This window comes from Saimiri boliviensis, chromosome 1, assembly GCF_048565385.1.
Source record: "Saimiri boliviensis isolate mSaiBol1 chromosome 1, mSaiBol1.pri, whole genome shotgun sequence".
NCBI classification, from domain to species: domain Eukaryota; kingdom Metazoa; phylum Chordata; class Mammalia; order Primates; family Cebidae; genus Saimiri; species Saimiri boliviensis.
Genome location: NC_133449.1, coordinates 92,435,576 through 92,507,664, shown reverse-complemented (window position 1 = coordinate 92,507,664; position 72,089 = coordinate 92,435,576).

Genomic DNA, 72,089 nt, shown 5'->3' with positions numbered 1-72,089 from the left:
GGCAATTGATTGGCTATTGGGGAAACAAAGTAAAGGTAATTTTATTGGCTGTTAAAAAGCAGGAAATACCCGGAACTAGCTGCCATTGGTAGGTGGGTGGGACCTTGGGTAAATGGGCCTTGATTGGCTATTGGGGAAACAAGGTGAAGGCAATCTTATTGGCTGTTAAGAAGCAGGAAATACCCGAAACTAGCTGTCATTGGTAGGTGGGCAGGACCTTGGGTAAGTGGGCCTTGATTGGCTATTGGGAAAACAAAGTGAAGGCAATCTTATTGGCTGTTAAGAAGCAGGAAATACCCGAAACTAGCTGTCATTGGTAGGTGGGCGGGACCTTGGGTAAGTGGGCCTTGATTGGCTATTGGGAAAACAAAGTGAAGGCAATCTTATTGGCTGTTAAGAAGCAGGAAATACCTGGAGCTAGTTGTTATGGGTAGGTGGGCGGGACCTTGGGTAAGTGGGCCTGCTGAGGGCATACAAGGCAGACTGCTACCGGGCAGGGTCTGATGGTGCTTCTTTAAAAAATTTTTCTGCAGGGTTTATCAACAGCGGGCTGGGGGTTGAATGCATAATTTAGTGCTGAATGTGGGCTTGGGTCTGGTATGCAGAGGTGGGTGCGGGGAAGTCATGCAGCAAGGCTAGATAAGAGCTTGGGTTATGATGTAGTTATCAGATGTGGAGAGAGACGGATGTGTCCATTTAACCCTCTGTGAGGCAGCTGGCCTTACAGAGAGTAGCAATCAATTTTTTTAAAAAAGCAAAATTATTTACTTCTATTTATTTTTATACAGCTTATATTAGGGTAATCAATATATTTATACAGAAATCCAGCACTGACAGTATTATCATTCCCTGGCAAATAATCTTACATTACATTTGAATCAGATTGATAGAGGAATGAATGAATGTATGGATATGTGATAATGCAATTACCTGAAAATGTTAGTAGAATCTAGGTGGTCAGCATAGTTATTTTCACTGTGAAGTTCTTTCCATTTTTAGTGTGCATGTCTAAACATTTTCATAATAAAATGTTAGGAACAAATATCATTCTACATGGTGCTTATTGCCAAGAAGCCTATTTAGTGAGTATAAATTGCACAATCACAATAAGCCCCAAAACTCTATGTGGGAGAAGTTATAATTGTATGTCTTTAACTCAATTTAGGTTTTTGGCTCTAGGCCCCAGCCTAGGCAGACAACTTAATCAAGTCAACTCCAGGTTTGTCTTTAATTCAATCCAGTGATTCCTCAGTCAATTCAAATCTACAATTTAGGCACAGGACTGAAGAAGAAAAGGAAGGGAAATAGGGAGGAAGAAAAAAAAAGAAAAGAAAGAAAAAAAATCTCATTTATTCCCTTCTCCCTGGGTTGGTTCCTAGACTTCTGGTAATTGATGTGGCCCCTGTCTCATCAAGACTATGGTGAAGGAGAGTCTGCCTTTTTATTTGGGTTCTCTGCTGGTCTCCTTGCCTGAGCCTTGCTCCAGTCTTGATAGCAAGCTCAGACAGCAGACTTTCTCTTTCTAGCAGGGCTTGACAGGCTCCTGCTTGATCCCTACCAGCCCCACTTTGTTTTTGTGGTGTCACTTATATATCAAGTTGCAATGGGTTTTTCTCTTGTCCCCTGACAGGCAGTTCATACAATATCTTTTTGATGCATTGTGGAAAATATGTGGCTTATGCAGGGCTTCTTTTATAGTCTTAATGTTTTTGTACCTGCCAAAAATTTATGTTAAAACTGAATCCTCAGTGCAACAGTATGGGAAGTATTGTCTTTGGGAGGTGAGTTAGCAATGAGGGGATAATCCCACATGTATGGGTTTAGTTCTTCCTAAAAAAAGGACTAAATGAAGGGAATTTCCCACTTTGCTTCTGTTCTGGCCCTTCCACTATATGAGGACATAGCATTCCACCCCTCTGGAGGATTCAGCAACAAGGTGCCATTTTGGAAACAGAGAACAGCCTTTATCAGACCATCAGACCTGTTGGCACTTTGATCTTGAACTTCTCAGCCTCCAGAACAGGATCATTTATTAATTGCCCAGTTTCAGTCTCAGATCGATAGATATATCTTGCTATAGATGCACTAATAGACTAAGACAGTTCCAACTCTATTCTTCTCCTCAAAATGTGTTCTTTTCCTACCCAGTTTGGTGATCATAGTATTCTTTAGGGGAAGGGTCTAGGAGGTACTTGTTTTTCCTGTTTGCATTGTCTTTCAAATCTGTTTTGATCTACACTAGGCCCTCATTTGAACTTAGACACTAGTATAAATGTGGGTATTTTTCTTGGGTCTCTGCTAGTGCCTTTTCTTCTGTTTGTCAAATCTGAGATGGTTGGCCACTCAAGAGTGTTAGTAGATGAAATATCATCTTTTCATGTATTATCTTACCAGGTGTTACTGCTTCATACATGCTATCACATTTACAATATGGAAGGAGCAACAAAAAATAAGGCATATAAATCATTGTAAATTATGCATATTCTTGATTACATATTTATTTTATATAACATATTTTGTTTCAAGAAAGGATGCAAGAAGTAACTAGAATGTGTTGCATGGAAAGAATGAGTAAGAACTATGAGAAGATAAGAAGGGGAGGAATTCATATAAGATGAGGGAAAGCAAGACTGGAGATAGTGGAGGTGGCACAGGAGAAGTTTCCATGTAGTTCTTCCACTACATGAGTTGATAGACTGGAGAGAACTCCCTTCACAAATCCCAAAGTCCAGACTCTCCATACAGACTACATTGAGACCCCTGAGCATCAATAACAATTGTAGAATCTTGAATGTATAGTTGCTCCCCTCAACTTGGGCTTCAATACTCAATAAAATGTTGCCAAAATCTTTAAATTTAAAAGTGTTCTCTCTCCTAAACCTGTGCACATGGTCAATAATTATTTCTGTATTACAGAAGAAAAAGGAAGAAGAGAAAGGAGAAGGAGAAAGAAAAAAGGAAGAAGAAAGGGAAGAACAAAGAGGAAGAGGAGGAGAGAGGATAAACTACTTACAGACTGATATTACCGAATCTTTCCAACACCAAGCAAGCCCCCTACATTCACAACTGTCCTTCTCTCCAATCCCAATAAAATAGGAACTAACCTTTATGTCCAAATCTAGAAATTCTTCTGTAATCTGAATCATAACTCATCGTCATATTTAAACATCTCATTCTGTATACTCTCCATCTCCTTTACTTGGTATTTATCTTGCTTGGTGTTGGCTATGATCCCTGGATTTTGCTTTTTTTTATATTCTGAAAAATCCTTGGCCATTATTCTTTAAATATTATTCTTTTCTTTACTTTTTTCATTTTTTTCTGGTATTTGTTATATATTTGGAAAATGTCTCACAGTTCTTGAATGTTTTGCACACCATTTTTGTTTATTTTGGCTTCTCTTTGAATCTTAGTATGGGATAGTTCTATTGGCCTATCTTCAAGTTCACTGATTATTTCCTCAGCTGTGTCTAGTTTACCAATGAGGTTATCAAAAACAATCTTCATTTATGCCATAGTAGTTCTTGATTCTAGCATTTTCTTTCAATTATTTCTCAGTTTCCACCTCTCTGCTTTCAATATCCATCTGCTCTTGATGTAGTCTACATTTTCTAGTAGAGCCCATAGTATATTATTCAGTTATTTTAAGTTCCCTGCATGCATGGCAATTTCACAAATTTTTCAAATTTAAAATCTTATTCTCATGCATGCTTTGTCTCATCAGACTGTGCTTTTCTAGCCCTTTAATATGCCATTTAATTTTCTATTGAACATCATGGATTAGATTTCAGATAAACAGGCCTTTACTGTAAGGATTTATGTTAATTTGACCAGAAATTGGACTATATTTAATGTTTCTTTTGCAGGAGCCAGAGGCTTTATTTTACTTCAATGTCTTTGTTTTCATCTCTCATGTTGTTTTGGGATTCCCTCAGAACTCCTTCTTAGTTAGAGTTTGCATCCTGCAGCTCCTTCATCTGTTACACTGGAGACCTGTTAGGTGACGATAACAAATGGGAAAAGGTAAGAATTCAGTAATATTATAATTACCTTTCAGTTTTTGGTGGGATTTTGACCTTCACAAGTCTTTTTGTTTTGTTTCGTTTTGCTTTGTTTTGCTTTTTCTCCCTTAAGGAAGATAGAAAGGCAAGAGAGAGATGCAGTCCGAGAATTGTCCTTCCTAGTAGGATTATGCTATGGCAAGGTCATCTTTCCTGGAGTAGGCATTTGTTATGGAGAAGACTATGGGAACATTTCAGGGTGGTTACTCTTCCCTTTTCCTGCCAGAGATAGGAAGGGATCTTCCTTGACTTTTCAACATGAAAATCTGGTAGGGTTCCTGAAGTTAAAATTCACACTAGTGTGGAAACTCCCCTACTACTGTGGTCCCTATAACTTTCTCACTCTCAAAGTAGTCCACATTAAGTCTTCATACTTTTTCAAAATTATCACTGAATTGTTCTTACTAGTTTATGGCTTCAGCAGCTTCTGCTCCAGGTAAGACCTCTGCTGTGACTGTGTATTCACTCATCTCCCCAGATTTTATAATGGTGGTCTGCCTGCCTCCTAAATTATCCCTGCATCCAAGAACAGTCATTATTTTAAACTTTGTTCATTTTTTTCTTGTTGTAAGACTGAAAGTAACAACTTGGGAGAACTTTACATGTTGAAACTGACACAGAGAATAGATTTCCTCTTAAATTTCAATCAAAATTTCAGCAAGTTGTTTTCCAGAAATTGACAAGCTGATGCTAAATTTTCTATGCTGAGGCAAAAGACTCAAAAGGCCAACACAAAATTAAAGGAGAAGAACAAAGTCAGAAGACTGACACTACCCAATTTCAAGACTTACTATAAAGCTATAGTAATTCAGGCAGAATACTATTACAGAAGAAATAAACAAATAGTTTGATGGAAAAAAATAGGAAGCCTAGAAATAGACACACATGAATAGTGCCAATTGATCTTTGACAAAAGATCATAGGCAATACAATGAGAAAATATAGTCTTTTCAATAAATGGTGGAGGAACAACTGAAGATTCACATGCAAATAAATTTTTCCAGACACAGACCTTACACCTTTTACAACAATTCACTCAGAATAAATCATCGACTCAAATATAAAATGCAAATCTATAAAACTCTGTAAGATAATATAGGAGAAAATCTGGATGACCTTGGGTATGGTGATGTCTTTCTATATACATCACCAAAGGATTCATGTGTCAATGAAAAGAGTCGAACTGTGTAAAATACTTGAAAAGATTTATTCTGAGCCAAATATGAGTGACTGTTGCCCGTGACATGGCTCCCAGGAGGTCCTGAGAACATGTGCCAAGTTGATTGGGGTATAGCTGGGTTATTTATTTATTTATTTAACTTTAGGTGCATACTAGGTTTTATACTGTTAGGCAGGCATGAGACGTGAATCAAATACATTTAAGACATTAGTTTGGTCCAGAAAGGTGAGACAACTCAAAGGGGGTGGAAGGGGGGTGGTTCCAGGCTAGGCTATAAGTGTGTTTTGGCTGATAATAGGTTGAGTTTATCTAAAGACTTGAGATTGATAGAAAGGAAATGTTCAGGTTAAGATAAAAGACTATGGAGACCGGGGTTCTTTTGAAGTCTTATTGTAGTTGACCTTAGAGAGAATAGATTACAATATTTCCTATTCAGACCTTTAAATCATGCTAGATTTAGCCAGGCACGGTAGCTCACGCCTGTAATCCCAGCACTTTGGGAGTCTGAGGCAGGCAGATCACAAGTTTAGGAGATCGAGACCATTCTCGCTAACAAGATGAAATCTTGTCTATACTAAAAAGAAAAAAAAAAATAGCCAGGGTGGTGTCACACACCTGTAGCCCCAACTACTCAGGGGGCTAAGGCAGGAGAATCACTTGAACCCAGGAAGCGGGGGTAGCAGTGAGGCAAGATTGCACCACTGCAGTCCAGCCTGGTGACAGAGCGGGACTCTGTCTCTAAATAAATAAATACATGCATACATAAATATGTTAGACTCTTAATCTCTTCAGGATTGAAAGGGGGCCTGGGAGAAAAACATTTAGCTCTGTTAATAGAGATTCTTTACAGATGCAAATTATCCCCTACAAAGGGTAGCTTTGAAGGACTATTTCAAAATATGGTAAAGAAGCATGTTTTGCTGTATTCACTTTCTTCTTTGTCACATAATGTTAAGCCAGAGTCAGATTGGAAAGTAAGTCATGATATACAGGTTAATTAAAACCCATCTGATGAGAATTTGTGGTTTGTAGGGCATGACTCCCCAGACTCTTTAGTTAGGAATTTGGGGAATATTTAAAAATCAGAGCTTATTCCTCACTTGGAAGAATTAACTGATAAACCGAACTTCATTAACATTAAAAATGTATGCTCTTGAAAAGATACTGCCCAGAAAATGAGAAAACAAGACTGCCTCCTGAAAAAAAAAAATTGCAAAACACATATCTGGTAAAGAACTATTTTCCAAAATATACAAAGACCTCTTTAACCCAAAAGTAAGAAGGAAAACAATCAATCCAATTTAAACATTGGCAAATGACCTTAACAGACACCTCACCAAAGATCAGCACGAGGCAAATAAGGCATATGAAAAGATAGGTGACATCATAGGTCATTACGGAATTGCAAATAAAAACAGCAATGAACTACTGTTACGTACCTATTTGAATGGTCAAATTCCAAAGTACTGACAACACCATATGTTTGCAAAGGATGTGGAGCAAAAAGAACTCTCATTCATTGATGATAGGAATGCAAAATGGTATAGCTACTTTGAAATAAAAGTTCACAGTTTCTTTCTTTCTTTTTTATTTAATTAATTATTTTTTGAGACAGGGTCTCACTTTGTAACCCAGGTTAGACCTCAACCTCCCAGGCTTAAGCCACCCTCCAACCTCAACCTCCCAAGTAGCTGGGACTACAGACACATGCTAGCACACCCAGCTTTATTTATTTTATTTTATTTTGTTTTGTTTTGTTTTGTTGTTATTTTGTTTTTATTTTATATTTATTTTATTTTTGTAGAAACGGGATCTCATTTTGTGGCCCAGGCTGATCTTGAACTCCTGAGTTCAAGCAAACTTCCAAATCTCAGCTTCCCAAAGTGATGTTAGAGTAGGTACTTAGACAGACATGAGCAGAGCAGGAGAGGGCTCCTCCCAGGAATGTCAGGCGACCATCAGGTCATGGTGAGGCAGTTGTTAAACTGTCTCTCTGAAATGATAATTGGTTGCAGCTGGAGCCAGGGGAAGACAGTCTCCTAATAGAAAACACTTGGAGCTGGTGATCAGCATTTTCCTGATAAGATTTCAGGAGTTGGGCAAGTAGGCTCAAGCATGCAAACTAAGAGGCAATAATAGTGGATTACGACCTTGTTTTGGGGGCGTTCCACTGGTAAAGGAAAATCACCCCTAGCGAGCATGAGCACAAATCTTAGTAAATGCACTATGCATGCGGTCATTCTCCCAAGTGCTGACCCACGCTGTACATGCAGCAGTTGAGCAACAGCCCTCTCCACAGAAAAATCAAGGGAAGAGAAACACAAACCCTGAAACTAAGCCAATGTCTGAAACCCCAAGTTAAGGGTTGAATGGGGCCCTTGGACTTCTCAAGTTAAACACTTGGGCCTCTTCCAAATGTACTGTGCTTGCTTTTGCTCCTGCTCTAAAACTTAAATAAACTCTCGCTCCTAATCTAAAACTTGCCTTGGTCTTTCTCTCTGCCTTACACCTACTTCTCCCTAGGCCAGATTCTTTCCTCTGAGGAGGCAAGGATGGAATTTGCTGCAGACTGGTATGGAGTCACCATTGGTAACATGGGATTACAAGTGTGAAGTCTCCTCACCTCGCTGGCAGTTTCTTACAAAACTAAATACAACTGTTAACATGCAATCCAGCAATCCTGCTCCGTGACATTTGCTCGAAAGTGTTAAAAACTTGTGTCTACACAAAATCCTGAACATGGATGCTTATAGTAGCTCTATTCATAACTATCAAAACTCATCAATAATCAAGATATCCTTAAGTAGGTGAATGAGTAAATAACATCCAGACAATGTAATATTATTGAGTGATAAAAAGAAATGAGCTATTAAGCCACAAAAAGATATAAATAAATCTTAAAGATATATTACTAGTTAATTCATGTATTAAATTTATTTCTACATAAATAGCTAAGTGATATGTATTGTTTATCCAGAGGTCATTAAACATTCCCATTATGTTCATCCCACATCACCCAGAGTATTTGACTCATTATAGGTTCCCAAGATATATTTGTTGACTGAATTGATACATGTGCATCAAAAATGTCATTACTATCCTCTGAGCCATGTCTTGAGACATTTTAAATATTCCAAAAAGTAACTGCGAAAGCACCAATAATAAATGTGACAATCATATTTAAGGATAGCCAGAATAATTACTCTCCTCACCTAAATAAAACACATGGCAGCTGCCCTGCCTATGGAGTAGCCACTCTTTTATTCCTTTACTTTCTTAATAAACTTGCTTTCACTCTAAAACAAACAAACAAACAAAACAAAACAAACAAAAAAACACATGGCAGTAGAAGAATAATAGCCTGACTATACCGAAGATCATTAGGACACGTGTACTAATGTCCTGTACATATGTATGTACACATGACATGAGTCACAGCAGCATACTGCTTATTTTGCATATCTTAGTAGTTCTGCATGAGCTAATTTCTATGAAAAGTTAAAGTCCCACATTTTCTGTTGCCTATTCATCTGGAACATTGTAATAATTCAAATAAAATATTATTCATTTTATTAGATTTTGAAAAAAATCAATGGTATTATAAAATTTTTACTTAATAAATACCTATATATTTGACAGGTGGCAAACACAACTTTACCAGGACATATATTAAGTTCTCCTAGTGTCAGGCAAAGGAGAATGTAAGGAAATCTCAGACAATGTGTCTACGGAAGCAAAGTGTTTATAGAAATCACATGGACAAGTGATCTTTCATCCAAGTTTCACTCCAATTCAATCTTATATTTGCTTCTCAGGCCAAGCAACAGCTGCTCAATCACATGGCTGTTTGATCACAGGAATGGGCTTTTCATCTCTGTAGGATAACTGTATTTTGGTATAATGAATATTTGAGCAATAGACTAAGCTACTCAGGGAAACTGAGAAAACAATAATTAGAGCTGTTGAGATAAGGCAAGTGTTCTTTGATAGGAAGTTTGGGCAGAGGGAGAGAAAGTAAGCTCCTGTGTCAACGAGATAATTGAAGAACACTAAATCAGTGTTTTGGAACAATTACCTCTCAAAACAGAAACCATTGCAGTGGACTGGTTAGTAACTATTTTAAAGCCTGAACACAAACTCTTGCAGGACAGAAATTTTGTTAAATGATTTTTGTTCACCAGTTAAAAAATGTTATTCATCTCTCTGACAAACTCACTCTTCCTCCACTGCTCCACATCCTGAGATGGAATTTGGATGCCCCATGTCACTTTGATTAGTTAAAGTAAACTACATTGTTCTAACAAATGGACCCCAAAATACAAATGGCTCAATTACAACAGTGATTATTTCTCACTTCTCTAACGCTCAAAGGCTGGTGATCCTGGTGAACCATTGACTCTCCTCCAGGCATTCAGGCCACTCTCATCCAATGGCTAGACCACTTGTCCTGTGCATACAGCTAGCAGGATGAACATCTAGGAAAGTCTCCTGATTTCTTACTATTCCCATCCCTAATTGACTATTCCTTGATATCTTAGAGCAGAAAGTTGTACTAGTGTATGTTCTAAGAGCTGTGAGATTTTCTTAAGAACTTCATTTTAATTGAAAATTTTACAACTGTTCAACATCTTTAGAAAACAAAACTCGGCCAGGCGCGGTGGCTCAAGCCTGTAATCCCAGCACTTTGGGAGGCCGAGGCGGGTGGATCACAAGGTCAAGAGATTGAGACCATCCTGGTCAACTTGGTGAAACCCCGTCTCTACTAAAAATACAAAAAATTAGCTGGGCATGGTGGCGTGTGCCTGTAATCCCAGCTATTCAGGAGGCTGAGGCAGGAGAATTGCCTGAACCCAGGAGGCGGAGGTTGCGGTGAGCCGAGATCAGGCCATTGCACTCCAGCCTGGGTAACAAGAGCGAAACTCCATCTCAAAAAAAAAAAAAAAGAAAGAAAAAGAAAAAAAAAAAGAAAACAAAACTCGATAATCAGACTTTTTAAATTTTAAAAACTCAATAATCAGAAACTTTAAATTTAAAAATTTAAATTTATATTAATTTTACTGATTATCTCTTCTAAGAAAAAAGGAACCAGGTACAGAAGTGGAACATGAGAGTGGACATGGAATGTGACCACTGAAGCACAGCATCACATAGAGACAATTAAGCCCCTGGATGTCTGTGAGCCTACCTGACAGCTATCAGGCCTACTGCAAAAGCTTGGAGGAGCAGAGTTTTCTCCTAAGTTCTCCAGAGAAGGAAACATCTCTGACATCTTCCGCAGCTTGCTAAACAGTGGGCACTTTCCCAGTGCTGGTGCTGCCACATAGCCAAGGCACCCTCCAGCAGCCCTTACACAGGCGTGACAGAGGGCATAAAGCATCTTGCCTTAGGGTCATTCCTTTTGCAATGTCACCCCAGGTTTACACTTCACAAACTGAGAGGCATTAGTAAAAGAACTAAGATCACCTATGAGTAACTAAGATCACATATGAATAACTACTATGGTTATATCTCTAGTTATTTTCTTCTTCATTATTTATATGGGAATAGGCTGGGGCTTCTGACTCCTCCCTAAGCACTTACAGAGTCCCACCCGCAACAGGATCTAATTAAACTAAAGAGCTTCTTCAGAAACTATCATCAAGTGAACAGACAACCTACAGAATGGGAGAAAATTTTTGCAATCTATTCATCTGGCAAAGGTCTAACATCGAGAGTTTACAAGGAACTTAAACAAATTTACAGGAAGAAAAACAAATAATCCCATTAAAAAGTGGGCAAAGGACATGAACAGATACTTCTCAAGACAGGAAACAACAGACACTAACAAGATTGTGGAGAAAAAGGAATGCTTATATACTGTTGATGGTAGTGTAAATTTGTTCAACCATTGTGGTAGATGGCGTGGGGATTTCTCAAAGATCTATAAGCAGAAATACCATTTATCCAAGTAATCTCATTACTGGGAATATACCCAAAAGAATATAAACTTTTTTATTATAAAGAAACATGCACATATATGTTCATTGCAGCACTATTTACAATAGCAAAGACATGGAATCAACCAAAATGCCCTTCAATGATAGATTGGATAAAGAAAGTGGTATACATACACCATGGAATACTATGCAGCCATAAAAAGGAAGGAGATCATGTTCTTTTCAGGGCCATGGATGGAATTAGAAGCCATTATTCTCAGCAAACTTACACAGGAACAGAAAACAAAACACTGAATGTCCTCACTTGTAAGTGAGAGTTGAACAATGAGAACACATGGACACATGGGTGGAAAGAGCACACACTGTGGTCTGCCACTGGAGGGGGTACAGGTAGGGATAGCATCAGAAAGAATAGGCAATGAATGCTGGGCTTAATACCTAAATGATAGGTTGTTCTGTTTGGGCTTCACATATTTTGACAGATTGTTCTTCAGCATATACATATAAATGTTGTTAGGCATTTTGGAAAATTGATCCCTCATCATTATGTAATGCTCCTCTTTCATGTTTGGTCTTATTTTCTTAAGTCAGCTTATTTCAAAATTGATAGTTACTTTAGTGTTCTTTATGATTAGTGTTAGCACACTTATTTTTCTATATTACTCTATTTACAACTTATCAAATTCTTTCCATTTAAAGTGGATTTCTTGTTAGACAACATATAGTTGCATCTTTGTTTTGCTCCCATTCTGATAAGTCTTTGTCTAATTCCTATAATTAGGCTGTTGATGTTTAAAATGATTATTGCTATAGTTGGATGAATGTCTACAATCCAACTATATTTGTTACTGCTTTTAAAAATTTGCTGTCCTTTTTATTTGCTTCTTTTTGCATTTCATTCTTTTTCTGCCTTACTGGCTTTAATTGAGAATTTTGTGTGATTCCATTTTCTTTCCTCTCTTAGCATATTAATTATACTTATTTACTTTTTTAGTGGCTATCTTAGAGCTCGCAATATTGATTTACAGCAAATTTAAGTCTGCATTCAAACAACACTATACTTCTTTATAGGAGAACAAGTACTTAGAAGAGTATTCCCAATTTCTCTTGTTCTCTATAAAGTTGCTGTTATTCATCTCACTTATCAAAAAGCTAAAGTCACAGAATATATCACTACTATTATTTTGAACAAACTATTATCTGATAAATTAATTAAGAATAAAGAAACTGTTTTAGTTTACTTGCATTATCTTTCCAACACTCTTCCATTCATTATGTAATCTGAGTTTCTAACCTGTGTAAATTTTCTTCTCTTTGAAGAAACTCTTTTAACATTTTTTTCAAGGTAGCTCTATTGATGCCAAATTTCCTCAATGTTTTATGTATTCATATTTATTTATGTATGTATTTTGAGATGGAGTCTTGCTCTGTCCCAGGCTGGAGTGCAGTGGCACAACCTTGGCTCACTGCAACCTCCACCTCCTGGATTCAAGCAATTCTCATGCCTCAGCCTCCCAAGTAGCTGGTATTATAGGCGCTCACCAACATGCCTGGCTAATTTTTGTATTTTCAGTAGAGACAAAGTTTCACCGTGTTGGCCAGGCTAGTCTCAAACTCTTGATCTCAGGTGATCCAATTCACCTGTTTTGGTCTTCCAAAGTGCTGGGATTACAGGCATGAGCCACCATGCCAGGCCAATGTTACATTTTTCTACAGTTTTGAGAAGACTTTTTAGTTCTCTTGTATTACTTCCACCCCCATGCCAGCTTATTTCAAGGTTTCCTCTTTGTCTTTGATTTTTTACAATATGAATATGTACACTAGGTGCAATTTATTTGTTTTTTTGATTTGTGGATATTTCATATAATTATCCTGTTTCATATTCCTTGAGATTCCTGCATTTTGTGCCTGCCATTAATTTGGGAAAACATTGCAGTATGATAACTTCAATTTTTTTTCTCTCTCTTTTCTTTTTCATTCCCATTATGCATATGCTATACCTTTTGTGATTATCCCACAATTTTTGAATATCCTGTTTTTTTGTTCTGGGTTTTATTTTTCATTCTTTTTGTCTTTGCATTTCATTCTGGAAAGGTTTTATTGACATATCATCAAGCTCGCTGATTATTGCCTTTGCTATTTTCAATCTCCTGATGAGCCCATCATAGGCATTTATCATGGCTGTAATACAGTGTTTTTATTAGCAGGATTTCCTTTTGATTCTTTCTTAGAGTTTTTATCTCTCTGTTTATATTAATAATATGCTTTTGCATGTCATCCACTTTTCCCATTATGGCTCTTAGCATATTAGTCACATTTACATTGAAATTATTTTAAATTCTTGGTCTAGTAATTGTAGCAGCTCTGCTATATTTTAGTCTGTTTTTTATCCTTGCTGTGTCTCTTCAAATTGTGTTTTCCTATTGCATGCCTTGTGAATTTTTTGTTGAAAGACAGACATGTTGTAGTTGGTAAAGGAAACAGGTAAAAGGGCCTTTAACATGAGATTTTATGTTTCTTGGGCCAGGAGTTAGACAGTGTTTACTGTTTACTGTAGCTGTAGATGTCAGCGGCTAAAATTCTTCTGTTGCCCTTCTTTTTTCTTCCTTCTTGTCTTTGAGTTTCCCTAGATACTTCTGAAGTGATGTTATTCATCTGGAGTAGTATCTAAGGCTCCTTGTCTCACATCAAGAAAATCAGGGACATGGGTGCACAAGAAGTGAGGTTAAGCGTTAAGATTTAACAGGTGAAAGAAAGAGAAAAGCTCTCTTTCCTGCAGAGAGGGAGGGGCTCCTGAGTGAGTCTTCTGGTTCCTTCGTGAAATGGGCAAGGTTCCACGGATGAGTTTGAAGAGGCCCTGTCTGATTTGCATAGGGCGCAGAGAATTGCTTGGGCCAGGTGAGTCATTTACATAGCACAAAAAGAAACTGGTCATCTCACCCTAGTCTTTTATTATGCAGATAGGGTCCCTATTTGACCAGGACCATGTTGCCTGCTTCTTTACTGCACATGTGGCAACAAAGAAAAGGGAAGAGGGAGCCTCCAAGTTGAACATCCCTGGGCCCCAGGTAGCCTTTTCCTATTGGCACAGCTGCCGGCATTCACTGGTGCAAGCTTCCAGCTTGCTTATCTATGTCTGCAGCTCAAATTTACAGGCTGCTCTTTGGGGGCTGCTTTTTGTTAAAAGGGAAGCCTTACCAAGGACTCTCTTACCCTCACTAACTGCCCAAATAATTTTTTTTTTGGCTCCTGTATCACTTCATCTTAAATAAGGTCTGAGATGTGCAGTTTTATGCAATGTAATTGCTGTCACAGAGGCCTTGTTAAAGTAGCAGTAAATGTAAGAGGAAGGTAAAGCATTCCGGGGGCCTGTGATTTGCTCTCAGGCTTCTAGTAAGCCTTTGTCCTTGGGCTGTGACCTTCCCAAGTGCTTCTCGCCCTAGACGAAATAGAAATGCTAGAGGGGTCTGGAATTAGGTAATCCCCACTCCTAGGTTGGTTAGGCACTGGTAAAATCCAAGGCACTTAAGTTCTGGATAAAGAACTGCTCTTAAAAGCATGCTTTTGCTAAGGAGAGCAGAATACTTGGGGCATATTTTTAAATGGTTAGTTTTTCCTTCCCCTGGCAGAGGCATGCTTGTCTTCATTCTCCTGTCTTCATCCTGAGAACCTGGTAGACATTTCTCTTTCCCATACCAAAGTCTAGAGTGAGCTGAAGTTGGTTATTTCTTTTTTCCTAGGTTAGTTAAACTCTGTTAAAACCCCAGTCTATTAGGCGTTGGTGAAATAGTTTCTCTTGATAGCAGGTCATAGTAAGAATGGAATGCTTTTGGCATATTTAAAAAATGGCTATCCCCAATCCCTCTCCTCTCTGGAAGCACAAAGGTATTTTTCTCCAGTCTGTGCTGTGAGAATTTGGTAGAGCTCTTGGAAATAGAACTCAGGAAAGTGAGTTTAAGGAATCTCCGTAAGACTGGCACCTCTGGAGCTTTGAACCCTCAGGCTTGTCCACCTGAGTTGCCTTCAGCAATTCATTAATTATACTTTAAATTATCCTTCCTTGTTACTGTCTCCAGCATTAGTCTTCTGCTCCAGTGAGCTGAGGTTCTCTGTAATAACCTGTTGCTCCAATTTTGGGGGCAGTAGTCTCCCTTGTGATCTCAATTCTATGACGGACCTAAGAAAAGTTGTTAATTTTTAGTTTGCTCAGCTTTTTCTGTTGTGAGGACAGGAATGATGACTTCCAAGCTTCTTCTACATCAGACTCAAAATGAATTCTTTATTTATTACTTGATTTTCTACCTGCATACTATTCATATAATACCAACTATAAATAATATTATATGAATAATATGCATATTAAATATGAGAAAAGGTGGTTGGAAAGATACCATTCTTCATACAGATTACTAATTCCTCAATGTTGAGAAAGCCTGAGCTGCTTTTGTCAAGCAGAAGTATGTATCATTCATTTTTATGGCTAAAATTATTAATTCACCTTTGTGAACATTTCTCTGGCATTAAATACTTTAAAAAGTAATACCTATGCCTTGGATGTGTATTTTACTGGTCAATATACAGTTGTGTTGTTGTTGTTTTAAAATTTCATTTGTGTTTAATATTCTCTCCCTTTTGTTAGGTATCCCTGGACCTCTGGTGTCCTTTCATTCAGAATATTTGCCATGGTCTTATCAATGCTTTGTAAGTTCACTGATCCATGAAACAGAGCCTAGGCATGTGAAAACTGAAACTACATGAGATTTTCAGTACCCTAAAAGTCATAAGTTTACTCTCCAACTTGTGGGAGAGGTCAAGTTTTCTGTTTTTTAAGCAATATAAGTGCTTAAAGTGGAAGACTATTTCTTCCAGTGAGTGTCTATGTTCAATATTTCAGTTCTTAAGATGTTCTAATGTTTATAATTTATGTTAAACTTCATTTCAATTTTCCTGGAATATATATAATCTCACCAAACTCTACTTTGCCATTGAGGTCTCACATAAAAGGTTAATGCCTCCCTGCTTTGATATTATCTGAAAATTAATTATTAAGGCTTTTTATTCATTCTCCAAATGTGATTAAAAGGCAAAGCTAAAGATACTTTGCTGTACGATAACCATAGACTTTGTGATCCTCCAACATATAAAATATATTTTTGTGCCTATTAAAAACATAAATTGATTAGTAAGAAGGGGACCTTTTCTTAGGTCACTGAATCATGTTGATAGTCTTTCTCCATCTAGCAGGTCTGCGTTTCCACATCAGCTATAGATGATATGCAAAGGACCAGGAATGAGAATAAGACAGCTATGTGATATTGACCACATCAGCCCTGAACAAATCTTCTTCTGGGGAAATGTTAACTCCAGAGCATTTACCAAAGAACCACTCCTTTTGATGTTATCATCTGTGGCTTGTCAGTAGAGAACATAGGTAAGTATATAGAAAAATGGGTCACATGTATGGAGCCGTGTTTCATTAATTTATGCATTCAGTCACTTCTTCACTCTGCTGAGTCCACAATATGACTCAGACTATTCTATTTCCTAGGGCTGTAATGATGGATGACAACCACTCTCTTTAGTGAAAGAGTAGCTCAGAGACCATACATGAAAGTAAATATTTAAAATAAATGATAATCACTATGAGGGTGGTAATCCCAGGAGGCTAGGGAAGAACACAATAGAAGAATACAGTATCAGACTGGAGCAAAGGAGAAAAACTGTGTTCACATAGGAGACACATTTCAAGGTCACATTTTGCAGACTGATGAAATAATATTGAGATGAGGAAGAAGACTGCATTCCAAGCAAAAACAGAACCATAGGCAAAATATTGAAGCGTGCAAATAACCTGATATGGCTCGAGTATGATTGGGGAATATAGAAAAGTGTGTTTGCGTTTTTAAAGCTGAAGAATTTCAGCATACTTATGTATGAATGTGGTATTTTAAATAGCAAAGGACAAGTGTTGTTAGTAAGTGGGGAAGACTCCAATAGGATGGATGAAGGGTTTTAGCAAATTAGAAACATGTATTTAACATAGACTTAAAAACAGCAAGCAATTGTAAAATATCTTGTCGGCTTCTACTAAGAAACATTTTGCTAGATTTTCAGCTAATAATAAGAAAAACATTTTGCTAGATTTTCAGCTAGTTAAATAAGATTAGTAGAAAAAGTCACGTTTTATCATGTACGACATTAAATATCTGCAAAATAATAAACCATGTAATGCACTTGTAGCAAACCCAGTAGATAGTTTAATGTCTTTGACCATCAGGGCCTTGATTTCTAGCATCAAAGACAATAGAGAGTGGATACTACACAGGGTTGATGATTGGCAAGAAAGAAATAGTGGGAAGTTATGGAGAGGTGATAGAATATCGATGTTGAAGAGAGACAGGCACTGCAATGAGCATGAGGTTTACATGTAACACCGTGGAGGAAGAGAGTCAAATAAATGGAACAGGGGTTAATGGGCTGGTACACTAGGATAGAAGTGAGAAGAGGAAGATTGAGATGCAGATTTAATGAAAGGTAAAGTCAGAGAACAGATTGTGGAAATTCAACAATTTGAAGATGGGGTCATTTCAAAAGCCCCGAAAGATGGTGAAATTTAAGATGAGTTCCTAGAGGAGTTTCCCCAGTTACTGAGGAGGATGATTCAATGTCAGCACGTGTGTTATGGCTGTAAGATACAAAGCGTGCATGCACACACCCACACACACACACACACACACATTCATTCATCTTCACCTGCTTGTAACACCAAGCATGGACACTATCTCCACGTAAAAATCTTTCCTAAGCTCATACTCCTACCCCAGTTGAATTATTTGCCTCTTCTCCTTGCTGCTGTAGCAACCTATGCATACCTCTAGCCACCCATGCATCATGCAAAAATGCATTATTCTCTTATACAAAGATCTTCCCCACGGACTACAAATCTTTACTAATTCACCGTGTTTCCCCAGTACCTAGCAGTTACTTGATAAATTGTAGATCTGAACCATCTTGATATATCCCCATGCTCTGCTGTATTTTTGGATTGCAATCTTTTTATTCCTACCAAAATGATAATAACTAATATGTATTGATTGCTTACACACCAGGCACTCTGTATTCAGTGTATCATTTAATATAGTGAACCTGTATGTTATACATTATTATTCCCATTTCACTAATGAAGAAAACACTTGTTTTCATATGCCACTTATAGTGTTAAAACACTTGCATACGATCACAGGGATTCTCACACTAGAGCCACTTGTTTGTATTTGCTGTCCCTGGTATGTCACCTGAGTGGAACAGCTCACCACAACCAGTAATCATGGCTCACAAAAGGGTAGTGATTCTTTCTGGAAGTAGGAAGGCTGAGGTGTACCATCAAGGAAAGTTATAAACATTTCAGTAAAAGAAATATGTGCTTAAGTGAATACTGACCAGATGGCTTTGAAACCCATTGGACATGTAGTGAAGACTATTCCTTGTCTCCTCACTGAGAATCACCATTTCTGCTGAGATTCATCTTACCAGAGTTCCAAAGATGAAGGATAGAAAAAAAAAACCTAGCTCAGAGTGTGCATTTCAAAAGAGTAACTTTACTGGGTGATGCTGGTAGATGAAAAGCCCAGCAATAGTACTGGAAAATGTATCAACCTCTCTTCTTGTTTCCTGAGTTTGAAAAAAATAATAAAATGGCCCTGATAAGCAAATGTTTGGTGTATTTATCCCCTGAAGAAGAGGTTAGACTTAGGATATAAGTGACCAGAGGCTGGGCCCATAGGTTGAAAGGTACTCACATGTCTGTTACCCAAAACTCATAAGTGGCCATGTCCTATCTTTAAAGGCAGGATGAGTAGGGTGAGATTGTGTTAAGTACCACAATTGTCAACCTGAACAGCCACCAGGTCTTCACTCACAACAGAAAAAAGAAGCATATATTCCTGATTTAATGCTTCTTCCTTTACTGTGATGACTTTCCAAAACAATTCTAAAACTGCACCAACAAAAAGAAAAAAAATCATTGAAAAAACAGAATATCAATTCAGAAAAGTAATTCCAGATTTATGTCAAGCAGATTTAAGTTGCCGTACTGAACATTAAGGATATCTCTTCTTATCCTAAAACACTAATAAATGGTGACAAAGAACGTGCACATACACACACAGAGAGAGAGAGAAAGAGAGAGCACAAAGGAGAATGATCATGAGATATGACATGTTTAAAAACATAGGAGATGAAGAACTGATAGAGAAGTGGTAGAGAAGCTACCTGGGTAAAGGGAAGCATGATTGGGAAAACTGCACACGTGTGACTCTGGCCTCCTTCCAGAACCTCAGAGATGCTCTAAATTTAGAAATGCCAAAGAAAACAGAACATGTTATAAATTCTACCATTTCTCTTTACCTTAACTCAAGGAAGCTGAACACTTTTCTCCAGCCAAAAAGTGAAAATATCAAGGCATTCAAAAGGCTTTAAATGAATGGTGTGGCTCACTCTCCCTGAAGATCCCTTTACTCACTTTCCCCGAAGTAGACTCCCCCATGTACTGTATTCATGTGCATAGAACACCTATACCACATTCTACTATCACACACACACACACACACACACACAAAATAAGCTTCTTATTTCAGAAAGAGTTAGTATAGAATAAAATATTGTAAAACAAGTCCAGATTCCCCAATTATTAATATTTTGTATTAGTGTGGTACATTTGTGATAGCTAATACACTGATTTTGACACATTGTTATTAACTAAAGTTTCTCTGTTGCAGGATTCTATGCAGGATACCACGTTTCATTTAGCCATCCTGTTTCTCCAGGCTTCTTTTGGCTGTGACTGTTTCTTAGACTTTCCTTATTTTTGATGAGCTTGACATTCTCTAACGTCAGGTATTTTGTAGAATATCCTTCAATTGGGATTTGTCAGCTGCTATTTGTATGATTAGACTAGGACTATGATATTTTTGGAGGGAAAAAAGCAGAAATACAGTGCTATGTTTTAGCATATTACATCAAGAATACATGCTGTCAACATGACTTGCCACAGATAATGTTAACTTTGGTCACCTGGCTGAAATACTGTGTTTTAGGTTTCTTGGCTGCAAAGTTACTTCCCTTTTTCTTTTTTTTTTTTTTTTTTTTTTTTTGGTGCTGTACTTATTGGAAAAAGTTACTGTGCACCAACCACACTTTGGGAGTAGAAAGCTGAGGTCAGAGTAGGTATATAAATTATTGGAAATTCTTCTACATGGGAGAGTTGTTTCTCTCCCCACTTATTTATTTAACTATTTACCTTTACATTGGAAAGAACTTGTGGATATTTATTTTACACTTTGGTTGATAATCCAAAACAGTTATTTATTTTGTTGCTCAAAATGTTTTAGCATTGGCCCTTGGAAGCTTGTTCAGCTGCCTCCTACTTTCTTTGACACACTCCCATTGGTGTAATTTTTTGTTTTTGTTTTTAGCTTTCTTACTTTCTGGCACTATGTTCCCTGTTCCAACCTTAGGATACGCCATTTCTGTAATGAACCCTGGATCCTCGTATTGAAGAATGGTATTAGAAACAAAGATCTTGGCACTGGGCATTATTACTTCCTTTAACATGTAAATAGGGACCAAGCATCACCAGGCATTTAATAAATCTTACAACAAGGAAGAGAAAAACAGAATTAAATACTCAGCAAGTGACCCCAAGAACAGCAGTCTCCAACCTTTTTGGCACCAGGGACTGGTTTTGTGGAAAACAGTTTTTACATGGACCTGGGTGAGGGGATGGTTTCAGGATGATTCAAGCCCTTGACATTTATTGAGCACTTTATTTCTATTATTATTATTACATTTTAATATGTAATGAAATAATTATGCAACTCACTATAATGTGGAATCAGTAGGAGAGCCCTGAGCTTGTTTTCCTGCAACTAGCCAGTCCCATCTGGGTGCGATGAGAGACAGTGACAGATCATCAAGCATTAAATTCTCATAAAAAGCATGCAACCTAGATCCCTCACAGGTGCAGTTCACAATAGGGTTCTAGCTCCTCGGAGAATGTACTGCAAGCTGATCTGACAGGAGGTGGAGCTCAGGTGGTAATGTGAGCAATGGGGAACAGCTATAAATACAGATGAATGTGCACAATGGGAAACAGCTTCACTCACTCACCTGACACTCACTGCCTGCTGTGTGACAGGCCCCGGATCGATACTGGTCTGTGACTCAAGGTCTGGGAACCCTTGCCCAAGAAAATAGTGCTAACTCAGGGTATAGGAAAACAAACAAAGAGAAATATGCAACATCCTCAGTTATAAGATATGGTACCCAAAATTTAAGAACAGCTTGCTAGGAAATAAAGCTAAATTATTTGTATAAGAAAGAACTCAAGGAAAATAGAAAAATGACAAATGCAAAATTAACACATTATTTTGAAAGTCAATAGAAGCATCAGAAAATAAAATAAAAACTCAGAGAAAATAATGCCAAAAGCCATAAGATTATAGCTTGAATAAGAAAAGACAACACTCAGCCATCTTTCAAAGGAGCTCAACCAAGAGTTTTAGAGTAAGAGAACAGTCAAATTGGCGAAGGAGAAGCTATTAAAGAAATAATGCAAGAGAACTTCTCAGAGTCAAAAGTTATACATCTCTGGATGTATAACTTTTGATGGTTGAAAAAGACCATCTCTAGATACATTTTTGTGAAATTTAAGAACAACAGGAATAAATAGAATATACTAAAAGCTTTCAAAGCAGGAAATTGCTGGTTCCTTAACAATGGAAAATAGCATTAGACTGACGTTCGATGTCTCAACCCCAATACTGGATGTTAGAAGAAAATATGTGAACATTTTCAAAGCTCTAAGTGTAAACACTTTTTTATTTCAGAATGTTATATCCCAAGAAACTTTCAATTAATTATTAGATTAGAATATAAACATTTTCAAACATATGGAGAAGTGGAAAATGCACATTCCATTAGTTTTCCTGAGAGGGTTACCAGATGTCCTGATCCCAACACGATGAAGGGGGACATTATAAATGAAAGGCAGGGATATGGGACAGAAAGGAAGTCATGTGCTTTCCTTGAATAAACAAACATAAATGCCAGAATGACAGCTCTGCAGCAGGCCTCACAGAGCAGTCTATCCAGGATAACGCTGCAGGATAAGTGTTCTAGGAGGGCGATATCCAGGGAAAATGTGACATGAAATATTGCACTATCCCTGAAAATCTGAATAACTCATACAGGCTCTAAAGGCAGACACTAATACAATGAGTAATGCCAGGGAATAACCAAAATTGCTGTAAACAAAACAAAACAAAAGCTGAGGGAATGTTATTATATGATACCACTTGAGGTATATGGTATCTATACAATTAATTGCTGATAGCTGCATAACTCTATTAGGAGCAGGTGAGAGGAAAGGGAATGCCCTGTATAGTAAAGTCTTTCTTTATCAGTACAGGAAGTCCATCTACAATGACGAAAATTAAGAAATTCATGAATGGAAAAGCCTAAATTGAAAAAGTGGCAGTCTCTGGGAGAAAGGTTAGAGTAATTCAGGGGGAGGAAAGGAATCTCTGCATTTTTTCTTTAATTTATTTTTATAAACATCATTTTTTCAAGTATGTATATGTGTTATTTGTATATAAAATAAAAATGCATTACAATTAAATATATACATACAAACAAGTAACTAGTTAAATGTTCTGTGGAAGAGGAAACTGGTTTTCTAGTTTTCTACCTTTCCATTGAGGGAGAGAGAGCCTCTGTGCTATTGATTTGGGCATTATTAGCATATAGATGGAATTGAAGCCATAAAGTTTTGCATCTGTCCAAACAGAATGTGGAAGGACAAGGCAAGAAAGCCTCTGATAGATCCCAGTCATACCCGAGGTAGGTGTCATAAAAATAGAGGGAAGAAAATTGAGATTGATCAGTCGTCATAATATAGCCAACACTTTGAGTTCCTGATTTGTTTTAGGGAGTGTTCTCTTTACATATGTTAGCTCATCTAATCCCTCCATGAAGTTGACACTATCATCTATATTTTCCAAATGAAGTAAATAGAGATTTGATTGCTTACACACATTTCCCTAGTTCATAGACTTTATACGTGCAGGATCTGGGGTTTTAACAGGCATCCTGTCTCTGGAGCTCATATTCTTGGCAATCCAATTATCCTAACCTGTGGAACGCTGCCAAGAAATCAAGGAGAGGGAACTGAGGGTTCTTTGACTTTAATGCCTACAGCAGCCACTGGCTTGCCTTGAAGAAGTTCAGCTCCACTTGAACAAGGGATGGGGACTTATTCAACTAACAATAATCAAACGTCTAAAATGTGCAAATCTCTGTCTTGGAATACATGTAGAAATAGAACTAAATATGTGGCTCCTATATGCAAGAAGCTCATACTTGAGTTGAACTTCCCATTCATGACGTTCAAGGTCTAGAGAAACTATTACAGTTAACACTTCCTTTCTTCTGCCCCACATATCTCATTACAGAAAAGATGTTCACTTTTACCCTCCCAGAAATATATTCTCCATTTAAGAAATTGAGGCAGATTTTATTATCATTTTTAGGCTCTGTATGCATAAGGACAGCTTGATTATGCTAATCAACATTACTGAGTTCAAAGCACTTTAGCTTTGAAGCAAACCCCTCATTAAGAAACATGCAATGCAATATTGACTATGGTAAGGATGGAGGCAATGGCAAGTGAAGACAGCATTGGTAAAAATAGCACACATTTACTCCCAACACCAGCAAATTGGGTTAATCTGGCTTTTTGTTGTTGTTGTTGTTGTCAGTCTGTACATGTATGTGTTGTGTGTGTATTGTGTGCTCACACATGCAGGGAGGCAGGAGTTCTCATGTTATGATAATGCAGAAAGAAGGCAACAATTCTACTACTTTAAAATGACACTTCTTATCCTGACAAGTGTCCTTTTGTTTCTGGGTTTTATGTTGCTATATTTCCTGAGATATTTTTTTAAATTATTTCCATTGCTTTGTTTTTATTTTTCTCAGATTCCTTCTTTGCTGATTGTTCTTTCAGGAGACCCTGAAGTGTACAAAGGGTTGAAGTTACCGCACCATAAAAACGCCAGGAGTTTAGGAGCTACTGAACAAATAAATGACTGATGAGAAGCAAACACCTTCACAGAGCATTTCTATTCTGTTCTAGCCTCTAGGCAGATGCATCTGTCTTGCTCTTTTTATTTCATGCATATTGTTTCTAGGACTGTTTTGTATAGATATACGCTGTATCTCCTCATAGAAAAAAAGTGAGGGCATATAGATGTGCAATTACACTAGGTTAGCAACACAGCACGATGTATACAGTGAATAAAACACATTCTTCTCTGGAGGTTTGAGCTCTCACCAAACAGCGTACCCTAATTTGCCCTAATGTTCTGTCCTCTGAGCAATGGCAGTGATCAGCAGATGATGGTGCAGGGGGCACCAGCTGAGCTGAATGAAAGCATACTGAGTTCAAAGCACTTTAGCTTTGAAGCAAACCCCTCATTAAGAAACATGCAATGCAATATTGACTATGGTAAGGATGGAGGCAATGGCAAGTGAAGACAGCATTGATAAAAATAGCACACATTTACTCCCAACACCAGTATTTAATCCATTATGAAGTCATTTCTTTCCCCTTTTCTAATTCAACATTCTTTTTAAAAGCCTCCTCCAATGCCATTCAATGAAAGCAACCGTGATTATCTGAGTAGCGGGTCGCAAAGCCTCAGACGGAAGAAAAAGTGGTTATTCCAGTGGCAGCCCTGGGGAGCCTGGTGTCCACTGCCCTTCGAGCCAGGAGGGCACTTTCAGATGCTTTCTGATAGCCGGTTTCTCCTGCTATCACACTTAATCTTTATGTGAAGTGTTCTCCTTCATTTAAATGAGCTATAAAATAAGAGGCTTCAATAAATACAGCACCTGTGTCAAGTGGGATTTGAGTATATAAATGTCTCCAAATAGTCCGTATTAATGGTAGCCTGGAGCCACTCCTGTAGCAACAAAGTCCTCGAGTGTAATGAACCATTACAATGAAGAGAAACAGTGACTTGCTCTTAATTCCACCCTCCAGAAATATTCTCATTGAAATTGTTTTATTAAGGAATTATTCTAAATGTATATAAGGATATTTTCTCAATCCCAAATGTATACTCTCACCTAGAATTTTAGGTTTAACTGGCTTTCCCTTGATTTAGTAAAAGTGACAATTTTAGTGAACTGTATTTGGAAATTTCCAAAGCAGACATCCTGCTCCATGTGAAATACTGGCTGCAGGATCTCAGCATTTTTTAAGGTGATTGCTATTTTTTTCGTGACCTGGAATTTCAGCATTTTGCTTCAGCAGAGGTGAAAGTGCTACTTGTGCAGAGGCCAGAGAGGAGGAAGCATAGAACCCGTTGAGGCGGCATTCATTCATGTGATAAAACCAGTCCTCCCCGCCATTTTGCTCTGCTCTTGCTTACTCTCTGGATCTGGCTCTGCTGTAACACTCTACACCTTGGTCTTATATTCTCTTATTGGTCTTATATACTCTTGTTGCTCTTATATTCTCTTGTTGGTTCTTCCATCAAATTGTTTTTTTCCTGAGAATTTTCTTGCCTTATGTTTTTCTATACCTCTAGCATATGGACAGTACTGGTCACACAGTAGGCATTTAATTATTGCTTGTTACATGAATACTTAGTGAAAATCATACCGAAACTTACAGAACTACTGCTCCAGCTGTGAGGAATCTTAACTGGTGCACATTTGATAAATAAGGAAACTTATAAACTGCCTAATAAATCCATGTCTGGAGTAGCAGACCCAGGAGCAAAACTCAGGCCATCTGTCCCCTCGTTTTGGCTGCTTCACTTGCTTGCAAAGCTCCTTCAGATTCAGTGTGCCTCTGAGCCGAAGATGTGCCATGAAGTGGAAAGAGGGGTGAGCAGTGATTCTAAAGTGACTCTAAACTGCCAGGGATTCTAAAGCTGTGCCAAGGTTTGGAAAAAGAGAGTGCCAATGTTGGTAGGCAATGATTACTACCTAAGGCTGTGAAAGTGATGGTGGTTGTGGTGGGAGGGTTTGAGGATCCAGTGCCACACACATTTAAGTAAGCTCTACACCTCTAAGCACCTGCTTTGTGCAGCTCATTTGTAGCACAGGCATGGGCCAGGGATGGCATTTGAAAATAAATGAGGAACCTACCTAAGATCAAACATTAACCAAGCTAGAAAGCTGTTGTGACTTTATAAAATGGTCACTGGAATTGGGAAAGAAACTTGGCATCCAAAAATCTGGGTTTGAGTTCAAAAAATCTCATTTAGCAGCTTTGTAATGTTGGGAAGTTTACTTGAAGAATCTGAGCTGCAGTATGCTAGAAGGTATTAGAGAGAATGCCTTTAACAGCCAGTAATAGACTGAAGATAGCTTACATTGTAAAACAATTTACTCTCTCACTTACACCGAGGTAAGGAAGTAGGTACTCCTAGAGTTGGTAAGCCGCAGAGACTGTTGATGATGTAAAAACACAGGGCCCTCCCTGCTTTGGCTCTGTCACATTAAGTGCCAGCTTGTTGGAAGTGCTTCCACAGAAGTCACAGGGTGACTACACCAGCTCCAAAAGTTCAGTGCATACACAACGATAATCCAAATCAAAAAAGGGAGAGGGAACAGCAAGCCTCTCCTTGTTGGTTTCTCATTATTAGGAAATAAAATAATTCCCAGAAGTCTCTCTACAATTCACTGACTGGAATGCATACCTTCACCCACACCCCCAAGTCAATTCACAGTGAGAGGAAGTCATCCACAGGGCTGGTTAAGAGGAGCAGGATTCGTACCCTGGGGCCTGGCCCACTGCGGCTGCAGACCTGAATAGAGTGGGAACCCCAAGAGTAAGGAGGAAAAGGAATTGATGTTTGTTAGGAAACTCATCCATCAACCTTTCCTGAGGCTTGAGGTGATGGGAATGAAAGTGCACTTGGTCAACCATAAATCAGTGTACTAGGTAAAGTTATTTTCAACATAATTATTTTTGCTGACAGTGAGTGTTGGTACCTGGAGCATTTTGGCTCTTTTCTTCAGCAAGAGAAACTCCACAATAATGGGTTATCTGAGAAAGGGAAAAATGTCCATTTCTTCCTTGGTTTCTGACCTTAGGTAACAGATCTGGTAGATAGGACAATGAAAGCCTTTGTGCATGTTCTCTAAGGGCACTGTGGCCTGTGCCCAATGGAAAGTGAGAGGGTGATGAAGAGGAAGCATGAGGAGCAACAAGCAGAAGTGGGGTATGAATGGATGTTACCTGGGGGCGGCCCCACTCCTGCAAGCCACTCTTCCCTGGGAACGTTCCATACGCATGCATCTAGCCTGTGTGGCCCAGCTCGTTGGTCAGAATGAACTGGTCCCGGAGAGGGTACTGGACTGCAGCTGGTGCAGTCGTTTCCTCATCCCTTGAAAAATGGGAACAGAGAGACACAAAACTAGAAGTTGTGGCAGCAGAACACCCTACAGGACAGAGCTGTGGTGGGAAGGCCCCTGCCCTCCAGCTCTTGAAGTTGTTAGCATGGCTCTGGCCCTTTAGATTGCATGGGAGACTAGGCACTTGCTTATGAGGAGAGTAACTGTGAACTAAACAAGCTATTCCCTCATCCCCTACTCCCCTTTTTCCTGTGATATTATCTCCTCTTAACCATTGCATCGCCACTACTGACACTGAGTAAATGGGTCTCTTCCTACCTTCAGAGTTTCAAAATTTTAGTTCTGAGGAGAGAATAGAAATAATTTCAAATACACAAAATAAACTTAGGCATCTAATCTTCCCTCCAGCTGATAAAGCTTCTCTGTCTGGGGGAAGAGGAGAATCCTAGGGAAATCAGTGAGAGCTCAGATGCTAATGTTTTTTACCACCACCATGTACACACATTCTCACACATACACATACATGCACATGCTCACACGAATCCATGCACATGCTTACACAGATATGCATGCACATGTGTATGCACACACTCTCTCTCTCTTTCTCTTTCTCTCTCTCTTGCTCTCTCTCTCTCTCTCTTTGTGTCTCTCTTTACCACCACTTCCCCATCACACAAACTTGATTCTAGGTTGCAGTGCTGAAACAACCAATTTGGTTTGTAGGATCTGAAAACAGAGAAATGGTTTTCTTTTTCCTTGGAAATGCCACTGGACTCCAGAAGAATAACTGTGCAAGCGACTAGACAGAAAAACATTAGCGTCTCACTGAGATCCTGGTACCTTGGTGCACTATAGGAGGAGAAACAGAGCATTGGTGTGCAGCTGAGCGAGAAATGACTGCAGAAAAGACAGTTCCTGGGTCTGAAGAGTATCCAGACACAACAGAGCAGCCACTGGGCCTGGACCTCTCCGCAGATGTCAGCGTGGGCACAGGGCCCTGAGGACAGAGCCACACCACAGGCCACTGAAGTCCTCTTCCCTTAGATCCATATGTAAGCCTGAGTGAAAGGTGGCACAGCTAAGGGATAATGACGGCGAAATGCGGATTGAAATAGAAAAGACATGAGTTTTTGAAGGGGAAATAATATTTCTGGCATGTATACATGATACATATGTGTATGTAATATAAGTTTGTGAACTGAGATTTATAAACATGATACTTTCAACAAATTTCTTTTTATGCTTAAGTCACATAGAATGTAATTTTGCTGGAGGTATTTTTTAAAAAATTTTATGTGTTTTACTTCAACCAAAAGAACATAAACCAATACCACCAGACATCTCATCTAGGTCTTTGTGTTGCAGACACCAGACAAGGAGAATGTAGGAGGGTTGTTTTGTTTTGTTTTGTTTTCCTTCCTTGAGACAGAGTCTCGCTCTGTTGCCCAGGCAACCTCTGCCTCCTGGTTCAAGCAATTCTCCTATCTCAGCCTCCCAAGTAGCTGAGATTACAGGCATGCACCACCACATCTGGCTAGTATTTTGTATTTTTAGTAGATACGGGGTTTCACCATGTTGGCCAGGTTGGTCTTAACTCCTGACCTCAGGCGAGCCACCCACCTTGGCCTCCCAAAGTACTGGGACTACAAATGTGAACCACTGAGCCCAGACTCTCATTTCGTTTTAAATAAACTTTTTATTGAAAAAGTACACACATATATAAAATTGTGCAAATCATAATCATCCAGCTTGATGGGTTATCACAGATCAATCACCCATGTGACCAACAGTCACACCAATAAATCAAATATTATCACATTTCTCAAACCCCTCCCAATCATTGCCACATCCATTGTCTCCAAGAGCTAACACTAGTCAGACTTCTTATATCACTATTGCCTTTGCCTATTATGGACTTCTATAGCCACAAAATCAAGTATGTATCCTTTCATGTCTGATTTCTTTCATTCGCTATCTGTTTCTTTACTATGCCTCCTCCCCACGACATACCCTTGTACACTGAATATCCCAGTCATTTCTTATACACTTCAGAAACAGTATACATCTATTCACTTATTATTTATTTTTGATCTGTCCACAGTATAATAATTTTAAACAGTAGTCTTGTTTGCTTAACATCAGTGGTGCTTAACATTAGTAGGTGTTCAATAAATATTTGTGGAGTGCATAATGATTTGAGCATTTTCTCCAAAATATATTTTCTCTACAAATATATGTTCTCAACATGAAAGAAGTATTTGGCCATATCTGGCTTCTCTTGTTTACAAATACTGCCATGTCTTAGAACACTTAGAAATAATCTCTTCTGAGTTTGAAGTTTGCTGTTAACATTAACATATTTTCAAAAGTAGGAGAAGTGGCTTTGAGCTCAGAAGCAGACTTTTTTATTTGTACTCTTGTGCAGTATCAGAAAATACCATGACTGAAGGAGTCAGAGCATCATGCAGCAAAATGAGGTGCATTTTGGAATGAGCTATCTATTTGGCTTGGATAATTTGGAAATGGGAACTTCAGTGATAACTTCAGTCACTGACTAAAACAAGGCTTGTGGGACAGGTTCGGCATACTGAGATGAGTTTTTAAACTAGCAATAAATAAGCGATATCTTATTGTGTAGCCTGTATTGTGGATCTCTTGGGTTCTCATATTCCATGAACATTCTGTTTAAGGAGCAGGTGACTGCACACTTTATGAGGACTTTCTACTTCTCACTGTATTTTCTGTCCTGTGAAAAGAGCTGACCCTTTCAGTTACAGGCAAAACAGCAGGACAACAACTGGTCTCCCCCTTCTGCCACCTCCAAAACCCACACTTAGGGGCAAGGTCCAGCCCAGGGGCTCACTGGGTAGAAAAGAGGCAAACTTGGGTACCTACTAGAGAAAATCAAAGAGGGAGGCCACTCTGCTATGGGGGTGACCTCTGACATATCAACTTACCCAGTAGCAGAGCTCAAACCATTGGTATTCTCTGAATTTGATAAACCTCTCTTTCTTCCAAAGGGAGGAACAAGAGAAAGGTGGAGTTACAGAGCCTCAATTAGCACAACCTCAGATGCAAACTTTCACATTGGTTCTATAGATAAGATTCCTTGAAAAACAGGATTCTTTGCCAATACTATCCCAAGAGCACAGAGGTGTTTGTGGAAGTTCCCACTGCGTAAGCCATATTTCTTGACTTTCTTCGCTTATGCCTCTAATTTAAAGCAAACCAAAGCAAGAAAAAAAAAAAAAAAAACAGGAAACAAGAAACATATGAACGTCAACATTGTGCTTTAGACTCTCTTTCCACCACCCAATCCTAGGAAAGATTTAAGCTTTTAATTAGTTTTTCACAACCAGACTTCAACTTTGAGATGGAGACATACTGGCTATTCACCAGAACAATATTTTCAAAGTGTGTTTCATGATAGACTAACCATTCAGAGTCATTCAATAAAAACAGAATCAAATACCAACAGAGGTTATACAAAGAGAGGGTCAATATATTGAAGACGTGAAGATAAAGCAGATTTGTTGTATCATGGGATTTTATAGAACATTAGACATGCCCAGGTGTGGTGTGATTCTCTAAAAAGGCCTGTAGTTAGAAGCTGTTCCAAATCCAACTTGACTACCAAATACAGTAAAATTCTAAGAGCATCTTGTGGCTTCCGTAACACTCTTTGATCAGTGCTGTTGTAGACAATAATAATTGAGCAAACTCTACATCAGTTAGCACAGCATTCAATTTGGTAGCATCCTTGAACCTTCTATCTCCTTTGCTTATATAAATTAAAGACCTGTTGCAGTTAGGAAGCATAAATTTAAACAGATAAGGAAACAAAAACAAGGAGCCAGAAAAGGTTTGAAAAGTGATTCAAACTGTTTTTCTTTTAAAAGAATGATCTGTCTGCAAGATTCAGAATCTCAAGGGAAGATTAGTTAATGAGACTGTCCCATTTCATGATCCTTGTTTTTCCTTTGCCCATATTTAGAGAATTGAAGAGATATCAGCAAACACTAACTCAGAATCCTATGTACTGAACTGATTAAAAAGAGAGTAAAACTATTATGAGAATGATAACACAGAAGCAGGGAAGTGAACTGGAAAGAACTTTTACCTTCTCCACACTTGATATGACAGGGGTGTCTGCTGCCTCATGATAGCCCGGTATTTGTCTTAACAAGACATTATGAGTGCAATGGAGAATCCTGCTAAAAGCAGCAACTGGAACTTCAAAACAGAAAGAAAGAAACAATTATGGTTAAGGGGACTGAATATAAAGAAAACATTTGTCTTCATACTCTTCTCAAAATGTGTGGATGGGCATATGAAGCAATCCAACTAATAGAGCTATCTAAATCATGAAAGCCGTCCATCTGTTTAATTTTATTTTTTATTATGCTTACAAATGCATGCTTGTTAAATAGCCTCTAGGCCCATGTTAATATCAAGACTAGAAACATAAGTTATTTTAATAATATTACCCAACTAAGACAGGTGGCAAATCTACCACTCAGGGAAGAAATCAAGCCTGGAAACAAACACAATAGTCCACAGCACAACTAAGAGAAAAATATTCAAAAGCTTCCAACAATTAATGAATGTATTATTAAATAAGTTAGACAAAATAATTATTCAGGCTGTTTGCAGTAAATTCCTTAACCTAAGACCATATTGCAGTATTTTTTATGCTGTGAATCCACTGCAATTTGGCAAAAAAAAAAAAAAAAAAAAAAAAGGAACTTCTTCCTTTTTGTTCTATTAGTTGATTATACCTGAGATCTAGATAGCCTCAGAAAATAAGGACAGTATTTTCATCCGCATAGCATTCTTTATGTCCAGGATTACTCTTGATCTTTTAGCTGAATATTGTTTATTTCTGCAAGTCAACAGATTTTGCTGTAATAGTGCTTTAGTATGTCTTCAAATTTTGAATGTATGTCTATTTCTTTTCTCTACTATAGAAGGTTCTAAACATTATTTGTGTAACAAATCAAAGTTTTCCAATGCTCACAGATGCCAGAGATATCTTACCTTAGAATTACGATACCAAAACTTAGAACATAAGGATTCTTAGAGATAATCACATTCCCACATTTTACCATCAGAAAAAAAAATGAGGTGCAGAGGTCTGCAGAGTATTGGGATTTATCTGGCCACACTACCAAAGGCTAATCCAATCTACCACCTTTCCACATATTTGCTCCCACAGCTGACTTCATTCTTCTTCTTGTTTTTTTTTTTTTTTTTTTTTTTTTTTTTTTTTTTTTTTTGAGACAGAGTCTTTCTCTGTTGCTAGGCTGGAGTGCAGTGGTATGATCCTCTGCCTCCTGGGTTCAAGCAATTCTCCTGCTTCAGCCTCCTGAGTAGCTAGGACTATAGGTGCTTGCCACGCCCAGCTAATTTTTGTGTCTTTAGTAGAGATGGAGTTTCACCATGTTGGCCAGGAGTGTCTTGATCTCTTAACCTCATTATCTGCCCGCCTCCACCTTAAAAAGTGTTGGGATTACAGGTGTGAGCCATGGTGCCCAGCCAACTCCACTCTTCTTACAGCATCAGCTCCTTCCCAGGCCTCACACCACCTGCTCTTCAGTCAAAGAGAGTTTTCATAACCTCCTGTCTCTTGTTAGGTAAGGTTTGAATCAAACCATTCTTGGGTTATCTATTGGGCTCCTGGATTAAGTCCTCAATGGTTTTTGTTTCTGGTCTGGTTTTTTTTTATGCTGATTTTATTTAGAATATAGTTGTGCATACACATATATACATGCAACCACATTCACGTATGCACAGCACATACCCACATGCACACCACACACACATCCACATGCGCAGCACACAAATAGACATTATGTATACATCACACACACACATCAGGTGCACACACATATACACACAATATGTGCATGGCACAGCCACTCACATATATACCCCACACCTATCCACACGTGCAGCACACACACACCACATTCACAGGACACACACAGAACATGTGCACAGGATACACACACAACACATGCACAGTCCAAACAAAACACCATATGTGTAGCCCACTCACACCACAGGCACAGCACACACACATAACACATGCACAGCATGCACACCACACACCCACATATATATCACATACACACTCATATATGCACACTACATGTTCAGCACATGCACACCACATTCATAGGACACACACGTACCACATGCACGGCACGCATACATGCCACATGCACAGTATGCACCCCTCCACACACCCACACATATATCACATACTTACCTGGGTGCACATCACACACACACACCATGTACATAGCACACATGTACACCATATGCACCACACACCCATACACACCACATGCACAGCATGCACACATGCACATGTGCAGCACACACACCCACATGCACACCACACACATGCACAGCACACACACACCACATGTGCAACACACACACCACAAGCTTTCTCATCTACAGGGATAGGCCCTAAACACAGGCAATTTTCTGTTGTCAGCCAGATGCTTAACTGACTGACCTCACTTTTGATTATATTTACTCTGATACCTTATCCCTCGGTTCTGTCTGTTGGTCAGGATATCCTAGTATTGGATTTTTGAGACTCTCAAGGGTGACTGAATCTTATAATCCAAAACTCACGGCCGTTGCTGCCCGACTGAGCCACTGCTTTCAGCCAGGCATACCACACTGCATCTGTCCCCAGGGAACGAGTGGTCCTTGACTGGGTCTCAATATAACCCAAACCCCCTCTGCCTGCTCAGTCAAGCTATGAATACCTTGCCATAATAAAAATTTTTGAAATATTTAAACACCAATCTTTTCTGAAGTTGGCTCTTCTTTCTTCCAAATTCTGTTAAATCTGATAACCCACAAGGACACACCTAAATTGACAAGATGAATGCCTTCCAAAGATATGTTAAAAATTATTTTGTAGTCTAAAATATATTTTCTTTATGAAGATAAAGCTCAAATAACTGAAGATTTATGTCGCATCTTCTTTAAAAAGTGTGTTCTCTTAAGATAGAGGCATAAGCTGCATGATGAAATGCTGGAATTGAGATTGATTAGCCCAGAAATCAATGCACAGAGGTGCACCTAAGATTCGTACGTCCTCATGCTTTGAGATAATGCAAAATAGGATTATTCCATGGGAAAAATAATTCACGAACTGAATATATGAAACCATTATCCCATAACAGAGAGTTAATAAGCAGATAGAAGTTATTGTTTGGTGGCTGTGACAAAGCAATATAAGAGTCTAAATTTTTTTTAATTGCATTTTAGGTTTTGGGGTACATGTGAAGAACAAGCAAGATTGTTGCATAGGTACACACATGGCAGTGTGGTTTTCTGCCTTACGTCCCCTCGCCTGTATCTGTCATTTCTCCCCTTGCTATCTCTTCCCACATCCCCACCCCCTGTCCCTCCCCCATTTCCCCCCAACGGACCCCAGTGTGTAGTGCTCCCCTCCCTGTGTCCATGTGTTCTCATTGTTCAACACCCGCCTATGAGTGAGAACATGCGGTGTTTGATTTTCTGCTCTTGTGTCAGTTTGCTGAGAATGATGGTTTCCAGGTTCATCCATGTCCCTATAAAGGACGTGAACTCATCGTTTTTGATGGCTGCGTAATATTCCATGGTGTATATGTACCACATTTTCCCTATCCAGTCTATCATCGTTGGGCATTTGGGTTGGTTCCAGGTCTTTGCTATTGTAAACAGTGCTGCAATGAACATTTGTGTGCACATGTCCTTATAGTAGAATGATTTATAATCCTTTGGATATATACCCAGTAATGGGATTGCTGGGTCAAATGGGATTTCTATTTTTAGGTCATTGAGGAATCGCCACACTGTCTTCCACAGTGGTTGAATTAATTTACATTCCCACCAACAGTGTAAAAGTGTTCCTATTTCTCCACATCCTCTCCAGCATCTGTTGTCTCCAGATTTTTTAATGATCGCCATTTCTCTCACCACTCCTATTCAATATAGTACTGGAAGTTCTAGCCAGAGCAATCAGGCAAGAAAAAGAAATAAAGGGTATTCAAATTGGAAAGGAGGAAATCAAATTGTCTCTATTTGCAGATGACACGATTGTATATCTAGAAGACCCCATCATCTCAGCCCAAAATCTCCTGAAACTGATAAACAACTTCAGCAAAGTCTCAGGATACAAAATCAATGTGCAAAAATCACAAGCATTCCTATACACCAGTAACAGATTTAAAGAGAGCCAAATCAAGAACGAACTGCCATTCACAATTTCTATAAAGAGAATAAAATACCTAGGAATACAACTAACAAGGAACGTAAAGGACCTCTTCAAGGAGAACTACAAGCCACTGCTCAATGAAATAAGAGAGGACACAAACAGATGGAGAAACATTCCATGTTCATGGTTAGGAAGAATCAACATCGTGAAAATGGCCATACTGCCCAAAGTAATTTACAAAGTCAACACTATTCCCATCAAGCTACCAATGACCTTCTTCACAGAACTGGAAAAAACACCTTAAACTTCATATGGAACCAAAAGAGAGCCCGCATAGCCAAGTCAATTCTAAACAAAAAGAACAAAGCAGGAGGCATCACACTACCGGACTTCAAACTATACTATGAGAGATTCTAAATTTTTAAGAGTGTTCTCTTCTTTGTAAATTAACTTTATCCATCAAAAATTTTTCCTGTAGAGGAGAAATAAAGATAGCATATCCCTCGAAATCAGAGAAAAGATGAATACAAAGGCAGCAGGACTATTATTGTCTGGCAATCATGAGAAGCCCTAAGAAGTTCAGTTTATTATTCACTAGGAAGTTAGGGAATACAGAATAAACAGATACATAAATTCATAGTACAAGATGTTCAGCTTCCTAAAGGAAAACAGGCTGAAGATTTTAGGGTTTTTTCCTTAGAGACCCCATAGTGCCAAAATGAAAACCAAGAGAAAACTCTAAATAAATCCATGTGGGATTAATTTAGCTTTCATATTATAATTCAAGCCAACATTTGCATATCAGAATCTGGACACTCACAACATTAATTGTAACTCAACCAAGTCAACCATCCAACATATATAAACTGGATCAAAGAGGGCAACAGAGAAAAGTGCATGTCGCTATGTTCACAAACACCATGAATCCTAAATCAGCTCACCCCAGCCTACACAGGACAGTCAGAGTTGGTTCTCATTTATGATGCTTGCCATAAGGAAGAAGTGAAGTGCAGTAGAAAGAACATGAGCTGAGTAGAAAGACCTGTATGTCCTTGGGCAAGTCACTTGAACTCTGTAAACATCAACTGCTTCATTTGTAAATTAGAAACAAGATCTACTCTGAAGACTTGAGTGCATTTAGAAACCCGGGGACTGACAAAAAGTGGGCCCTCAAAAATGCTTGTTTCTTCGGTCTTCTTCAAAATGTATATGCAAAGGAATATTCTGATCCTCTCACTGAAAATTTCAAAATCAAAATAGACCTTGCATCCTTTCAATAGCCTTCCTGTACTCCAATTGGCCAGGGCTTGTTGTGTGTTATGGAGAAAAACTTTTTCTCTACGCTCTTAGGTCAGTGTCTAGGGGCCTGTGAATTAAACTAGCAAAAGACAGTTTCACAGGAGAAAAACTACACATTTAAAATTAATATTTATGGGCATGAGCATTCACAAAAAAGAAATGATACTCAGAATGGCAGTTAAACTTGGGGGTCTATATGCTATTTTAATAAAGGAGGTTTGGGCTTAAAGGAAAAATAAATTGTGAGGAAGTAACTGGGAAACACATACGAGAACTAACGGTAGATAAGATTTATTTTAGCAAGGGGTGTTTATGCAAACTCACCTTCATAGCAGCTCTCCATCCCTAATGATAAGGATAGCTCTTCCTTCCTGATGGGAGGGGAAATGAGTGGGCATTTTCAGACAGAGAAATTTATGCCCTGCTTTCAGACACTTAAGGGAAGGCTTTCACACCTCTTTTAGCATGTGCTAATTCTCAATTGCCTGCAGGTCAAAATAATTCTTATGCCAAAATATAACAGTTAAGATATATCAGAAACTTACTCAGAATAATAGAGAAAGAGCCAGAAGAAACATTGTTTGCAGCTGTATGCTAAAGACATTGTGAGGTTTCTGATTTCTGGAAGGCATCTTGCAACTATGTTTAAGCACAATTCGAAGAATGCTTTTACGAGGTCAGTTGTTCAGAATAATTGCCTGTTAATAATTAACAGAGGTTAAATAAACTTTCAGGTCAACTTTTCTTGAAACAAAACTGATGTATAATTCTGGGACCTTGTCACGCATTTATTTATCATATTCACCATTAATGGTATTCTGGGGTGGTCCTGCCAGACTAGACCTCCCAGTAGTAATGAATATTGTTATTGTGGAATATGGCATAATCCTGCATATATATGGAAAAATGCTTGCTATTTTAAAATTTGATTAACTCTTCAGTTAATTAAACAGATAGATTCTATTTATTTCACTGAGAGGTAGTCTGCTGTAAAATGTTAACTTTTGAAAAATGATAAACAGGAGAAATTGCAACTCAGAAATTCTAGGATTCTGTATTCACCTGGGTCACAGAAAGAATCTAACCCACTAAACAACACTAAATAGAATGAGACTTCCAGGAGACTGTGTTCCTTCACAGTATCCCCATTCTAGAACAATCTTGCAATCATAAAATCTATTGATGCATACAGTATTTTTTCTATTATCAAGTGATTCCATGCCTTCTGCTATTTCCAGTTCAACAATGCAAGGTAATTAGTCTTTCCAAGCTATGACACTGGAGAGTATGTGCTTCCAAATGGATCCTGGCATAAAGAATCTTCAAGGATTTGTCTCTATAATCATTGTGATTCATTCTCTTTTTAATATTTCTCTTTTTTTAAACTATTTCCACTGATGGCCAGAAAAGAAAATTTCTAGGCTTACAAAGGAATTAATTCCTTGTATGTTGTTGTTTTAAAAGTTGGATATTGCCTGAAGCCAGGCAGAGAAGATAAGGTGTAAATTCAAAATCCGATATACCTCCAAGTCTTTTGAGTGGACTCTAGATCAACATTCTAGATAATCAAAATGCTGCTACACCCCATAACTCCTGCTATTCTTGTGTATGGCTTTTTCAGATTGAAGACCACTAGCTGCAATAAGTTATGCTGAACTGCACAGTGATTTTGTGACAGTAACATATAAGGATCAGAATCAGACCACAAAGTCCACTTGAAACTTGAAGTTAGATTTCAGGGCTTGATCTTTAGCAACATGTATGCTAGTTGGATGCTGCAGTCTCCAAATGTATTTGACAGATATTGTATCTCTGGGTTTGCAATCCTTCAGCTTGCAGTGGTTTTTGCTTTTTCCCTAGAGCATCTCAAAATTGTAATTAGATTCCTTGTTGTTGATGGCACAAGTGGGTTTCAAAAAGTACTTGTAGCCTTGTTTAATTTCCTAATGAATAAAACTGACAGCACATGCTTAAGATGAAAGATCTTAATCATTTATTAAATATTTACCAAATATCCAAGTTTCTACTGAAGTTATTTTACTATTATTAATAGCTTTTGACAAAACAATAAATAGACCCTTACCATTGTTTCAGAAGTTCTTTGATTTGCAAACACAAGTTATGGATTATAATCAGTAAAAGATGATTCACTCTCTTCACTATCACACACATTCAGAACAGTATTTCTACTTCTTGTCAGTCTCAAATGGAGGCTTAGTGTGCCTATAGGTCATTCCTTGTCTTCTTGCAAACTTGTTTTCTTTGACTCAGTGTTCCCATTGAGCGAGGAATGACCTTAATCTGTGATGGAAAACATGAAACAGCAGGTATCACTCAGATGACTGAATATCTCTGAATATAAAATATGCGTGCAGTGTCTACTACACAGGGATATAAAAGAGATTGCTAGTCAGAAAGAAAGCTTCAGGCAGCAAAGCTTCAAACTTCTGATAGCAATTTTATAATGTCTTCATATCCCCTTAAATTTTAAACCAAACAGTTGCAAAATTTTTTCGGATTATTTACAGTCTATTATGATCTGAATCCCTCCTCCCCCAATTCATATGTGGAAACCCCAAACCCCAATGTGACTGTATTTTGAAACAGAGCCTATATGGAGGTAATTAAGGCTATCTTAGGCCATAAGGGTGGGGACCTAATTCCACAGGACTGGTGTCCTTATAAGAAGAGGAAGGGACACCAAGGATGTGCAGGCACAGAAGAAAGGCCACATAAGGACTCAAAGAGAAGGCAGCTGTCTGCAGGTTGAGGAGTGGAACCTCAGAAAAAAATCAAACCTGCCAGAAACTTGATCTTGGACTTCCAGCCTCCAGAACTGTGAGAAAGTAAACTTCTGTTAAGGTACTTCATCTGTGGTGTTTTGTTACGACAGTCTTACATAGTCTATGTAGGGGTTTCACAGATTAAAAAAAAAAAAATTCTTGAGTTTGGCTTATATTAAAAAAGCTGATTTATAAAGAAATAAGAACAATAAAACAACCTTTAGCCCGTGAATAATATTTTTTACTCTTAATGATCAACAATAATTTTGGATTGATGATAACACTATAACAAGAAAATAGACTTTCTTGACATTGTTTTTAATATTAACAGGCAGTCTTTGAACATGTAAGATTCATAAACAAATCTCATTTATCTGTAAGCATGGGATACAGCAATGGCAACCCTACATGAAGGTACCATTATCTTTTGTAATATCATCCTGTCTTGAGCTGTAATCTCCAGATGACCTTTCATGGAGTTGCTACCACTCTCTACAGCCTTAAGATTAAGCTAAATAAAGTTATAATTAAAAAGGAAAAATAAATAGTCATCCTTTGAAAATAATACCTGACAAATGTGAAAAGCAATAAATCCCACTGAAGAGTTGAGCATACATTCATAGAGAATTGAAGCCCACAAACAGTCCATGGATGGTCAAGGGAGCTTCAGCTACATTGTGCAGCTCCATTCAAATGTAAATATTATACTAATGGACTTTTAATTTATCTTTCCACTTCCTTTACTTCCGAACAGAGAAATGAATTCTTTGGTAACCTAGAGGTTAGGTTTTGGAAGAAGGGGCAGATAACAAACCTGGTTTATCTCAAGGAAAGAGTTCGTAGTAGAGACCATTGCTTATAAGGGATATGCCTGAAAGGCAATCTGTTCAGGGAGTAAATTAAGGAAAAAATACCCTGCTCCGCCTGGCACAGTGGCTCCTGCCTGTAATCCCGGCACTTTGGGAGGCTGAGGCAGGTGGATCACGAGGTCAAGAGATCAAGACCATCCTGGCCAACATGGTGAAACCCTGTCTCTACTAAAAATACAAAAATTAGCTTGTCATGGAGGCTGAGGCAGGAGAATCACTTGAACCCAGGAGGCAGAGGTTGCAGTGAGCTGAGATCACACCACTGCACTCCAGCCTGACAACAGAGTGAGACTCCAGCTCAAAACAAAGCAAACAAACAAACAAAACCCTGCTCCAAGAACAAGACTGTAAGAAGATATTCCTGTTTAGATCCTGATTCTGTATGGAGGAGAGAAAAAGAAAAAAGCTTTCTTTGAAAAGGTCAACTTCACGTAGATACAAAAGCAAGATAAATATTAAATATATGGCTCTGAATACAGCAAAAACTTAAGTTAAAAAAATTTCAGGTTTGCAGTGTCTCTAGGTGACTTTCAGAAGCAAACCATCTCTGAAATCTCTGACCACCTCTGATGACCGGTTAATCTGGGTCAAAAATGATTCCCAAAATGATGTATCAAAGGCAATTAGTTTGTAAGAAAATCATAAAGCATTTGAGGAAATAAAGCATGATGAGTAAAAGTGAGGAAAACAACTCATTGGAGAACTACAGTTGTAAATTTTGCAGACAGAATTAACATTTTTAAAATATAAATATTTAATATGTTTATTAACATAGGAAGATTATTAAAATTGTAGCAAAAGAAAGCCAGAAAAATGTGAAGAATAAAATAGAGCTTCTAGAAGATAAAAATTTTAATAAATAAAATTTAAAACACAATGGAAGAAAACAATAGCATTTCAAATTGCACAAAAAAACTAGTAAGCTCTAGAACATAAAGGAGTATTACAGAACGCAGTGTAGAATGACTATCTGAAAACATGGAGATATGAAAGAGGTCAGGAGATATAGGGGCTTGGTGAAAGAAGCTAAGATGCTTCTAATAGGATTTCTTAAAGTAAACAAGATGAGAATAGGAAAAAAAACTAATGGGTAAGAATTTCCAGAATTGATAAGGGATTCCAATCTCAGATTTAGAAGGTCCCCCACTCAAACAAACAAAACAAAAAAGCTATCCCTAAACACATCATTCCAAAAGAACAATTAGTATAGCAACTGACTTTTCAAAGCAGTAATGAATGCTATCAGCCAATGAAATAATATATGTGAAGCAATGAGAAAAAATTAACTGTCCATCTAAAATCATATGGATGGAAAATCTATGTTTTATGAATTAATACGATCAAAAGCATTCACAAATCAACAGAAACCTGAGGGATTGTATTTACAGAAGATGCTCATTAAATGAAATTCTAAAGTATATACCTCAGGAAGAATGAAAATGATACTAGATGAGAAATCTGAGATACATAGGACAAAAAGCAAAGAAATGCTAAAATGTCAAATGTGGGTAAATCTGATATGGATTGACTATAAAAGAATAATTGTGTTCAAATAATGAGGATTAAAAACAAAGCCGAAATAGAGTGCCAGACATTGATAGTATATAGTTTGGGCAGAGAGCAAGAATGAGTAATCCTGCAGTCTATTTATTTTTCAGAAGAGGGGCAGAGATATTGCTGCAATTATTAAAATTTATAAAGCAACTTCCAAAAGAACAGAAGCAGCGAGTGCAACTTCCAAAGCAACAAAGACAAAAGAAATGTGAACAAAATGAAGCTGTTCTAAAAGTATGCTAGACATGAGAAATCTTAGAGAAGATATAAAACTACAGAAAAATAAAAGCTACAAAATCATGTGCTAGAAATTTAAATGTCTTAAAAATTACATTAAATACCCTTGGGCAAAATGTCTTTGTATACAGATTGTCAGTATGCATTTTAAAATTTCCTGTTAATAAAAGGATGAAAATAGTCAAATCAAGTCTAAAAGCAAGCAAAAAAAAAAGATGGTGTAACTACGTTATAGCAGATTTTAAAACTTCAATAAAATAAATTTGAGAAAAGATTTTCTGATAAAATTCTTCACACATAGAAATATATGTAATGGTGAGAAAGCTACAAGGCAGTTTTATTGTACCACCATTTGACTGGAACACGTTCACATTTTCATGTCAGTATCTGCAGGTTTTGTCAGTCAAAAACTAAGTGAGGCACAGGAGATTGGGAGGACACCATTAACATAATTTAGCATCTGGTAGAAATACATAAGTTTCTTCATCCAATAGTGGGAAATGTTATATCAACTTCAATTTGAAAGTGAAATATAAATATGGATTCTATCACATTATGAAGCAAATCTAAACACATTTTAAAGTTTTATTGTTATGCAGTGAGTGGCCTCTAAAATAAAATAAATTAGAAATCTATTATAAAATATTTAAAATAAATTAGTCTTGAACATTTGAAACTGTACTCCTTAATAATGTCATGGGTAAGAAAATAAATCATAATGGAAATATAAAATATGCAGAAATACATATCAAGATTTCAATAATCAGGCATAAACAGAATATAGCAAAAAAAAAAAAAAAGCAAATTAGAAAACTCTTCTTAATGTAATAAGCTGGACATGAACTAATTGAAAGAACTTCCAAATTCTTAGATTGGAAGACTCAATATCAAAAGCGGTCAATTTTCCCTAAAGTTTTTAATAAATTTACTCCCATCCTCTGAAAATAGCATTCTTTTTTCTGGTGCTAAAAATTTAACTACAGCTTGTGTGAACTCCTCTAGCATCCATGAGTAGGAAGAACTTGCTTAATGATAACCTAAAATGCAGGGAAAAGAAATTGTTAAATTCAATTTTATAGAAATAATTTTTAAAGTAAGGCCTTATTTTGGGTCAGGTATGCTGTATGGCACTTCAGAATCATTTTTTCCTTTAATTATTGCTGAAACCATAGACAATAGATTTAATATCCAAATTTTACAGAAAAGAAAGTGAATCAGCATGCATTTATATAATGTGCTAAAAGTTCCATCCTAACAAATTGATAAAAGTTAATTCAACCCTCATGTAATTTTACACCAGAATCCATGTACTTACCCAGTATACTTGTATGACTACCAATAGTTTAAGAAATATGCTAAACAGTGTAAAAAAGAGACTGGAGAATTATATTACTCCAGAAAAAAAAAATTGCCTCAGAGCCCTCAGTAAAATATAGCGCAGTAAAAATAATGTTTTCCTGTTTTATTTGTTTAAATAAATTGAAAATTGTGGAAATAATAACGAGACAAAAAGATACACAAAAAACAGACTTTTAACCCCAATGAAATTAAAAGGTAGTACCCAAACTTAAAAACCACCTATATGCAAGGCTTGATTGCAATGAGGATGGCTACAGTGTTGAGGGGAGAAGGGTTTCCCACTCTGACTAAGGCTCATTCAGACCACTGACCGGGCAAACATTCTGCAAAGGTGGTCGTCACGCCCCTAAACAGCAATGCTTTGCAATGTTCTGGGGGCTTGAAGTTTTGTAACTTTTCTCATCATCTCTGAGTAGTGGGATGAGTCAGACAGAGATAGTAAATCAAAAAATAGAGAGCAAAAATAATTTAACAAGAAGCTCCCTACTGATTGAAGGTTTGGAGAAGAGAAAGGGTAGCAATAACTTTGCAACTGCTAAGCTTAGTTGTCTGCCAAGATCTAAGGCTAAATCATGCAAAGAAATGTATTCCAAGGACCCTTCACTGTAAGCAAGGTCAGAAAAAAATACAGCAAATGGTGAAGCCCAGCAATAATGTGCAGGCTGAAGAATTCAGGGAGAAGTGTACAAATGCCTGCAAGGCACTTTGAAATGCATCTAAAAATAATATGGATTGATGATTGGAGAGAAGGATGAACAAATGGATAGATACATAATAAAGCTAATAAAATGGTAACTTTAGACTCTAGGCAATGGGTACACAGGGATTTGTTGTATAATTTCTTCAACTTTGATGTATGTTTCTACATTTATATAATAAAAAGAACAATAAGGGACTGTGTCAAATAAGCCATTTCTTAAAAAAAAAAAAAAAAAAAAAAAAAAAAAAAAAACCCAAAGGCTTAGTTTAGAGTTAGTAGAAAATTATTTTGATTCAATAAAAACTCAAATAACAGTCTGCTTGAGATCATCATACTGATCTCCCAGATTTTAGCAGGGATGGTTTTCCTGCAACCCTCCAAATAATCCCATTTAATAAGTAATAATTAGAGGGCAGCCAATATGCAACCTTTGCAAGTTGTTGAAAATATAAAAAGAAAATGAACATAATAAATAAAAAAGAAGTGAAGAAAATTCACCAGAAAAAAACAGCACTCTGAAGAAAATAAAACTTAGAAAAAACAATAAAAACAAACAACAAGAGCATCATTTTCCATGATGGCAAATATACTAAATTACAAAGTTTCTTTCAAACAGAAACTACATATAAGATAGGAGGGATCAAGCAACGATTGTTTAAAAAAATGAAGAGTAAGTTAGCACAGGTTAGGAAAGAAACAGAAGAGAGATGTAAAGCCATTCCAACATAAAAGTAATATAAGAATCAATTAGGAGAATAAACCCTTGAAAACAGGTAAGACACTTAAGATAAAAAAAAAAAGATTTGAGAAAAATGTGCCTCATAAACTGGGAGAGGATTGTAAAAGATTACAAGATTAAAGATGGAATGATTGCTCTAGAAGACAGACAAACGATATTTTAAAAACTCCAATCATATCTGTGGAGGAACTAAAAAGATAAATGGAAGAACAAACTTATTCCCACGTGTAATTTTAAAAAAATTCTTAAATAAAAAATCTGCTGTGGAAAATGCAGAATAGTTCAGGAAAAAAACAATGCAGAATTATCAACAACTACATTTAACTTGGTGAAATACTGTTTGAAAATATAAAGACCAAGCCATGTCATCCTGAGATAATGTAATTCAGTTTAGTCATTTGGTTTCCATTTAAAAATACTATCAAGGGTTTGGTGCAGTGGCTCATTCCTGTAATCCTAGCAATTTGGGAAGCCAAAGCAGGAGGATCACTTGAGCCCAAGAGTTCAAGACCAGCATAGACAACATGGTGAAATGTCATCTTTACCAAAAAAAAAAATAATAATAATACAAAGAATTAGTCAAACTTTTTAGTGTGCATCTGTAGTCCCAGCTACTTGGAAGGCTGAGGTAGGAGGATCATGATCACTTGAGCCTAGGAGGTCAAGGCTGCAGAGGACCATGATCAAGCCACTTATACTACAGCCTAAGAGACAGAGCAAGACACAATCTCTAAAAAAAAAATTCAGAAAGAAAAGTTTGATAATCATTTTTCAATGTATAAAATGGTATAAAAGTAAAGGAAAATTTTTATATTTATCATTAAATATATTTGTATTACATTACCTACAATATATATTTGATGATCATTTAATTATATTATATATTAATTTATAAAAGTATTTTTCCTCTTTAGAATAACTTGTGTGTAGAGACACGATATGAAACAATGATCAAAAGACCCTGTGGACGAGCTAGTGTTTCCTGCAACAGCAGAATAGCTAGGGTTTGCAACCTCTCTTTTCCCTGGAATCTCCTAGATTGATGCCTGGGCCTCCTCGCCTCGCCACAGGAGCCACTGGTCTACAGGATAATGTCAGAGGACTAACAAATAGATGATAAGCTCAGCAAATTAAAAACAGAATAAACATGAAGAAAATCATAAATCAAACAGACGGGGAAAAAAAAAAAAAGAACAACAGAGCAAAACAAAACCAAACTTTGACAGGAGCCTGAGAAAAATACTTACCTAAAATAGTAAAAGAATTTATGGCACTATGGACATTGCTTCAGGAAGTATGGAGGCCATTGATATTGCAATAAATCTTTCAAGTACTGAAAAAAAAATGCAAACCCTGTATTCTATACCCAGCTTCATTCAAAAATAAAGCCAAAGTTATCACCTAGAGTGATGTTAGTCAAGGTGGAAGAGTAAGGACCACTGAAAATTTTCTCTTTGTTATGAGCAAGGGAAAAAATGAAAAGACAAAGTTAGAATCAACTTTTTCAGCACTCTGGAAAAAAGCCAAAGGCTTACGGCAACACAACAAACATTAGTTAAAAACAAACAAACAACAACAACAACAAAAAAAAAAAAACACCCAGCAAAACATGGTAAGAAAAGTGACAATGAGCTTTGCAGCATTTTAACTTAACCTAGTCTCCTCCATCACTGTCCAGCAGCCTTAAAATCTAAAGCTTGCATTTTTGGTATGGAAGAAGAACAAATCAAGCTCCTGAAACCCGAATTTTCAAAGAATAGTCATTATTTGATCTGTCTCTGATTCCTGGGAAGACCTCACTAAAAATGCTTGTCTTTATTTTGCCTCATCTCAACTCACCTAGTTCTAAAAGCCTCTCCTCAGGGATTGTTTGTTGATGATAAAACTGCCTGAAGTGATGGATTACAATTGGGAAAATAAAAGTCTAACCAAAAAGCTTAAAAAGAAAAGCTGAGAAATAGAATGCCCATAGTGGCTTTGAAATTATCCAACATATTCATGGGAATCTAGAGGCCACACATGTATATAGGGATATGTGCATTCTTAGGAAAGACTGGAGAAGACCCTACTCTCACCTCTGGCTGACACTCGGGCTCTCTAAGAACAGCACTCTACATGACCTGACCAAGGGTTGAAGACATGCCTCAAAACACACACAGCCCCTCCTGCAGGCCGAAAGACTTATCAATCCCAGTATTCCAATAAATCACTGTCCAATCAATAGATGACATGTAGAACAGGAAATTCAGTGGCCACACTTGACAAAGATATCAGTTTTATAGAATTAGTTTGGAAGTACTAAACACGCAAACAACAACAAATCAAATAAGCAAAAACAGTGAAAGTAAATGGATGAAAAAGATATACTATGTAAATAGTAATAAAAGGAGAGCTGGAAAACAGACAAATAACAGACAAAATAGACTTTAAGGCAACAATTCTTACAAGTGACCTATGACAATATTTTAAATAGTAAAATGGTTAATCCCTCAAAAAATTTAAACATATATGCATGTAAACATATATGCAGGCACATAGTACATAAAGCAAAAAAAAAATTATATTCAATATTCATCACACATTTCAAAGTCTAAATTTTAATATTGGATATAATTGCACACAATATTAACCTGGAAAAAAAAAAACTGGAAAAACATTACATCATCCAAATAAATCTTACAGACATCTGTAGAAATAGAATAGCCCACCCAGCTACAGCAGAACACACAGTCTTCTCAATTGCACATGAACGTTCCCCAAGGTAGACCATATGTCAGACCTTAAAGCAAGTCTCAATACCTCAAAAAGGAGTGAAATGACACTATATTCTGTGACAACAATGGAATGAAATTAGAAATGAGTAATAGAAGGATATTTGGGAAATTAAACAACACACTCCCAAATAAATAAACCTCAAATGTAATTGCTGAGAGCATTAGTGAGCCAGAGGCTGCTGTTGAACATGAACAGACAGAGATACAGGGAAGAGGGCAGATTGACGGTACAAAGAAGAAAGAGCCCTCTTGCCATACGGAGAAAGTGGGAGTATATGACGTCCAATTGAAGATTTTGTTTGATTGCCTATGAAACAAATTGGAATAGATCACTCGGTATAGAAAAACAAAGAAACAAACAACACCTTAGTCTCTATTTATGTATTTGTTTTGAGTGGGTAAAAATAGTCAGTGTTTATTTGGTAACTAAGTTATAGGCAGACATTTTTATCTTATTTCTCCAGTCTATGAGAATTCCATAAAAGATCTGAAATTTTAGAGATCTGAATATGATGTGAAGTATACAATCTAGCTAAACTTACTATATATAAAATGGAAACATTTACTATATATAAAATTTATTTTCCATTTAGAGAAAACATGTTGAATAATGAATTGTCACTGTTAGTATAGCCTTCTGAAACACTCAAAGTGGCATTCTTCTGAAAAAGGAATGAAAAATAAGCAAACCGACTTTTTCTTTTAAAAATAAGGTTTCTAGAGATATTTCTAAACTGTCATATTTATAAACACAATGTCTTAAGTACATGTTTGCAAGTCATCTTTAAAATACTGTCTTGCAATATATATGTTTCTCAGGTAAGTAAATTATAGCTTAAATTTAGACATCCAATTGGAAAATATTTTCATTGCATTTTTGAAAGGTGAAAAAAATACTATCTTTTCATGGGCCAGAATCTCTGTCCATGTGCATGTATGAACACATGTATGTGTGCATGTGTGTGTATGCATGTTAACATAGATGTTCATGCCCACTCACATATACCTTACAGACATCTATAGAACAGTGCACCCAGCAACAACAGAGCACACAGACTTCTCAACTGCACATGGAACATTGCCCAAGACACTGTTCTCTTTGACTTCAGAGTAAAATCAAGGTGTAGCTTGTGATGGGTGTAGCCTGCGCTTCAAACACAGTAAAACTAGAAATTGCCAGGCACTTGTTTCTGTTGGTCTCATCTTCCTTTGAAGTATAGTCTAGTTCTGGCCAGTGTTGACCTTAGTTAAGAATAGGTCAGGAACAACTGGAACCCACGTTGCTTTGTTACCAGAGATGGTAATATTTGTGTAGCTGGCTGAGTAGGTGCTCTTTGCCCTCCTAAATAATGAGGCTTATTGAGTGTAACAATAATTTACAGACCTCTTCCTTCAACACAAAGAGTGTGGAACTTGATGCCAAATAATGCAATAGGAAATAGTACACAGCTCTAATGGGTGCAGCAGCACAAGGTTGGGCTTTCTCCCAGGGTAACAAAAGCAATGTGCAAAAACTTATTATATATGTTCTTTTATTTTCTGAGTCTAGCTCTGTCACCCAGGCTGAAGCGTAGTGGCATGATCTTGGCTCACTGCAACCTCTGCCTCCTAGGTTCAACAGATTCTCCTGCCTCAGTCTTCCAAGTAGCTGAGACTACAGGCATGCACCACCATTCCCAGTTAATTTTGTATTTTTAGTAAAGACAGGGTTTCACCATGTTGGTTAGGCTGGTCTCAAACTCCTGACCTCAGATGATCCACCTGCCTCAGCCTCCCAAAGTGCTGGGACATGAGCCACCACACCCGGCCTTATATCTGTTCAAATACACACACACACACACACACATTTATACACACACACACACACACACACACACACACATTTATAGCAATAGTGAAAAACAAAAACAAATATGACTTGAAAGAGAAGGTCTTCAAACAAGAGTACTGCCAAATACAAATATTTGTGACCTGAGCACTCACAAGGCCTAGTAATGGGCTTTCAACAACTAACTGTGATACTGTGACCTTTTGCAGCATGCCTAGAAAGGAGAGGAGCAGAGAGAGAGGAGAGGGATATGGAAACACTGAGGAAACAAGAGCAGGGCTATGATTGCTCAGCCATTCACCCCTAGCTGAAATGTCAAGGCCAGAGTCAGTTATAAAACAACAATAATACCCACCAATTGTATGTTGCTGGGGTTTTATGTAAATACACAAAGGAAAAACAAAAAGCCTAATGATTTCTTTACCAAGAGAGCCAATTATTCTCTTCTGTTAAAGATCCCAGTTGCAGAATTATGATCACATGTGATCTGAAATAGCAGTAGTCTACTAGACTATTAATTGTCTAGTTTGGGGACTAAATTCCAAATAGAGAATGAACTGTGCTTGCTTTTCAAAACAAGGTGAGGTAGACAGCCCTATGAGCAACCCAAAAAAGTGGTTAAGTTTAATGGCACTCTCCAAATCTCCAAAATAATTAGAATTTCTACAGTTCATACACTTCTCTCCAATATGCATATTAAAAATGTGTGTTCATCTACATTTGTATTATGAACAATGGCATCTTTGTAATGGAATATAATAAACTCAGTTTATGAGATATATATATATATATATAAAGAAGCAACTAAAAAGTATCCTGCTTTTAAATCTCCATGCCCATTACACATTGGAAATTTATTCAAATTTTAGAAGCAATCCAAGTTCCAAGAAAATAGTTTTTGTGCTTTTTATTATTTATAACGAGAATATTGGTTTTTTCTATATATTTATGTCATCATAATATTTTCATTAATATAAGAAAAGGAACAAATTATCTCGGGTAATTACTTTTAAAAATAGGCTGTATCAAACTGCAAATTAATTAAGCAAATTTTTTAATGTCCTTAAATATTAAAAAAAATTATGTCAAAGAATTCCTATAAAAGCATAGGCTGCAAAAAGTGTATTACTTTCCTAAAATGATCATTGTAGTAATAATTTTAGAGGCCCATTTACTATTAAATATTACTCAAATGTCTGGAAAAGTTAATATTCTGGTTAACTTAATGTTCTAGTTAATTTAAAGTTAATACATTAAAAAATGTAATTTGTTATAATGTAGGATGGCCATTAACAAAATTGACTTAATGTGTAGGTGAGAATCACAGTGATCTATTTTCTGTCCCTTTTATAGTTCTCACTTTTAAACAAGACAGATATACCTAGAGCTTTAACTCCACCAAGGTCTTGTTGAATAAAAGCTGACACAGTGGTACCTGGAACTCCCTCTTTCTCTACATCAGTGAGAGCAGGTTGGAATCACCTGAAGATACCTTGGGTCCGTAGGGCTACAAGACACATTATCATGCTCAGGGTTCCTGAGCTCCCTCACAGGATAGGGCCTCTAGTTCCTGGTTTTCATCTCAGGGCCTGACTTGGACCTGATTTCTGTCTAGAACTGAGATCTAGCTGCCTGAATTTCAGAACTCCTTGCCTAGTCCCTGCCAGTATCTTCACGCTAAAGACTGGTCCTGGCTTTTGAAAATCTTAAATTTAGCATGTTTGGACCTCCTGATTCATGATTCTAGAATATGTCCAATTCCCACTCAGGGTTGCCTAGAAACTTCTGCCCCCATCTGTTCGCCTGTCTCATGGAGGCTGATCCTGACCCAGTCCTGGTAAGTCTGGGGTTAGCTCTGGCCTCTGAATAGGAAAATCTCTCATTTTGGTAAGTTCTTCCAGCTCCTGTGCCATCTTGTGTTGACATCTTCACACCACTCACAAGTGACGATCCAATTTGCTGCACACCTGGGTGCATGTGATTTATCACACTTAACAAACAAATTTTTAAGACTGATATTTTTCAAAGATCGGCCCCAATCTCACCCATGTCCCAATAGACTTGTTACTGAAGTTCCGGTCATTAGGATGACTCCTTGGATTAATACAATATTCTTAGATCTATTCCAAAAGTATTAACTAAAAGAAATAACAGTTGTTAACTGCTGACATGCAGCAGGGTCCTAAGGAAATAAGACACAAGATAGGAACAATTTTATTTATTCATTCCAAATATACATCTTGAACATCTGCTATATGCAAGTCTCTGCGTTAGGCACAGTAAAGAGAAAATGGATTAGTGGTGAGCTCAGAATTAGCTGAAGCTTGGTATAACATCCAGTTGGTAAGGAGTATTAATATTAAAAACAAGATGAATTTCTATATCACCCATTTATACATGTGTAACTATCTCCAAGATGAAAATATAGAACTTTTGCAGCATGCTGGAAAACTCCCTCATGAGCCTTCCCAGTCAGTATCTCCCTCCTCCCCCACGGGAACCTTTATTTTTATTTCTATCATCATAGATATATTTTGCCTATTCTCACATTTCTTACTAATGATATTATTCAATAGATATGTTTTTGTGTCTTGCTTCTTTAACTGAATGTTATATATCTGTGAAATTCATTCATATAATGTCTAATAGTAGGTTATTTTTTTTTCTTTTTCATTACTGTGTAGTTTTTCATATGGTTATGCCAGAGCTTACCAATTTTACCATTGAGAGATTTTGGGGTTATTTGTAGTTTAGGCATATTATAAATGAAGCTGCTATATATATTCTTATAAATGTCATTCAGATGCATACATCTGTTTCACTATCTCAAGAGTGACAAGAAAATTATGTAGGTTCACTTTTACAATATCTATTAATTTATTCAGTCCTAAATTGGGAAATTAGACATCAATTACTGCAAGGCAACACGTTACGAATTAAAATTCATGTTTTTATGTTTGTTTGTTTGTTTTTTGTGAGACAGAGTCCCCCTCTGTTGCCCAGGCCAGAGTGCAGTGGTGTGATTTCAGCTTATTGCAGCCTCCACCTCCTGGGTTCTAGCGATTCTCCTGCCTCAGCGTCTGGAGTAGCTGGGATTATAGGCATGTACCACCATGCCTGGATAGTTTTTATATTTTTAGTAGAGACAGGGTTTCACCATGTTGGCCAGGCTGGTGTTGAACTCCTGACTATGGGTGATCCACCTATCTTGGCCTCCCAAAGGGCTGGGATTACTGGCATGAGCCACGATGCCCATTCAAGGTTCATGTTTACCCCACCTTGATCTCAAGGAATTCAACCTAATACCTAAGACATAAGCTGTTTTTCCTTTCCCTTTCTTCTTGCTTTGCTTTCCTTTGATTCTTTTCTTTCTCCTTAAGTCAACCATTTGAAAATAACCTGCAGAGATTCTATCCCTTTGCCCTCAATAAGCTTGCTTGTATCTCCTAAAAACAATGACATTGTTTTACATAATCATAGTGCAGTTTTAAATTTCAGAAATTTTAGCACAAATGCTATTATCTAATGTGAAGTTCATTTTCAAATGTTGCTGATTATTCCATTATTGCTCTTAACAGAAGCCATTTCTTTCTTTTTTTTCTTCACGATATACTTTAGTGTCACATGGTTCTCCAGGTTTCTTTGGCTTTTATTTTCAAAGTATAAGCTTGTTGCATTTTAAAATATTTCTCATTAGTTTGTCTGATTTTGTCTTATGATTCAAGTTATGCATTTGGGGCAAAAAGTGCAATACTTCAACAATAATGCACTGTCTTTCCCAGTGCCTCACACTAGGCAGCATTTGATTTTATTAACATTGATATAATTAATCAATAATTAGTATTTTCCATAATGTTAATTTTGCCATTTTGGTTAAAAGAATGTCTGGTACATAGTATGTATAGCTTAAAAAATGTAACAATATAATGTTTGAAGACATCAGAGAACAAAAATTCTCTGTTAGAAAAAATATTTCATCCCTAGATACATTTTCATTGTAAAATGTAAAAATGAAGATAAACAAAAAAGAAAAGTCATACTTCTCAAAATACGTGACTATTATTAACATTCCAATGTAAAGGTACACCCTTCAGGTTTCTTTTTTCTGATAATAGTACAGATATACATACTTACAGATTTATAGTTTTTATAAAAAATAGTATTGCATTTTACAAAATCAGTTTTCTTAACTTTTAAGGTGAACGTCCTTCCAAAGTAATCATTAAGCTTTCACAATATCAGCTGGATGCTTCCTAATAATTCATTTGCTTTACTTTTATCTCTAGAAGACAGAATAAATGTAAAAAAGGAAGAAATTTGAGACATAATTTAGGAGACACATACATGTATATGATTTTTGCTGTTGTTTATTTGGACTGACTTGTTCATACATCTTTTTCGTCTTTTTGTGGATATTAAATTCAACTTCAACTTTTCTTTAATGACTCAAGTTATTCTGGAGATGCCAGTGGGTCAGTTCAAAGAATAAGAAAGACGATAGTGAAGGAGAGAGAGGAAACATAACGTTGGCTAAATAGTATTAATGAAAATCTGTATTTTCTTTTTCTTTCTAATTAACAAGCATTTGGTTGTGTTTGGCATTGCCAACAGGACTTGGTGAATGTTCTGTGTCACTCTGCCTGTGTGTTTGTGTGTGTGTGTGCGTGTGCATTTAAATATGAGTGTGTGTGTACACCTCCTTCCTTTCTATTAAGATATGATAATATCTAGGGAATATTGTGAACATAGTTTGTAGCTTATTCAAAAAGTAAAGAAAAATATCAATTTTAGAAAAATCACACTGTGGACAGAGAGTATAGTCTGCTTGAAAACTATAGCAAATCTCAGCAGGGGCTAGAATGCCTTTGTAAAGACCTGAGAGTCTAGCTAACAGGAAACAAAGATGAAGACAGTAAAACTACTTAGGGTAGTTGAGGGTGGGTGTAAGCAGAGGTGAGAGAGAGAGCAAGCCAATGTGTTAGGAATCTTGCTCCAAAAATATGACACTTTTAAAGGAAAATTGATTCAGATGAAAAGCATCTTAGTAAATAGAAAATCCATAAGCCATATCACCCAGCGCGGAATCCCTGGGGAGAATAGAAGCCTCCCGCTACATATGGAATGGGATTTGAGCCAATTCCATTCAATCTAGAAGTGTGGGCCACCTTAGCTAACGGTTGGTTGTTTATCCAGTCAACATTCAAGAGCCAGATGTTCAGTTTCCATGAAGTTGTGCGGTTCTGAGTTAGTTTCTTAATGCTGAGTTCTAATTTGATTGCACTGTGGTCTGAGAGACTGTTATGATTTCCGTTTTTTTGTTGTTTTTGGTTTTGTTTTTTGTTTTGTTTTGTTTTGTTTTGTTTGTTTTTTGTTTTTTTGTTGTTTTTCTTTTTGCATTTGCTAGGGAGTTATTTACTTCCCATTATGTGGTCAATTTTAGAGTAGGTGTGATGCGGTGTTGAGAAGAATGTATATTCTGTGGATTTGGGGTGAAGGGTGCTGTAGATGTCTGTTAGGTTTGCTTGGTCCAGATCTGAGTTCGAGTCCTGGATATCCTTGCTAATTTTCTGTCTCGTTGATCTGTCTAATATTGACAGTAGAGTGTTAAAATCTCCCACTATAAATGTGTGGGAGTGTAATTCTCTTTGTAGGCCATTAAGACCTTGCTTTATGTATCTGTATTGGGTGAGTATATATTTGTTTTGCCCATTAGTTAACACAGTTTCTTCATTGTATTGATGGTCTTTACCATTTGGTACATTTTTGGAGTGGCTGGTACTGGTTGTTCCTTTCCATGTTTAGTGCTTCTTTCAGGAGCTTCTTGTAAGGCAGGCCTGGTGGTGATGAAATCTCTCAGCAATTGTTGTTTGTAAAGGATTTTATTTCTCCTTCACTTATGAGGCTTAGTTTGGCTGGACATGAAATTCTAGGTTGAAAGTTCTTTTCTTTAAGGATGTCGAATATTGGCCCCCACACTATTCTGGCTTGTAGGTTTCTGCTGAGAGATCCACTGTGAGCCTGATGAGCTTTCTTTTATGGGTAACCCAACCTTTCTCTCTGGTTGCGCTTAGCATTTTTTCTTTCATTTCAACCCTGGTAAATTTGATAATTATGTGCCTTGGGGTTGCTCTTCTTGGTAAGTATCTTTGTGGTGTTCTCTGTATTTCCTGGACTTGAATGTTGGCCTGCCTCGCTAGTTTGGGGAAGTTCTAGCTAATATCCTGAAGAGTGTTTTCCAGCTTGGATTCATTCTCTCTGTCACATTCTCTCTGTCACATTCAGGTCCACTGATCAAATGCAGATTAGGTCTTTTCCAAATAATCCATTATTTCTTGGAGGCTTGGTTCGTTTCTTTTTACTCTTTTTTCTCTGATCTTGTCTTCTTGTTTTATTTCATTCAGTGGATCTTCAATTTCTGATATCCTTTCTTCTGTTTGGTCGAATTGGCTATTGAAACTTGTGTATGTGTCATGAAGTTCTCATGTTGTGTTTTTCAGCACCATCAGGTCATTTATATTCTTCTCTAAGCTGTTTATTGTAGTTAGCATCTCATCTAACCTTTTTTCAAGGTTCTTAGTTTCTTTGTATTATGTTAGAACACGTTCTTTTAGCTCAGAGAAGTTTGTTATTACCCACCTTCTGAAACCTGTTTCTGTCAATTCATCTGACTCATTCTCCATCCAGCTTTGTTCCCTTCCTGGTGAGGAGTTGTGATCCCTTGGAGGAGGAGAGGCATTCTGGTTTTTGGTGTTTTCTTCCTTTTTTCACTGATTTCTTCCTATCTTTATGGATTTACCTCCCTGTGGTCTTTGTAGATGGTGACTTTCAGATGGGTTCTCTGAGTGGACATTCTTTTTGTTGATGTTGAAGTTATTTCCTTCTGTTTTTTAGCTTTCCTTCTAACCATCAGACCCCTCTGCTGTAGGCCTGCTGGAGATCCACTCCAGACCCTGCTTGCCTGGAGATCACCCACGGGGCCTGAAGAACAGTAAGGGTTGCTGCCAATTTCTTCTTCGGTTATCTTCATCCCTGAAGAGTACACACCAGATATCAGCCTGAGCTCTCCTTTATGAGGTGTCTCTTTGGATATATGGGGATCAGGGAGCTGCTTGAGGAGACAGTCTGTCCCTTGTTGGAGCTCAAGTGCTGAGCTGGGAGCTCCAGTGTTCTGTTCAGAGCTTTTGGGCAGGTACGTTTCAGTCTGCTGCAGCAGAACTCATAAGTGCCTTTTTCCCCAGGTGCTCTGTCCTGGGAAGGTGGGCTTTATTTATATGTTCCTGATGTGCTGCTGCCTTTTTTCAGAGATGCCCTGCCCAGCAACATGGTAGTCTAGCCACAGTCTGCCAGCAGAGGCATTACTGAGCTGCTGTGGGCTCTGCCCAGCTGCTGTGTGAACTTCCTGTTAGAACTCTCTTGGTAATGGTGGTCCGCCTCAGTAATGGCAGACTGCTGCAGTAAAGGCAGATTGCCTAGGTAATGGCAGACTTCCTCAGTAAGGGACCTTCACCCCACCAAGCTGGACTGTCCTGGGTCCAGCTGCACTTGCTGCAAAACTCTCAATGCAGAGCATTTCAGATTGCTGGTCTTTGTTCGGGGTGGGACTCACTGAGCCAGATCACCTGGCTCCCTGCTTCAGCCCCCTTTTTTTTTTTCAGTTGAATGGGCGGCTGTGTATCCTTGATGTTCCAGGCACCTGTTGAAATGGCTGCCTGGATTTGTGCTAGTTTTTGTGTGGAGATCTACAGTGCTGGTTGAAACAGCCATGCTGGAAGCTCGTGGCACTTTTCAGCCCAGGAATCTCCTGGTCTGTGAGCAGTAAAAGCTCATTTGGAAATGTGGTGATTACTCACCTTCTGCATTCTTCTTCCTGGGAGCTGCACTCCAGAGCTGTTCCTATTCTTGGATCAAATCTGGAATTAATCTTATCACTTTAGAATTGCAATTATATGTAGATTTTCAGGTTCCAAGGAAGCAGAATAGAGAAAAGACATGCTTCTGATTGGAATTTAATCTCTGATGATTTGGCAAGATCTTATAGTGCTTTGAGGTTAGCATTGGAAGCATTCATCATCATTGCCATAACTGTACAATTAATAGAGATTGCTGGATGAAGCCTCAGTTTTCACTCCTCTCATTTAGGCCTCATATATGGTTGTCAGGAAGAAGAGAGAAAGGTGTTTAAAAATATAGTGGATGACTTCAAGGAGAATAAAAGAAATCTGTATTCATTGGCTGTGGTGGCTGAATTGTTTTCTGTTCTCTAACACATATTTACCTTCTACTCTCCATCTGTGGCCTCTTAACAGATTCATTATTACTGTTTTTAATGATAAAAGTGTTTGGACAAAGTGTTTCATTAAAAGGACAGGCCTGAACAGATTCTGAGCACACAGCTCTATAAAGTAGCATGTTAATGTTCACAGGAATTCTTACGTCCTTTGTATCCAACAGAAGGACAATAACATGTTAGTCATTTTTGAGCCTCATTGGGATATGGGGTGTATAGGAAATAGGAAGAAAATAAGAAAAATAGGACTGCCTTTTCAAGGCAATCTGTGGGGATCTTGAAACAAGCATTATGTTCAGTCTAGCATTAATCAGTCTTCTCACACACCTTACAATTAATTCTGCATAATAATAAGAGTGTCAAAAAAAATTGAGGACTGGAAACAAATTTGATTCAGAAACCTGGAGCTCACAAAGAACTCAAGCTGTCTTTAATAACTCAAGACCTACCTTCCCAACTGCCTCTTGGTTGTCCAAAAGGCTGTTACATTTATCATGACACAAAGGAAATTTATCATCTTCTCTCCAGTTGCAATCCTCCTCTTTTCTACCTCATTTCACCCAGAGGAATAAATTAATCAACTTATCCTCTGAACTGCCTCTATACTTTGTTTATTGCACTTATAATTTTTTGAATGCTTACTTGTTACATGTAAGTAAGGCATGGTACAGATTACGTGCTAGCCCTTCCCATGACAGTAAGTAGGCTGAGCCCTTTGAGAGCAGGGTCTTTCATTCTATGTCAACTGTATCTTGCACAGCACTGACCTTTAGATAATATTTTAAAATAGACATAGCTAAGATATAGCAAAAATTATATACCAGGCACCATTCTAAGCAAGTTACATGTACTAACTCAAGTTTGCATGTAACAGCCTTATGAAACAGATGTAACTATTATCTCACTCTCATAGGTGAAAAGACTGAAGCACAGAAAGTTTAATTAACTTTCTTAAGACCATATACCCAGTAGCAAGATGAGCCAAATTCAAATCCAAGTGCTCTTCCTGGCCTCTCCATAATCTTCTTAATATGCTGCATAGTATTTTATTGTCATGTAATTGTTTCCCTTTCTATTAAAACTCTCATTCACTGCCCTCCCCAACCCCACATAGGAAAATACTGTATTTAGTAACTCCAGGAATTACCACTGATTGTATCATCACCAGTTGATCCTATTAGCAGACAGTCTCAGCTCTATTTCCAACTGAGTGCTGGCTTCATAAGTGGTCATAAGATCATCTTTTACCTAAATGTTGGCAGATTACCCTATCTGACAGCATCTGATTTCACTTCTAATACTAGAGCTTTGCCCTGCACCCTAATTCACTGGGTAAATTATGACAATTAAAACAATAGAAACAGCTGTATAAATTCAAAACCAGGATGAGAAAGCAGAAAACAACAATAAAATCTCAATTAAGCATTATCAATAAAAAATTTAAAAAGAAAAATTGAAAGCATAATATCAAATGAAAAGCCCAAACAAGATAAAAAAGAATTCCAAATATATGAGAAATCACATTCAATATAAATGAGTAAACCCTCAATAAACAATAGTCATTGCCATTTTTTAAAAATGTCTCTAGTTGTATACGATACTGTTATAGTATACTAATACCAAGAGATAAATTCTTACCAAAGGAACCTTCAGATGAAACAGATAACTTGACAGCAATAAGCACTATTAGGAACAGAGGATAATTACAGATAAGAGGTTACTGTGGACTAAATTGTGTCCCTACCAAACATCTATGTTGAAGTCCTAGTGCATAAGGTGATGGTGTTGGGAGATGCTGCCTTTGGGAGGTAATTAGGTTAAGTTGAGATATGGGGGACAAGGCCCTCATGATGGGATTAGTGACTCTATAAGAAGAGACACCAGAGAGCATTTTCTACCACGTACCATGTAAAGACATAGGGAAACCATAGCCATTTGCAAACCAGGAAGACAGCCCTCACCATAACCGCATAACCAGCCCATGCTGGCATCCTGATTCTGAACTTAGAGGTTCTCAAACCTGAAAATAAATTTCTGTTGTTCAAGCTGCTCAGTCTAAGGTATCTTGTGATGGCAGCCCAAGTTGACTAATACAGATGTCCAGTATCTCTAGAACATGTGAGTTCTTTGGATCATAGTTTAGAAATAGACAAAATTATAAAATTTGACAGAAAATTGGAGAAAAATTTAAAAAATTCACTACCTTGATGGAAGATCTTTCAATTAGGGAAAAATGTCCATGAGGAAATAGAAGACTTGAAAAGAGCAATTACAACTAATAAACTCAAACAATTAGTGAGTTTGTGCTCCATATCTGGTCATGCACAGAAGGAACATTATGATAAGATAACAATGCATTAGCCATAAGGCAATCTCCACACACCAAAAAAACCACAGCTCATTCTCTTATCCAAAGTCACTGTTCTATACAGCAGGTCATAACTATCACACACAAAAAAAAATTTAAAAGAGAACAGGCTCACGCCTGAAATCTCAACACCTTGGGAGGCCAAGGTGAGCAAATCACGAGGTCACAAGTTCGAGACCAGCCCAACCAACATGCAGAAACTCCGTCTCTACTAAAAATAGAAAAAAAAATTAGCCAGGTGTGGTGATGCGTACCTTTAATCCCAGCTACTCAGGAGGCTGAGACAGGAGAATCACTTGAACCCAGGAGGCAGAGGTTGCAGTGAGCTGAGATCATGCCACTGCACTCCAGCCTGGGTGACAAAGCAAGACTCCATCTCAAAAAAAAAAAAAAAATGTATAAGGCTTGGGAAGGAACCAACAAAACTATTATTATTCACGGCTATTGTTTTCTGTTAAAATAGCCAGGAGAACTTATAGGGGAAAAAATAAAAATAAAATTTGGTAACTTTGCCAGATACTTGATATATATGTAATAAATTTTATTTTGTTCTTGATATCAATGGCATTTTATTTTGTTCTTTGATATCAGTGGCATTTCCATACCTAACAGCAAAATAAAAATGATTTTTTTCTGGAAGATACCATTTATAATAGCAAAAGAAGTATGTGAAAAAAGAAAGCAGTATTTAAAAGAACTGTATCACCTGGATGAATAAAATTTCTGGGCTTTATGAAAATATATTAAAGTGGCCAGACACAGTGGCCCATGCCTGTAATCCCAGCTCATTCGGAGACCAAGGAGGGCCAATTACCTGAGATCAGGAGTTCAAGACCAGTCTGTACAACAAGTGAAACACTATGTCTACTAAAAATACAAAAATTAGCCAGGCATGGTGGCAGGTGCTTATAACCCAGCTACTCCCAACTCTAATCCAGTTACTTGGGAGGCTCAGGCAGGGATAATTGCTTGAACTTAGGAATTGGAGGTTGCAATGAGCCAAGATCATGTTACTGCACTCCAGCTCGACAATAGAGTGAGACCCTGTCTCAAATTAAAATATATACATATGTGTATGTGTGTGTATGTGTGTGTATTTGTAGGCCTAAATAATTTGAGCTCAATGCCATTTCTAGAGATAAAAAGATGTCCTACAGTTATCAATTCTCCTCAGTGTGAAAAGTCAATGTAAATTCAATCAAAAATCCGACAGAATTTTTCTTGAATTTTCTAAAACTGGAAATATTCATTCTAAAATATATGTGGAAGAGCATACATTTTACTAAGAATAGCTAAGAAAATTGTAAGGAAAAGCAATACGGTCAGAAGATGACTGCACAGATGGAGACTCTTACATGAAGCAACAGCAGAAAGACAAGAAACCACAGCTGAAATGAATGGTGAGACTCAGGAGCACAATGGAAAGACCAGAAGCACACCTAGACCTTTATAACACACGTCTTGTGCAAAACAGGCACTACCTGTCAGATAGCAGATAGACCATTGAGTAAAAGGAATTCACTTGTTTGTTTTTGGATCCCTCATTTACAAAATAAACTAAAAAGAATTGTATGTGAAGAGCCAAACCCATAAACTTAAAAAAGAAAATGAAAGATCACACCATTGTAATCTCAGGATCTGATTTTTAAAACAAGTTGTGAAACCATAAAAAAATTGTTAAATTTGATCATTCACAAATGAAAACTCCTGTTTATCAAAAGCAACAGAGTGTGTGTGTGTGTGTGTGTGTGTGTGTGTGTGTGTGTGCGTGTGTGTGAAACAGAGGCACACAGACAGACACAGAGACAGAAAGAGACGGGGGTTATGGACTGCAGTACTTGTGTATCACATCTAATTGGCCGAGAATCAATATTTGGTATATGTAATTTAAATCTATAAAACTTAGAGGAATATAAGTAATTCAATAAGAAGCTGGTAAAGCTGGATGAAGAGGTAACCTGAAATATCAATTAGAAATTTAAAAAATTCTCAGTCTCTCAACTTATCAGAGAAGTGAAACTAAAATCCAGAGAGGTATAATTTTACACTTGTCAGATGAGTCAAAATTAAGTTATGTGATAATAACAATGGTTGGGAAAGCTATGAAACCATAGAAACTCTTATACACAGGTAATGGCAGTAGAATTAGGCAGAACAATTTTGCAGAGGTGTTTTGTCTAAAAATATTAAAGTCAACAGTATTCTTGGAATGTACCAAAAATTCACTCATAAGTTCACAGAAAGATGTAGAGGAATTATCAAATGAGCATTATGTGCATTTTTAAAACAATTAAACATCCTAAATATAAATTAACAGGTAAATGTATAAATAGATTCTGACATTTTTGTAGAGATATCATATAGCATTGAAAAAGAAGGCACAGATGTAGACCTATCACCATGGAGAAATCCCACAAATAAAATGTGAAGAGAATAATGCAAGTTTAAACACACAACGTTTTAAAATATACAGAAGGTAAAGTATATCTATGAAAATCTATAAGTAACATTTGTTTATTGAATATTTTACCTTAAGGTTAAGACAGGACAAGAATGTTTACTTTCACCGTTTGTATTTAAAATGTGCCATAAGTTCTAATCAGCACAATTGAGAGACAGAGAGGTGGAATGGAGGAGAAATTAAGCAAGAAAGGGAAGGATAGGAAAATAAAAGGAGAGTGAAGAAGGAAGGGAGGGGGAGAGAGAGAGAAAAAAAGTATATTGATAGATGTGAAGCTTGGAATGTAAAGTGTAAAGCATTCTTTCTCTGGAGGTTACATGATTGTGTTACAGAAAATATGAAGGAGGTTACAAACACTGGAACTAATAGTTAAATTTAGTAAGGTCACCAGCTAAAAGATCAATATACAAAAGATTAATTGCATTTATAGTAGCCATAAATGATTGGAAAATGAGGCTTTAAAAATCACAATCGTTAATAGCATTAAAAAGAAGCCCTGAGAATACATTTGACAAAAGATGTATAAGACTTAGAAAATATTGCCAAAATTAAATTTTAAAAAGCCAAATAAATGGAAATATGAACCATATTTTTATATTGAAAAACTCTGTTGTTGACTTTAAACCTCTTGTTCTATAGATTCAACTCAACTCTAATCAAAATTACATCAGTCTTTCGTAAAAATAGCATTTGGCAAACTAATTGCAAAATTTATATGGAAATGCAAATGACCTAAAATAGCAAGGCAATCATGCAGAAGATAAACACAATTAGAGGATTTAACACTCCCTGATTTCAAGGCTTACTCTAAAGCCGCAGTAACAAAGATAGTGTGCTATTCACAAAATTATAGGCAGATAGAATGGTGGAAATGAGAAGTCTAGAAATAGACCCACACGTATGACATAGGTTATTCTTTAAAAAAAAGTGTTGAAGCAATTCAATGAGAACAAGAAAGTCTTCTAATAAACAGTGCTGGATAAACAAGATATCTATTAGGTACTCTTTTAAAATTTTATTTATTAACTCATTTGAATCCTCACACAACCCTGTAGAGAAAATATTAATGGTATTTTCATTTTTATAGAAAACAAACTGAGACACAGGGGTTTAATAACTTGCCTAATGTCACAGAGCACACAAGTAACAGAGCCAGGATTAGAACTGATGCAATAGAGAAGTCAGTCAAAGCAAGCTAGAATGAACAGAGGACAGCCTGCTGGAAGAAGGTGATTTTGATGTGAGAAAAATAAAAAGCATTTATTTGGGAACAATTTTTCTTCATGGTTTTCACTGGTTTCTTTTTCTGCTTTCTATTTTTCTGACTTAAAGGGGTCCTTTCCCCAGTTATCCTCCACTCAAGAGGTCACTCTCCTGGCCTGGCTTTACTACTGCTTGTATGGAAAGTTACCAAAGAGAGACCTGCTTTGAGCCAGGAGAAGATAAGCCAGTATTCACCCTTTATGAAGCAGATAATTTGAACAGCTCTCTGTTAAAGAAACTGGGTTTGTAATTTATCCCCAGAAAAGAAATCTCCAGGTCCAGATGGTTTCATTGGAAAAGTCTACCAAGAATGTAAAGAAAATGTGAAACCTATATGATCTTTTCCAGAAAGCAGAACAGCATTCAGTTTTAACACATGCTGGAGGTCCTAGCCAGTGCGCTAAGACAAGAGAAAATAAAGGCATTCAGATCAGAAACAAGCAAATAAAACTGTCTCTATTTGATGAGGACATGGTTGTCTCCACAGAAAATTTTAAAAACTCTCAGAATTAATAAAAGAGTACAGCAAGTTTACAGTGTACAAGATAAATATTTTAAAGTCAATTGTAATTATTCATAATATTAGTTTATGCAATGTATTTATATATTAAACATGTAGATTAAGAAGTTTTTAAAATATTTATAATCACTCAAAATAAATGAAATACTTACATGTAAATCTAACAATGTACGTAAGTTGTTACGTATACTGAAAAGTATAAACCTTGATGAAAGAAATCAAAGATTAACAATAAATTGAGGGACATACATAGTTAAAGTATTGAAAAATTCAACATAGTAAATAAGTCAATTCTCGGCAAATTTGCATATAATTCTTATCAAAATTTCAAAACATTTTTATAGCTATATATAAAATTAGTCTAAATTTTACACAGAAAGGCAAAGCAACTAAAATATGTAATATAATTTCAAAAAAAAGAAGAAGAAAATAGAAGAGTTCAATCTATCGGGTGTTTTATTTATTTTTTATTTTATTTTTTTTTTTTGACAGAGTCTTGCTCTCACTCTGTTGCCCAGGCTGGAATGCAGTGGCATGATTTTGGCTCACTGCAACCTCCACCTCCCAGGTTCAACTTACTTTCTTGCCTCAAGCCTCCTGAGTAGCTGGGATTATAGGTATGCACTACCACGTCCAGTTAATTTTTGTATTTTTAGTAGAGGTGAGGTTTTGCCATGCGGGCCAAGCTGATCTTATTCTCCTGACCTCAAACAATCCACCCACTCTAGCCTCACAAAGTGCTGAGATTACAGGCACGAGCCACCACACGTTATTATATGGTTACAATGATCAAAATTCTGTGGAATTGCCAGAGGTATAGACACAGAGATCAATGAAACAGTACACAGTATCCAGAAATAGAGCCACAGAAATTCACCCAAAAGATTTTTTTAAAAAAGCAAAGTGCAAAACCAACTTAAAAATGAATATAGAGCAATTGAACATCTATTGGCACAAAAGAGATTTTAAAAGGACCCCAATTTAAGACTCAAACTTCATCCAAAATTAATCTGAAGTGAATACATGGATCACGGACTTAATGTGAAACATACATTATAAAACTTTTAGAAGACAACATAGGAGAAAATATTCTATCTCAGGAAAGGTGAAATATTGTTAGACTTGATGTCAAAAGTACCATTAATCAATTGAAATTTTGATTAAATGGACCTTATCAAAATTTAAAAATTTGCTCTGTGAAAAATACAGTGAAGATAAAGAAAAAAGCTACAGAGTGGAAGAAAACATTTGCAAACCATGTACCCAACAAAGAATTAGAATCTTTAATATATATTTTTAAAACTCACAAAACATAACAGTTAAAAAACAATTAACTTGGGACACAACCCACATGAAGAAACATTTCAACGGAAGGGCTATATGGATGATAAACAAGTGTATGAAATGTTTAACATCACTCACCAGTAGATAAATGCAATGAGCTATCAGTAAACATCAATCAGAACGGCTACTGTTGTTTTTTTTTTTTTTTTTTTTTGAGAGGGAGTCTCCCTCTATTGCCCAATTGGAGGGCAGTGGCATAATCTTGGCTCACTACAACCCCTGCCTCCTGGGTTCAAGCGATTCTCCTTCCTCAGCCTCCTGAGTAGCTGGGACTGCAGGCATGAGCCACCATGCCCAGCTAGTTTTTATATTTTTAGTAGAGATGGGGTTTCACCATTTTGGCCAGGCTGGTCTCGAACTCATGACCTTGTGATCTGCCTGCCTCGTCCTCCCAAAGTGCTGAGATTATGCATGAGCCACTGTGCCTGGCCAGAATGGCTATTTATTTATTTATTTATTTTTAAGAATAACAAATGGTTGTGAGAACGTGGAGAAACTGGACTGCTTATATTTGCTGATGGGAATATAAAATGGTATATTGAAAAGTCATTTGGCAGTTTCTTCAAAAACCAAACATGCAACCATCATGTGACTCAGCAATTGCTCTCCTGGGCATTTACACCGAAGAAACAAAGGCCTAATTAAGTTAACACAAAACATGCACATGAATAGGCATAGCAGCTTTATTCATAACAATCTAGCACTGGGTGCAACCTTAATGTCCTCCCATGGGTAAAATGGTTCATGGTAAGCACACTTACCATATAATACCACTCAGCAACAAACACACAGGAACTGTTGATACATGCAAGAATCTGAATTAATCTCTAAACCATTATTCTGAAAGAAAAACCAATTAAAATGGGTGCAGAATGTATGATTTCACTTATGCAACATTCTTGAAAGGGCAAAATGATAAAAATTGGAAACAGAATAGTGGTTGCCAGGAATTAATGAAAGAAGAGAACTGGAGAAAAGTTAGTATGTCAGTGAAAGGGTGATGTGAGGGATCCCTGTAGTGATGGAGATGTTCTCTGTGTTGATCGTGTCAATGACAGAATCCTGGTTGTGGTATTTTACTACAGTTTTGAAGAGTGTTGCCATTGGAGAAATCAATATCAAGGGTACTCATGAAATCCCTGTTTCTTACAATTGAATGTGAATCTATAGTCATCTCAAAATAAAAAAGTAAAAGGCTCAATAATCTCTCTCCACGGCCCAAAGCTCCATGAAGGACTGTCTTCCTTTATATCATCATGCTAGCATAGTTCTGGAAATAGTGGTTGCTAAGTAATAATTTGTCAAATGAATTAATAACATATGGCCATTATTTCATTTGATTAAAAACATCAGAGAAAAATGTTAAGGGGCACAAGTACCAAAATCCTGAGCCAAAAAAAAGCACATACATGCACACATACACACACAGACAGATATATAATAATGGCTTTAAGCATTTGGGAAATATTCAAAGTTACTGATAATGAGATAAATACAAATTAATAAAATCCACTGACACCTTGAAATGATGACTGAAGAAAATGACAAATTATAACAACACATCCTGCTTCCACACAGTATCGGCAGAAATGCAAACAACCACTGTGTAAAGGAATTTGACAATATCTAACAAAACTGTAAGTGAACTTATTTTAACCTGGCAATGACTTGTAGGAATCCACGCTGGAGCCACACCTTGGACAATGTGAACATACACAGGCACAAAGTCATTCACTGTAGCGTTGTTTTGACTTCCAGAGTATTTGAAACAGACTAAATGTTCATAGATAGAAGAATGGTTACATAACCTATAGTAAATCCACAAAAAGCAACAAATGGGGAAGATCTCTATGCACTGATAGAGTGCTTGTGAAAGATAGTGTTAAACGAGAAAAGCTCTCCACCTTTCATGTCAGAAAGAAAAGTATATACAAAAATATAACCCCGTGTTGCTATTTTGTACAAAGTATTGCAAGAAGGATAAGATGGATACATCAGAGTAGTGAGATTGATTACATAGCAAGTGTGAGTAGCAATGGGGTGGAAACAAGAAGAAAATGGAATGTGGTCACAGGAATAAGGTGGTAGTGACATCTCTCTCGATAGATGAATAATAGATAGATGATAGATTACATATGTAATATCTATTTATAGAACAGAAATAGATATATGTGATACAGTGTTGCTAGAAAATATGCATACATTTCCTAGTTCTCTCTGTTGGGAAGATCTACAAGTAATGATACTCCTCCACTAGGAAGGAATGTACCTAGTACTCTGATTTTAATTTCTAAATACGTCTCTAATAAAAGAAACAGAGCTGCTTGGAGAAACATCTAGCTCTACTCCTGGAATAAGGAAAATACAAGATGAACTCGAACATTGTATGGAACCTGGAAGTAAGTAAATGTTCAAAAAATAACAGCAGCATGTTACAAACAACAACAACATAAAAACCAACTGGAATGAGCTCTCAATTGCCAAAACAGAAACAATTTGAGCAACAAACTAGAGTATTGGATTGGGACTCATAAAGAGAATGAATATCTAAAACTGTATACTGAATAAATTACTGAATAAAGACTAAGAGAAGAAAGGACAATGACCCCTCACAGTAGAATATAACTTAACGCATCCCTTCACTGAAGAGATGAAGAAACAAGAAAACCATCATGAGGCTGATACCACAGTGATAATGTGATAATTTGCAGACAAATATCAAGGAATACTAAAATTTCTGGATGAAAGTATGATGAGAAATAGAGTATTTCCTAGTTTTTAGAATATCTATTCAAAAATATTAATTCATTACCAACAAGAGGAATTTTACGGTGAAGAAACCCTGAAGATATGACCTTAAGCAAGTGATCAAGATAAACATAATTAGTAATAAGATATATATATATATATATCTTGGTATGGTGCTTTGGGAAGAGAGCATCATTTCTGTAGTATCATTACCAAATAAATTTATAATCTGAATCTAATCATGAGAATATATTAGACATATCCAGACTGAGTAACATTTTACAAACAAGCTGACCAGTGCTTTTTAAAAGTAGAAGTAATAAAAGACAAAGCTTGAGGAATGGTCACCAACTGGTGCACACTAAAGAGACAAAAAACTACACACATTGTCACAACCTGGACTGGATTCTGACTCAGAAAAAAGGACAATCGTTGAACAACTAATAAACTTCGTATAAGGTTCTGTAGATCAGTTAGGAGTACCAATGCTAATTCCTGTTTTCCATAATTTTGTTATGGTTACACAGTATGCTAGTATTAAGGGAATCTGAATGAAGGTTATGTGGAAATTTCTCACTATTTTTCACAACTTTAAGTTTAAAATTATTTTAAAGGATTAATAAAAAACAAATACTTCAAGTGAAAATGGCTCCATAAACCATCTCAACTGGATAAAGTAATCCAGGGCAAATATTAGATTAGGATTGTAACCTTCCCATTCAAGTTCATAGTCTTAAGAGAGTCTTCACAAAGAATTTAAAGTTAGGGATAGGGGAGCAGAAATATAATTTTTAAAAATGTATTTATAAGGAAATTTGGATGTGGTTATTGACATACAGAACTGGCTGGAAGCACATATCAGATATGTTCTAACTTTTGTAGAGGAATGGATTACAAGGTAGTAAAGACTGAATGTTTGCACCCTCCCCAAAATTCATATGTGAAACCCTAACCCTCAATGTGGTGATAGCAGAAGGGGAGGCCTTTGTGAGGTCCAGAAGAGGTAATGAGGGGATTAGTGCCCTTATTTTTATTTTTATTATTATTTTGAGACAGAGACTTGCTCTGTCACCCAGACTGGAGTCCAGTGGTGTAATCTTTGCTCACTGCAACGTCCGCCCTCTGAGTTCAAGCGATTCTCATGCCTCACACCCTGGAGTAGCTGGGACTACAGGTGCAAGTCACCACACCCGGCTATTTTTGTATATTCAGTAGAGACAGGGTTTCACTATGTTGGCCAGGCTGGTCTCGAACTCCTGACCTCAGGTGATCATCTTACCTTGGCCTTCCAATGTGCTGGGATTACAGGTGTGAGCCACCATGCCCAGCCGAATTAGTGGGTTTTTTGGGGTTTTTTGTTTGTTTGTTTTTTGTTTTGTTTTTTTTTTTTTGAGATGGAGTTTTGCTCTTGTTACCCAGGCTGGAGTGCAATGGTGCAATCTCGGCTCACTACAACCTCCGCCTCCTTGGTTCAGGCAATTCTCCTGTCTCAGCCTCCTGAGTAGCTGGGATTACAGGCACGTGCCACAATGCCCAGCTAATGTTTTGTATTTTTCGTGGAGACGGGGTTTCACCATGTTGACCAGAATGGTCTCGATCTCTTGACCTCGTGATCCACCCGCCTCAGCCTCCCAAAGTGCTGGGATTACAGGCTTGAGCCACCGCGCCCGGCGGATTAATGTTTTTATAAGAAAAAGAAAGAGACACCAGACCTCCCCCTCTCCACAGGAAGACAAACAAGAGGCCATGTGAGCACATACAGAAATCGTGGCTGCCTACAAGCCAAGAGGAGAGGCCTCAGGATGAAACCTGCCTTAGATGGGCTGACTTAAACAGTAAAAGTTTATTTCTCACTGTTCTGGAGGTTGTCAAGTTCAAGACCAAAGCTGCAGCAGTTTGGGGCCTGGTGAAGATCAGTTTTCTTTGTTCCTAGATGATATCTTCTCTCTGTATCCTTACACGGTGGAAGACACAAGGCAGGTCTCTGATGTCCCCCATCTATGGTGTTTGGGATGGCAGCTTGAGTAAACTAGGTCCAGGGAAACTATGAGTCTGGATTCAGAGCCTAAGATTATTGAAAACGCCTCCCAATTTTTCACTAGGAGGAGAGCTGATAATACTATAGTGGGCCTAAGAAAGGCATGAACACACTTCAGAAGGAGCCATGGAGGATAATAGAAAAGAAAAGGAAGAGTAGATCCAGGAACCATGAGAAACATGGCCAAATGTAGTTCCTCCCAGAGGAAGAATCAGGGCTCCTCTCTCCTCAGTTGTCTTGTTCTTCCCTTCCAGATTGTTCACTGATGCCCCAGACATCATGGTGGCTTCTAGAGAAGTGATTCACTAACAGCTTCATTGGACACACAGTGTGTATGGTGAGAGAAACCACAAATCACAAAGCATCAGTGGCTGAACTCAGCAGAAGTGTGGTTCTTGTCCATATCATAGAACAGTGTGTGTTATGGGAGGACCCCAGCTTCACCCATTCAGTGGCTCCACATATCCTGGAACCTCCACTGGGTCCATTGCAGCTGCCCAGAAGGACAGTGAGCAGCATGTGTGGAAGATCCTGAAGAGGTTTGAATGGGTCAGGCCTGTAAATGACACTGACCACGTGTCACTGACCAGAGCTCAGTCAAGTGGACTCACTCAACAGGAGTGGCATCCAAGGGCCCTGTTTGCTGAGCATCTACCTGTCTCTCTCCCACACACTGATCCTGGGAGAAGGATGGGGATCCTGACATAGTCACTTAAAAGTTCACAAGCAACTTTTTAAATTAAAAATACATTTTTGAAATATATTTATAGTATTACATATAATCTAGTTTGTTTATTTACGCTTCTATGAAATATTTCACGGCATGAATAAAAAACAGTTTAATTAACCAATCCTTTATAGGTGAGAAAATTGGTTATTTTTCAATTTCTAGCTATTATAAGCAAGGTCGCAATGAACATCCTTTATATCTCCTTGTGGCCATATGGGAGCATTTTGTTTCTATAAATGAATTTACACATAAAAAATACTGCAGTATTATATCATGTGCATGATAGCATACACGTGCTAAAAACATTCTACAATTCACGATAATCTCACATTTTGATTTCTTAATAGCACTCCAAGTAG